The sequence below is a fragment of the Protopterus annectens genome, chromosome 17.part0, assembly GCF_019279795.1.
Source record: "Protopterus annectens isolate FY-2018-M chromosome 17.part0, PAN1.0, whole genome shotgun sequence".
NCBI lineage: Eukaryota > Metazoa > Chordata > Ceratodontiformes > Protopteridae > Protopterus > Protopterus annectens.
In genome coordinates this window covers 335,711,419-335,783,507 of record NC_056751.1, presented here as the reverse complement: position 1 = coordinate 335,783,507, position 72,089 = coordinate 335,711,419, and positions in this window count along the sequence as shown.

The window sequence follows — 72,089 nt, the reverse complement described above, 5'->3', positions numbered from 1 at the left end:
AACATGATATAGACACGTCTAAAAGCATATATTTATGGCAAAGTTTTATCCTGATATATTACCAAAAAAAAAACACAGAACAAAGACATGTTAGACCTACAAAATAAAGTAGATACGTTTAAATTAGAAATACAAAAAGGCAATACTGATCTAATACCAGAACTCATTCAAACTATTAATATTCTGAAATACTGCATCACAAAATTATGATTAACCTACAGAAAATAAAACTCAATTCTTACTCTATGAATCCCACTTACCAGAGACAAGTAGCAAACAGAACAAAACAAAATTAAATCTGAACAAATAAAAGAACTATATATCCCCCACACAAAGAAGTTACTGATTTTAAACAACATTTTAGAAGCCTTCAGACTTCATTACAATACACTTAATACTTCAAACCCTCAGGCTCTATCTCCTAAAGAAATCAAACTATGTATCAATAAAAATATCCAAACTAGGTTAACACAAGAACAAATAGATATTGTTAATAAACCAATCACTATAGCTGAACTAAAATCACAAATAAACTCAAGACAAATAAAGCCCCTGGTCCAGACAATAAACTGCCAGAGATGTGCAAACTATTGCTGGGTCAAATCTTACCTTTACTCTTAAAAGTATACTCTACAGTCAATGAAGATATAAACATACCTCCCTCCTGGAAATATTCATTAATATCCCCAATAATAAAATCTGGTAAAGATGAAAAACTTTGTTCTTCATATAGGCCCATAACTTTATTAAATGTAGACTATAAAATGTTCATGGCAATTCTTGTAGATGGAATCAAACATTTCTCCCTTTATTAATACATGAATATCAAACAGGCTTTATAAAAGGGAGAAATACATATGATAATGCTAAAAGAATCTCGACACTAATTGATCATAACAAGCTTAGAGGCTTAGACTTTACTATAATCTCTTTAGATATCAAAAGTGCCTTTCATAGGTTCATAGGTTGATACTAGGCTATCTGCCCTAGGGCATTTATAAGCCTAGCCAGAGTGTGTTTGGCTTTCGCCACCCTTTTAGATTAGTTGACTGTGCCTCTGTATAGTAGGTCACAGAAGATAGCCCTTTTAAGGTTAGTTTACTGTGCCTCTGTCTAGTAGGGACACAGAAGAGATCCCAGAGGTAAACCTACGATCTCCCATCCACTCATCAAGATTTCTCTTGAAAAGGGTCATTGAGGGGCTCTGCCTAACATGGATTGGGATTTTGTTCTAGAGTGAGGGGAGCCTCTGTGATATGAATCTGTCCCTCCAGCATGTCCTATTTATTTCTGTGCTGAGGTTTAAGTCCCTGGAGCGTGTAGCTCTAAGGGATTTGGATTTCCTGAGGTGGAGCATGTCCATTAATTCTGGTTTGGACATGGCTTTATACATCAGGCACAGATCACGTCTGAGTAGGCGGTAAGCAACTGAGTAGAGCTGGAGTTTCTTTAGCCTAACTGCTGCAGGTGTCGGGTAAGGTACATCCCAAATGGAGCATTGTATTCAATTATGGGCCTGATGAGTGATGAGTAGAGGGGCACAATGACCTCTCGATCTAGATGTGAACCCTTTCGTGATAAGGTGGGCTATATAGAATGTCTTTCTAACCACTTTGGCAATGTGATTGTCAAAGGAGAGATTGCTATCTACTTGGGTCCCCAAATCCCTAATTACTTCTTCCGTACTTAATGGATTACCACCTATGTGGTAATTTGTGGGCACTTTGTTTTTCCCAAAGGGGATGACTATGCACTTTTTGGAATTTAGCTTTAGGCCATGGCTCTGGCACCAGTTACCCGTCTCTGAGAGACCCTTTTGGAGGATGCTTGTCAGTCGGTGAGTCGATTATGGCACCCAGTTTGCAGTCATCTGCAAACTTGGTCAGCCATAGTCCTCCCGTGTTAGCCTATACCTCAGAGAAATATAAACCGAACAAGAGAGGTCCCAGGACTGAGCCGTGTGGGATGTCACTTGTAACTGGTTTAGAGTCTGACATGGCACCTGCAATTCTGACCATGTGAGTTCTATCCCTGAGCCAGTTTGCAACTCATCTTGTGACATAGGGGTTGATATTTAAGCTGGTGAGCTTATTTATGATGCCCGAGTGGGGTATTGTGTCGAAGGCTTTTGCGAGGTCCAGGTAGGCTGTGTGGACTACCTTCCCTTCATCTATGGCCTTGGTGACTGTTTTAAAGAAGTCAACCAGGTTCAAGAGGCAATATCTTCCCTTAAAGCCGAATTGGGTAGGATCCAGTGTTTGGAGGTTCCCAATGTCTTTGTTTATGAGTTCCATGATGATACGCTCCATAGCTTTTCAGACCAGGCTAGTCAGGCTTATAGGGCGATAGCTTCCGGGGTCCAGTGTGGCACCACCTTTGTGGAGTGGGACCACTGTTGCTGTATGCCATTCTTTGGGTACATATCCTGTAGTAAGGCTGAGACTGAACAGTGACTTTATGTGAGGGTTCAGTTCTTCTTGGAGCTCATGTAAGACGCAGCTCGGGACACCGTCCAGTCCCATTGATGTTGTGTTTTTTTGCTTTGGAGAGGGCAGCTCTCACCTGTGCATCTGTGATGTCAGGGAGGCTACACTCTGTTGGGATAGACATTTGCTCTTTTGGAGGGGAAGGGGGGGGGGAGTTTGCACTGAACCTGTCTGCCAGGATGTTGGCAATGTCTGTGGGTTCAGTGTATTTTTTGTCATTTTGCACTAACTCAGAGCATATCTGGGAGTTGCCACCCAGGTTCCTGACATAACTAAAGAAGGCCTTGTGATTATCTTTAGCGTCTTGTGCAATTTTTCTTTCAAAGCTGGCCTTAGATAATTTTATGAGGGATCATAGTTTCTTGCTAGTATTGATCAGAGATGCCTTCCCTTTTTGGGATTTTGCTCCATCATGTAGTAGCTTCCTCCTTCTGTTGTATAGCTTATTTATGGCTGGGGTCCACCAGACAGGTCTACTGCATTTGGAGGAGTGAGTCTTGGTTTTATTTTTGATAGCACGATCCATGCATTCCTGTAGGTGTCCATAGAATGCATTTGTAAAGGATTCTGCGATTTGGGCCATATTTCCACTGGCCCGGGGGTTTTGAGGGTTCCACCTCAGTTTTGAGAAGTGTGAAGTTTGCTTTTGAGAAGTTCTTCACCGTGGTTTCCTTGGCTGGGGGTGGGGACAGGATATGGATGTCCAGTGAGATTAATTTATGGTCAGATCTTACCAATGAGGGGTATACCTCTGGTATGGAACATAAAGTCCCCATGTTGGTGATGATCAGGTCCAATATGTTTTCCCCTCTTGTGGGAGTGGTGACCAGTTGTTCCACAACATTTGAGTTTGTAAATTCTAAGAAGCGTTGGGCGAGGGTGTTGGGGCTTGAGTAGTGCTCCCAGTTTATGTTTGGGTAGTTGAAGTCACCCAATATGATGGTGTTTGGAGAGACCTTCATATTCTCCAGTGTTCTCAGGAAAGCTGAGTGGGGTTCCTGAGTTTGGGAGGGTGGTCTGTAGCAGGCTACAAACTGAAAGGCAGTTTTGCCCACTGTTAGTTGCACATGGATGGTCTCCGATGCTTCGTGCAGTGCCACTAACCTGGAGGTGTGGGTATCTTTGATGAATATGGATACTCCCCCTCCTTTTGTGGTTTGGTCTGAGTTTTGGGGCCAAAAAGCATGGTATGAGGTATAACCTGGTAGTGCTGGGGTTCTCTCGGGAGCCTTGAACGAGGTTTCTGTTACTGCACAGATATAGATATTCTCCATACTGAGGAGAGCCTCAAGTGCGTGCATCTTGAGGTTTAGACTTCTGGTGTTGAGCAGCATTACCCTTAGTTACTTTTTCCTTGTGTTGTCTATGGAGGTGGGTTTGTCTTTTGAGCCTTGCCTAAAAAAGGCACTATGGGGGTGGCAAGAGCCTTAGCCAATATTTGAAAGCCCAGGGGTGACAGATGCAAGCCATCCCTAGCGAAGCAGCATGGCTTGTCGAGCATGTCATCCCAGGCTGACAGACACTGGATCCCCTTTGAATGACACCAATACTTTAGCCAATTGTTAAAATTGATCATTTTGTCTTTATACTGTGGCATCATTCTTGGTGAGGGTAAGATGCTACTCAAGGTCAGGGTCATACCGGCCTGGGCTACATGATCAGAGAGCTCCTCTATGTCTCTTTTCATGTAGTCCAGAGAGGTATGTCTCAGGTCATTCACACCAGCATGGACAATGACGGAGTCATATTTGTACCTGCTTTGGAGTGACCTGAGCACTTGTGTTATGTGGTGGATCCTGGCACCTGACAGGCAGCTTACAGTGACCTTCTCCTTGTTTAGCCTGGTGAGTGGGACATAAGTGTGTGACAAAAGAGTCACCTATTACAAAATTATTAGGTGTGTTGTTTAGCCTTAAGGGCTGTGACTGTGTGGCACACTGACTTTGTGAACTATGTGATACATGGGTATTGTTGTTGGGTAGTGATTGCTTGGATGTCTGCTTTGGAGGCCTCTGCTGCTTGGGAAGATTTTTATTTAGAGCCTCTGAGTATGTTTTTGTGTGTTTATGTGTTTGGTTTGCTGTTGCGATAGGCCTATGTGAGACTGGATTTGTGGTGTGTGTGGTTACCTTCTCCGCCTGACTGTGCCAGTACTGGGTTGAAAGAGCTCAGCCTCCAGTTTGGCTATATAGTTGCATCTCTCACATATATTTGAGCTTGTTGGGAGGAGGAGAGGGTGGTCTGTGTACATAAGGCAGTTGTAACATTGCCTCAAGATTCCCAGATTCACCAGCTGGACTGGAGAGTAAACCCAAAACTGACTTTTGGACATGCCAGAATAGTATATGGAACTACTTTCTGACTGATCAAAAAGGACCAATAAGGAGCCGAGTACTTTAAGGGAGTATAAGAGGGTGTAGTGCTTTAGTTTATTAGTGCTTACTTATAAGATTACTTATACGAGCAACTGCAGGGCTTTAGAATGAAAATAGAGTGCTTACTTTGAGATTTGGAACAGTTCTAAGGGAAAAAGTGAAGAGCAGACTTTGTGGAGCCGGGAATAGTTTAAACCCGTTTAAGTGGCGCTGTCCGATGCTGCTCTATTCGCAAAATCATGCAAAACTGCACAAATGCGGGTTTTAAAGCAGGGAAACGGAGAGATAGGAATTGACCCAAAATGGCCAATAAGCTACTAGTTTCAGGGCTGAGACCACTCCTCCAGGGACAGATAGGCTGCTCAAAGCTCCCCACTCTCACTGGTGAACAGAGAAGCTTCCTCCTATCCAAGTAAGGATATGGGCAACACAGGAAACTATACCACAGTCCAGAATTCAGCAAAACCTGAAATCTGGACTAATCTATTTCAGCAAAGGCAGGAAAAGAGAATATTTTTTTTTTTCAGGAAACAGCAGAAAACCACACGGAAAACACTGTAAATGCTATAAACAGGCTAGCACACTTTAGTGTGTAGCATACAACAGTTATACAATACAAAAACAACTTAAATTGATATAAAACAAGTGCAAAAACTGTAAAAAGCAGAAGGCAGATGCAATTTAAACTTTTTAAAGCACAGATCAGTTAGAAATTCACTTTTTAGGTGGGAAAAGGCAGTCGGAGCAAAAAAAAACAGAGAAAAAAATACTTAAATCTGGAAAAGTCTCTCTTGGGTCTCTCTGTTGCCTGTTTCACTCTGCAGGACACCACGAGGAGCTGTGCAGAGTTGTATACTGGCGCAAAACTGTGCAAATGCGGGTTTTAAAGCAGGGAGACTGAAAGAGATAGGAATTGACCCAAAACGGCCAATAAGCTACTAGTTTCAGGGCTGAGACCACTCCTCCAGGCACAGATAGGCTGCTCAAAGCTCCCCACTCTGTTGACTGATTCTGTTGACTGGGATTACCTATTTTTAAATGAATATAAATTCCCTACAGCTTTCAATACACTAATTAAATCCTTATATGAAAATTCTTTAGCATATGTCAAATTAGGATCCCATAGATCTGGACCCATTACAATTATGAAAGGGAATAAACAAGACTGTCCCTTGACACCATTGTTATTTGCACTACTGATAAAGACTTTTGCAAACAATGTTAGAGCAGATAATAAAATTAAATGTATACAAACCAGTACAGCCTTAAACTTAAAACTCTCTTTGCTGATGACGTACTTCTGACCTTGTCTGATTCAAATTATTCCTTGCAAGCATTATTTAACTCTATGTCTATTTACCAAAATATTTCTGGATTACAGTTCAATAAAAATAAAACAAAATGTTACTTTCCAATTGTAAGGAAAACGATATAAGTAAAAAGTTCTCTAACTATATTGTAACAGATGGCAAACTTTATTATTTAGGTATTTACCTATTGGATGACTTAAATGACTCATTTATATTCAACTATAATATATTATTAGATACAATTGTACTAATGATGTCTAACTGGAACAGATACCTATTTACAATAGAAGATAGGTTATTTCTGATCAAATCAATAGTTTTTCCTAAGGTGCTATACCTCATACAAGTCTTGTCTCTCCCTCCTCCCAAGCACATTATACAAAAATATAATAAACTGATATTACGTTTTCTATGGTTCCCAAATAAACCTCAAATTGCTCTAAACAATCACCTGATAGATTGGGAGGATGGAGGAATTAACTTACCAGATATTGGGACATATGTTCTCTCCTCTGTTGTTAAAATATAACATTATAGTTAAACTTCTTAGTCTCCTATATGGAAACCAATACATGAACAGATCTGGTTAGAAATTATGCACTCTCAAATTCATGATCACTTGTCTATTTTATCAAATCCCTTTTACTGGATGCTTAAAGACTGTATCCTAGAGAATGACAATATTAAAATACCATCACAATATATACATTTACATCATCTAATTTTAAGAAATGTGTAAATAAAAGTCCCAGCATCAACTCATGGTTCTTCTTACTCTTTCCTACAGCCTTTACATCTAACAATCTAGAAACATGTCAAACCTATGAGATGAATGCACTAAAAAAGGAAATTTATTATTTTGAAATCAACTAATAGAGTTAGGAAAGGTTCTATCAAATAATCAACAAATACAACATAACGACGTGGTTACTTCTTCAAGCCTTGAGGCAATATATTATAAATAAGATAGAATTAATGCAAACTTCTGTTAGACATGACACTCCTAAATGTATTGAATATATTATAATTATTACAAATCAACCTTTTCAAGGTAATGGTTATTTGTCTAACATTTACAAAACGATTAAAAAAACAAAAATATACCATACAAAAACATACTGGAATTAGTATACATTAATAAATGGTCACAACCCCCCCCCCCCCAACAGAGGATGATAAAAAAAAATATTCTTAAATCCTCTACAAAACATTCTACACTATCACTTCATTGGCAATTGTTTACTTGGAGATTCCTATATAGACTTTTTTTTACACCTCATAAACTGGCTTTAATGTTTGCTAACGAAGAACTATGTTGGAGATGTGACATAAAATTAAAAGCGGATTGGCAACATATTTTTTATGACTGTAAATGCCTTAATGTATACTGGAATAACATTAATTATTTTTTCAGACTGTTTTTAATGATAACTTCTAATTAACTAAATCACCGGTCTTATTTAACTCTCCCATACTTAAGTGTGTTCCAAAAAATATTTATCAATTGTTTGGACAGTATTAGCTATAGCTCATAAGATCATCACCATCCATTGGAAAAGTGCGTCTTCTCCTTCCTTCAACGAATTCAAAAATCTTGCCTTAACAGTTGGTCACATGGAAATCTCTACTTTGAAGAATAGAGCCAACAGAACTACTTCATATTACAATATTTGGATAACAGTAATGGAAATACTGGAGAAAATGGACAACAATACTCAATAATATGATTTATATTTAACACAATGTTCAAATCATTTCATAATCTGTGTAGACACCAGTGTAAATAGTTTCACAATGTTATGAAGTTGTATAGTTTTATGGTTGTATATTGTATATTGTTTTTTTTCATTTATTGTTTTAAAGATGTTACTTCAAACAAAAACAAATAAAAATACTGAAAGAGAAAAAAAAGAACTTGGACTGTTGGAAGTTTTAGGGTTAGAGCTAGGGCTCTGGTAGGGCTACACAATCTTATAGGGTCAGATATTGGGAAGGCTAAACAGTTACAGTAGCAACAAGTGTGTCATGAGCTACTAGTACAAGAATGATAGTAGTAGTATACCTGTATCTATAGATAATCTGCTTATCTATCTACATATCTATGTATGCATGTATCTATCTATTATATACGAACTTTGAGAGAGTATAAATTCAGAGAAAAGGGAGAAAGTGCAGAACTGCTGCTTTCACGGAGCATACCTCTCAACCTCTTAGCTAAAGAATTATAAAGAAAGCCAAAACTAATGGGGGGGGGGGCTCAAAAGTCCCAAAATAGGGTATTTTTAAAAATATTGTTCTTAGAAACTTAGAAAGTTGATAATATAAAAAAGTTTTGCATTGGCATGCATTTTCTAAAGGATATAAAGTCTAAAATTCAAATGTTTGTAATTATTTGGTGACTTCAGTCCTCAGTGATGTGCCAGAAAACCACAAATTTTATGAGGAGTGGACTAAAAATATAACAAAAAAATCTGGACAGTTAAGAGGTATGCTTAACTGTGATCTTCTAGGGTTGATATTCTGAGAACTGGCAAATGGCCAAACAGCAAAACAGTAGGGATCCCATGAAATGCACCCCTTTTGGTGGGAAATGGATACTTCAGTAAGCATACAATAAACGTAAGTCGCTGTATAATATTTTAGACAGATTTTCAGCATTTCTTTTTTTTGTAATTAGATAGTTCTACTCTAAAAACTGAATCATCAAGACACTGCGAACCACAATAACAAAAACAAATATTCTAAATACCAAAAGGGGAAACCTATGAGAGAAATAGTATTTTTCAGTGCAGAAAGCCCCCAGTCACCTTCTGAACTTGTATATACCAACTCCACGATCCCCAAATCTCAGTGAAAGGAGAAATCCCCCAATTTATGCCAGCGTGCACCTAAAAAACACATTAATGGTTATTTCCTATGGAAAACAATAACTGCCATTCTGTTCCTTCTTGCGTTGTACCTTGGCAACTGTCACTCAAGCAGCTAGATGCTGTCTACTTGTAGATATACAGCAACTCCACCTAACTTACGATAAAAAACAGAGCAAGTTTTATAACTCCTAGATCAAAGCTAAGTTATGGAAAGATAAAAAATAGATGGTAAACAGATTTTAGACAGCAGCTAAAAAGGTATGAAAATTATGTTTATCACAGCTGTGAATTACCCTATTCTAAAAGTATGGATTACAACTAAATGAAAGCAAAGGCTGCAATTCTGTATGATCACAGTCAACAAATACACTGCTCATAAAAATATGAACTTGCCAGGAGATGTGATGTAAGAAAAATTAATCTGTCTGATAAATGCTCACAGAAATAACCCCAAATACCTGTTGTAACTTGAGTAGGGGCACAGAGATCTTTACATTGCAGCACTGCAAATGTGTGAGAGGGCAAGTTATATTAAAGGATATCTGTACCTTGAACACAGTATTTCTTTACTTCAGACCATATTTCTTCCCTACATGTTGATCCCTACATTATAACACAAACTATAACAAAGCATGATTTGTCTTTTTCTAACATTTGGTGATATATGTTTTTTTTAAATATTCAAGTTCATCTGTGCACGCCATGTTGCTTTCACAAGAAATTTGTCTTCCTGGCTCTTATGTTGTGCAGATCATTAGATTTTATGATTTCTGTTACAGTCAAAGCCAATATTCCAAGGTGTTTGAATCTTTTTCTTCTTTTACTTCCAATAGAGCCATAAACCTATTGAGTCTTTGGGGATTCACAGCTTTTTTTTTTTCTGTAGTGTTACTCACAGCTAAGATAGCAGCTGAAGTTGGAATTTCAAGAAATGTGATATGTCAACTAAATGTTCAAATAAGTAGAGGGAGGGCATCTTACTAATTTTCAGCGTTCATAGGAATAAATGGCATTTATGCACTGTCTGCAGCTGAAAAATGTAATAAAACTAATCACAATTTTTTTGAGATGACATCACAAACCAGATAGCAGCAATGGAAAAACATCAGTGGCACTTGCCAAGATGTTGTGAATGTAACCGACAATTCTAAGAGAATGGTGAGAATAACTAGAGAGACATGGTTAGTTTAATGAAACCATATTTGGTCACAGAATATACTGTGGGAAGGATCCAGTGGTCTAATAGACCAGCATTGGCCTGTTAAGCCAGGGGTTGTGAGTGTGAGGCCCATCGAGAATAGTATTCTGTGGTTTGTTGGTCTATGGGTATAATTCTCGCTTTGGGTATGAGAGTTCCTGGTTTCAAATCCTAAAGTTTTAGTCTGGCAGATAGTTAAGAGGATCAAGGCTGTGCCTTGTTAAGGAGTTGCTTTCTTGGTCCAGTGTTTTATTCTGTAAGCCTTTCTTTGTCTACTATGTGACCTTGCACAAGTCATTTAACCACACAGTGCTTCAGGGCAACTGGGAAATTGGCTAAGTTCCTCAATGACATTAGTCTTCATGCCTAGTATGAATGAAAAAGCTTTGCACCAAAACAAAAGTTATATCTGTATGTCTTCCCCATCTACATATTTTGAGAAAAAAATTGATTAAAAATAAGAAATCGTATAATGCCACCAAGACACTAGTACTTATTAGAAAATAAATGTATTCACTTATTAATTGGCATTTGTTACCTGGGATTGTTTAACTGGGCACAACTGTCCCTTTTCAATGGAGGCCCAGGGAGAAAAGCTCCACAGACATGGGTGTTGCATGAGAAACATTCAAATTCAATAAAACTAGTGAAATAGAGAGACATATGCCTTCAAAACATACTAGATTGATGAACTAAAATATATATAGAAACCAGTATGCATACAATTATATAGGCAAGCTTAACATATATAGTATTTCTAAGAAGGAAGAAACAGTAAATTATAGAGGTGGAGAGAAAGCAAATATTTTGAGATAGTAAGAAAAAGAGGCGATAAAGATGTTAGGCTATTATCTGACATACTACAATTGTATAGTTAGAGTGTATATAATTAAGCAGGCTGCTTTATAATGACATGAAGAGATTTGAGAATAAATGATCACGAAGTTAGGCATGTACATAGCCAAGTGTTGTTTAGGTATTGCTTAAGTTTTGCTTTAAGAACGTTAATTTTGTCTGTCTTTTAGCTAGCGTGGAAAGGCATTCCAAAGCTCTGAGACAGAGTATTGCGAGTCTCCTGCAGCGTTGCTTGATTTGATAGTAATTGACATAGAATTTTCTCTTGATTGTACAAATGAATAATAGTGTATATAAAGCCAGACATTTTTTTTTTTTGGTTTATGGGGTGGCACAGTGGTGCAGTGGATAGTGTTGTCAACTCACAGCAAGAGGTTTCACTGTTCAATTCTTGGTGGGGGTGCCTTCTATGTGGAGTCTGTATGTCCTGCCTGTGGTTGTGTGAGTTTCCTCTGGGTGCTCTGGTTTTCCTCCCACATTCCAAAGACATGCAGTAGGTGGAATGGGCACACTAAATTGGCCATAGGTGGGAGTGTGCATGCAAGTGTGTGGTGTTGAATGACTACCATGGCATGGGTAGCCACCCAGCCATGTAAATCTTGGCTGATTGTCACTGTTGAAGTGACACCCTGGCCCCATGTGCAAAAATGGAAAAAAAAGGTGTTGCAAATAGATGGATAATTGTATGAGCTGTAAGGAATTGTGTGTAGGGTAGGCAGTGTGGTAGTTCTGTCTAGTTTAGCTGCTTTAGGGATAATCAGTGACACATTTTGTTGGGGAGGTTGGCAGCTAATTCAGCTATATTATTATAACATGCATCAAGTTTTATCTTGTAGGTAGAATGCAGGTTTGTAAGATTCAATAATGCATAAAGGACTGAGTGAGGGAGGTAGAAAAAGGCAGTAGTTTTTCTAACTGTGTTTGTGACATAGGGTTTGCTTGCTAGAGAATGTCAAGTTTCTTGTAGGTTTTATTGATGACTTGCAAGCTATGTTGGACAAGATCAAGGTTTTCATCCGCTGTGACTCCTACAGATTTGGTATGGAGTACTATTTACATATATATATATATATATATATATATATATATATATACACACACACACACACACACACACACACACACACACACACACACACACACACACACACACACACACACACACACACACACACTTTCCAGTTTTTGACTGTAGTGGTGCTTTGAAGGATCAACAGACTAGAAAGTAGAGTTAAAAAATGAGATAAATAAAATGGAAAATAAAATGAACAAACTGGCACCCAAAGACCATTATCTTGAATCTGAAATGGGTCTTCACCGACGTGTAAATATGCAGCTAACAACTACATTTTGTATAAACTTGGGGACATTGAAAGGAAACAAGATTATTAGTAAATATTTTTTAATACTAGCTGCTTAGCAAGGCATCCTTAACATGTATTTCCAAACTAAAAACATATTGAAACAATGTAGTACAACAGACACAAGTATGTTTTTTGATGGAAAATAAATCACTCTCATTAAAACTCCATGTCATTGCCTTGGGACAGGGGTGAAGGCAATATAATCACAGATGCTTTTATTTGGTTAAATGTTATGAAAAATCACTTAATTTCTCAACATGATAATCAATTTACTAAAGAGCTTTTTTTTCTCCTTAGTTTTGAAAAGTAAATTGATTAAGGAGGCAAATCTATTTTTTAAGATGAACATATAAGTCTAGCTAAACAGAATTTGCTTGAGGGTGCAGTCTTTTATAGGCCAGTTATTCAGTAGCCTACCTCCATTCTTTGTACATTTTCCGTGCCACTCTAGACTGAATGTGGAGTCATGCTTCCTTTATGTAACTATGGTAACTTTTCAAAAGCAAATTTCTGAACACTGCTCATGATCTGGTACAGAATTATGCCATTCTCCGTCTTTCATTTCAAATTAATTTTACTTCATACTAGTTTACTAGGCTAGTGACCAAAAGGGCCTCTATAAGCCTAGCCATGCATCCAAAATCTCTGACAAGTTCTGATACCCTTGATAAGTGTAAGCAGGAGCTTGGGATAAGAAACATTTACAGACTGCCTATGTCCATTAGAGACATAGGTGCTAAGCCAGGACTGAATTTCCTGTTCCACATCCAATTGTCCAAGTTACACTTGACTTGGGTTAGGGAGAAACTCTGCTTCACATGGATGTGGAGTCTGTTCCAGAAATGGGGTAGTCTCTGGGATACCTACTGTCTCTCCAGCAGGTCCTATTTATATCACTGGCAAGGTTTAAGTCTTTACAATAGGTAACTCTGGTTCTGTTACTTTTGTGGATATGCAGAAGGTCCATCAGAGTATGGTCTGACAATGTCCTGTATGTCAGGCATATATCTTCCCTCAGCAGCCTGTAGGAGACAAAATACAAGGATAAAGGCCAGGAGGCGGTCTGCATGGGACATTTTACTTATGCCCTGTATTCTTTTAGTGAGGAACCTCTGTGGGTTTTCCACTTGTCGGGTATGCCTGATTAGGTAAACAAACCAAAAGGTGCACAAACTATATAACTAAAACCAAATAAATAACGGTGATGGATATAGAACGGCTTCTTTATTTACCGTTAAGTGCTTTTCATTTGTCTTAAATAGCAAACTTCATCAGACAACAAACAAAAACTAAAACCTTCCTTCTTATATACTTAAAATGGCATCATTTCCTTTACAAACAGGAAGTGAGTTATTCAGTGCTTTCTTTTTAAAAAATATATGACTCTTATAAAAACTTGTTGCTAAAATACTGATACAATATCTAATCATCTAAGTCAGCATGCTCCAAGAATAATTATATTGCAGACAAGAAATCTTTATATATATGTGTGTGTGTATATATATATTTATATATATGTTTATATATATATATTTATATATATGTATATATATATATATATATATATATATATATATATATATATATATATGTATATATATATACATACACACACACACACACACACACACACACACACACACACACAAATATTCATAGATTAAATGAAAAACTTACTACATCCATCATACTAGCAATGCATTTTCTATGAGACCCAATCATTAATAAAATAGTAATTGCTATATACTCTTGAAAAGATACAATATGAATATAAACATGCTAATCAATGCCTAAACTGAACATATTATGAATATTCTATTTTTTTAATTATTATTATTATTATTAATTCCTGACTTATTCACTTTCCTACTTTTTTTACTTTTTTGCTTACTACCTAGCCAATGCCTTTAACTTAATAGTACAGTAATCATTTAATCCTGGCCATACACATGAGTATAGTTGGAGTTGCCAAACCAATTCAGCCTTTTCCAGCTGAATAGTCCAAGGTCCACCCCTATCCTGTTTAATCTGCTGTATTACACAAAACCTGAACAGATGATGTTTAAATTCATATATATGCTTTGCTAATGCATTTGTTAAAATGCCTTTTCTGATTGCATAAATATGTTTGTATATTCTCTCTTTCAAACTTCTAGCTGTTTTTCCTATATAATATGCCAGACATAATTGGCATATGCTAACAAACTACAATTTTTTGTATTACAATTAGATTTTCCAGTAATTACATATTTTATATTTTTTATCTCAACACATTGACCTGGGGATATAAAACTGCAGTAGTTACACATTCCACACCTACTCATACCCATGTGCAAGTTATTAGTAGTTTTTTACAAAGCTCTATTAAGTTCTTAAGGTTTTTACCTCTTCTTGCCACCATTTTAATCCCTCCCCTACATTTTCTCTGATTTTTACATCATTAATGACTGCCCAATTCTTTGTCATAATAGCTTTTACTTCATAAAAATGTATACTAAATGTTGTTATAAATGCAACTGAGCAGTCATATTGCACTTGTTTATCTGATGATTCTCTCCATGGTAACTAAGAATGAGGTTAAATGTCCATTCTCCCTTTTTATTCACACTTCATTATGTACATCTTCCAACATAATTGTTGGATACCCTCTCTCAATGAATATCTTTTTAAGCAACCCACATTCCTTACTAAAATAAACATTGAGAGTTACCATTCTTGTGGCCCTGACAAATTGCCTTTTACCACTGTCTTTTTATTTCCTATAGGATGTGAACTGGTAAAATGAAAAAAATAATTCAAATAAGTCGATTTTCTGTGAATTTTTACTTTGAATGCTTTTCTCACCTTGTCCTTACTTAAATTCACATCCAAAAATTAATTTCTTGCTTACCAACGTCATGAGTAAATTTTAAATAATCAGTGGTATTATTAATATATGACAAAAAAATTACCAAGCATCTCTTATGTCCCTTTCCACAATATACAAATATCATCCAGGTATTGGAAATATAGACTGATATGCTCACTATAGTTGCCATTAAGCACACACTTTTTCTCCCATACTACCATTACTAAATTTGCAAAGATGGTGCCACATGGGGAACCCATGGCAACTCCCACTTTTTGGAGGTAATGTTCATCACAGCATTTAATAGAATTGTTTTTCAAAACAGTATCAAATAAATAAATATACAGATTAAACTTCATTATGTGGTACATCTTGTTCGTAACGGTATTTTTCTATAGTCTGAATACTCTCCTGATGAGGGATGATGGAAAAAAGGTCTTTTATGTCCACAGTTAAAAACAATGTCTCATCTGAATATGCAATATTACTTACTAACTCCAAACAAATGCCATGAGTTCCTACAAATTTGTGCTTGTTTTTCTAAAAAATTCTTTAGCTTATAATCCAAGAGTTTGGGGCAAGCATAAGTGACTGAGTTACATCCATCAATAGGACGAAGGGGAGGATTATAAATGTCCTTATGTATTTTCGGTGCTCTAAAATAGGTTCATAGGTTTATACTAGGCTAACTGCCCTAGGGCATTTATAAGCCTAGCCCAAAGTTATGTGGCTTACGCCACCCCTTATGTTATAAATACTGTGCCCATTAGTTTGTTTTGCCTCTGTCCAGTAGTGACACAGAGATGATTCCCGGGGTAAACCTACGATCTCCCATCCACCGGTCAAGATTTCTCTTGAACAGAGCCAGCGAGGTGCTCTGCCTCACATGGACTGGGATTTTATTCCACAGCATGGGGAGTCTTTGGGTGATAAATCTATCCCTCCAGCACGTCCTATTTATATCCATGCTAAGGTTTAAGTCTCTTGCTCTAGTGGTTTTGGTGGATTTGTTTTTTTTTTGAGGTGGAGCATGTCCATTAATTCGGGTTGGTCATGGCCTTGTATGTCAAGCAGAGATCACCTCTGAGCAGGCGGTATGCAACTGAATAGAGTTGGAGTTTCTTCAGTCTGGCAGCATATGACAGGTTTTGGAGTCCCTTTATCCTTTTGGTGAGGAACTTTTGGGGTCTCTCCAATTGCTGCAGGTGTCGGGTGAGATACATCCCGAATGGGGCATTGTACTCTATCATTGGTCTGATAAGTGAAGAGTACAGGGGAACAATGACCTCACTTGATCTGGATGTGAATCCCTTCATGATCAGGTGGGCAATGTAGAAGGTCTTTCGAACCCCTTTAGCAACGTGAGTGTCAAACAAGAGGCCACTGTCAACCTGGGTCCCCAGGTCCCTGATAACCTCTTCTGTGCTTAGTGGGTTGCCACCTTTATGGTAGCTTGGGGTTACCTTGTTTTTCCCGAAGGGTATGACTATACACTTTTTTGCGTTTAACTTCAGGCCATGGCTCTGGCACCAGCTATCAGTTTCCGTGAGACCCCTCTGAAGGATGTCTGCGTCCAATGTACTATCCACTATGGCACCCAGTTTGCAGTCATCCGCAAACTTTGTCAGCCATAGTCCTATGTTTGCCTGTACTTCTGAGAAGTAGATGCCGAACAATAGGGGGCCAAGGACTGAGCCCTGTGGGACTCCACTTGTAACCGGCTTGGAGTCTGACATGGCTCCAGCAACTCTAACCCTGTGGGTTCTGTCCTTTAGCCAGTTTGCAACCCATCTTGTGACATATGGGTTTACATTTAAGCTGGTAAGTTTCTCTATAATACCGAGTGGGGTATTGTGTCGAAAGCTTTTGCAAGGTCAAGGTAGGCTGTATGGACTGCCTTTCCCTCATCAATGGCCTTGGTGACTGTTTCGAAGAAGTCGACCAAGTTCAAAAGGCAAGATCTGCCCTTGACAAAGCCAAACTGGGTTGGGTCCAAGGTCTGCAAGTCCCCTATGTCCTTGTTTATGAGTTCCATTATGATCCTCTCCATAGCTTTGCAGACCAGGCTTGTTAAGCTTATGGGGCGGTAATTACCAGGGTCCGCAGAGGCACCGCCTTTGTGGAGTGGGACCACAGTTGCCGTATGCCACTCCTTGGGCACATATCCTGTGGTGAGGCTAAGATTAAACACCTGCCTTATGTGCGGGTTTAGTTCTTCATTAAGTTCATGTAGCACACAGCCGGGGACCCCATCCAGTCCCATTGATGCTGTGTTTTTAGCTTTAGAGAGAGCACCTTCCACCTGCGCATTTGAGATGTGGGGGAGGCTACACTCAGTTGGGATAGTTATCTCTCCTTTGGGGGGGGAGAGGGGGGTGAAGTTTGCGCTGAACCTGTCTACCAGTATGTTGGCAATGTCTGTGGGTTCAGTGATTTTTGTATCATTTTGGACTAATTCTGAGCATATCCGGGAGTTTCCACCCAGGTTTCTGACATAGCTGAAGAAGGCCTTATGATTGTCTTTTGAATCTATGGCAATTTTTCTCTGAAAATTGGCCTTGGATGATTTTATGAGGGATCGTAGTTTCTTGCTATTGCTGATCAAAGATGCCTTCCCTTTTTGGGGTTTTGCTCTATCATGTAATAGCTTTCTCCTCTTATTGTAAAGTTTGTTTATGGCTGGGGTCCACCAGACTGGACATTTGCCCTTGGTGGAAAGAGTCTTGGTTTTATTTGGGATTGCCTGATCCATGCAGTCCTGAAGGTGTTCATAGAAGGCATTTGTAAGGGCTTCTGCAGCTTGGGTTGTGGTTTCTATTGGCTCGGGGGCCTTGAAGGATACCACACCTGTCTTGAGTAGTGTGAAGTTTGCTTTAGAGAAGTTCTTCACTGTGGACTTTTTGTTTGGGGTGGGGGCGGGATGTGGATTTCTAGTGAGATTAGTTTATGATCTGATCTCACCAATGAGGGATATACTTCCGGTGTGGAGCATTTTGTCCCCATGTTCGTGATGATGAGATCTAGTATATTTTCTCCTCTTGTGGGGACGGTGACTAGTTGTTCCATGGCATTTGAATTTATGAACTCCAGGAACCTTTGGGCTAGAAAGTTTGGGCTTGAGTAATGTTCCCGGTCTATATTCGGGTAGTTGAAGTCACCCAATATGATGGTGTTTGGTGATACATTTATACCCTCCAGTGTCTTCAGGAAGGCTGTGTGGGTTTCCTGAGTTTGAGAGGGTGGCCTGTAGCATGCTACAAATTGTAGACAAGTTTTGCCTATGGTTAATTGCACCTGAATGGTTTCTGATGCTTCGTGCGTAGCCACCAAAGTGGAGGTGTGGGTATCCTTGATGAATATGGATACACCCCCTCCTTTTGTGGTGTGGTCCGGGTTTTGGGGCCGGAACGCATGATATGAGATGAAACCGGATAGTGCCAGGGTGCTCTCAGGAGCCTTGAACCAGGTTTCAGTCACAGCACAGACATCGATGTTCTCCATACTGAGAAGGGCCTCGAGTGCGTGCATTTTGAGATTTAGACTTCTGGCATTGAGCAGCATTACCCTTAGTTTCTTCACGTTTTTGTTTTCTAGGGTGGTAGGTTTAGAATTTGAGCCTCACCTAAAAAAGGCACTATGGGGGTGGCAAGAGCCTTAGCCAATATCCGGAATCCCAGGGGTGACAGGTGCAAGCCATCCCTTGCGAAGCAGCGTGGCTTGTCGAGCATGTCATTCCAGGCAGACAGGCACTGGATCCCCTTTGAATGACACCAGAAATTAAGCCAATTGTTAAAGCTGATCATCTTGTCACTATATTGTGGCATCATTCTTGGTGAAGGAAGGATACTGCTCAGGGTCAGGGTCATACCTGCCTGGGCTACATAATCAGAGAGCTCCTCTATGTCTCTTTTCATGTAGTCCAGGGAGGTACGTCTCAGGTCGTTCACACCAGCATGGACAATGACTGTGTCATACTTGTACTTGCCGTGGAGTGACCTGAGTGCTTGTGTTATGTGGCGGATTCTAGTGCCCGATAGGCAGCTTACCGTGACCCTCTCCTTGTTCAGCCTGGTGAGTGGGACGTCAGTGTGTCTCACTATGGAGTCACCTATGACAAGTATGTTTGGTGTTGTATTTGACCTTAAGGGCAGTGACTGCTTTGCACACTGATTTTGTTGTTTATGTGTTGTTTGTGTGGTGTATTGAGTTTGCAGTTGCTTGGGTGTCTGCTTTGGAGGCCTCTGCTGTTTAGGTAAATTTTACTCAGTGCCTCCGAGTATGTCTTAGTGTGTTTATGTGTTTGATTCAGTGGTGTGGTTGAGTTATGTGAGACTGGTATTGTGGTGTGTGTAGTTGCCTTCTCCTCCTGCCTGGTCTTGCCAGTCCTGAGTTGAGAGAGCTCAGCCTCCAGTCTGGCTAAATAGCTGCATCTCTCACAAGTGTTAGTGTTACATGGGAGGAGGAGAGGGTTGTCCGTGTACATGAGGCAATTGTAACATTGTCTCAGAATTCCCAGATTCACCAACTGGGCAGGAGAGGATGCCAGCATCTGACCCTTCGACATGCTAGAAAGAAGTATGAGTTGGTATGAGACAGAAAAGTAGTGGGCTTAGCAGGGAAGTGGGCACTCCTGGGGGGTTTTGCTAGTGAGTGATTTGTATAATATAATATAGGAGTGCTTGACCTGCAAAGAGAATGCTTATAAGACAAGGGATATGCTTATAAGACAAGTGCTGAGTTTTTTGAGAAGAAAAAGCTATTTGGAACAAGTGCTGCACTTTTTAGTGAAGGTGTAAACTGTTTAGGTTCCTAACAGAGCAGTTCTAAGGGAAAAATTGAAGAACAGACTTTCTGGAGCCAGAAAGAGTTTAACCTAGTTTAATCGGCGCTGCCCGATGCTGCTCTAGTGGCAACTCCGCGCTAAAGCGTGCTTGATAGCAGGGGCTGGAAAGAAGGAGGAATAGACCCAAAACGGACAATAAAACTACAGTTGCAAGTCAGTAACCACCTCTACGGGGGGCAGGGAAGCTGCTCAATGTTATTCACTGCCACTGATCAACAGAGAGACCCTCCTTCAGCTCAAGCAAAAATGGCCTCACAGAAACTTTCAAACAGTTCAGGAACAGCAAGCCTGTAACTGAACTTTTTTAACTCTCAGAAAAGTGGGAAAAAAGCAAGATTTTTTTGTTTTTGTTTTTTAGAGATAGCAGAGGTTCACAAGTAATATCAAGTTATAACAGTGCAGTAAATGACCCCACACAAGAGTGCTAGGTCAAGGACAGAAAATATGCAAGTTTTAAGAAAAAAACGATTTAAAATTAAGTGCAAACAGGAAATTCAGCAAACAGCTTTTGGTTGTGCTCTAAATACAACTACTAATACAGAAATCAAGTTTAGCAAGCCAGAAAATGCTCAAGCTAGGCAGCTATGCAGAAAAACTTGGCAAATAAACAGAGAAAAAATACTTAAAATCTCAAAAGTGGCTCCCTTCTTCTCTCAGCGTTTTTTCCTCTTGGAGGGTGCTTCACCAACAGCCAACAAGCCTGAAAAGATGTCCAAACAATGAGGCAACTAGGTTTTGAGAGAGGAAGATGAAGGAGTTTTGGAAATGACCCCTAGTGGCCAATAAAACTACAGTTTCAAGTCAGTAACCACCTCTACGGGGGCAGGGAAGCTGCTCAATGTTATTCACTGCCACTGATCAACAGAGAGACCCTCCTTCAGCCCAAGCAAAAATGGCCTCACAGAAACTTTCAAACAGTTCAGGAACAGCAAGCCTGTAACTGAACTTTTTTAACTCTCAGAAAAGTGGGAAAAAGCAAGATTTTTTTTGTTTTGTTTTTAGAGATAGCAAAGGTTCACAAGTAATATCAAGTTATAACAGTGCAGTAAATGACCCCACACAAGAGTGCTAGGTCAAGGACAGAAAATATGCAAGTTTTAAGAAAAAAAACGATTTAAAATTAAGTGCAAACAGGAAATTCAGCAAACAGCTTTTGGTTGTGCTCTAAATACAGCTACTAATACAGAAATCAAGTTTAACAAGCCAGAAAATGCTCAAGCTAGGCAGCTATGCAGAAAAACTTAGCAAATAAACAGAGAAAAAATACTTAAAATCTCAAAAGTGGCTCCATTCTTCTCTCAGCGTTTTTTTCCTCTTGGAGGGTGCTTCACCCACTGCCAACAAGCCTGAAAAGATGCCAAACCATGAGGCAACTAGGTTTTAAGAGAGGAAGATGAAGGAGTTTTGGAAATGACCCTAGTGGCCAATAAAACTACAGTTTCAAGTCAGTAACCACCTCTACGGGGCAGGAAAGCTACTCAATGTTATTCACTGCCACTGATCAACAGAGAGACCCTCCTTCAGCCCAAGCAAAAATGGCCTCACAGAAACTTTCAAACAGTTCAGGAACAGCAAGCCTGTAACTGAACTTTAACTCTCAGAAAAGTGGGAAAAAAGCAAGATTTTTTTGTTTTTGTTTTTTACAGAGATAGCAGAGGTTCACAAGTAATATCAAGTTATAACAGTGCAGTAAATGACCCCACACAAGAGTGCTAGGTCAAGGACAGAAAATATGCAAGTTTTAAGAAAAAAACGATTTAAAATTAAGTGCAAACAGGAAATTCAGCAAACAGCTTTTGGTTGTGCTCTAAATACAGCTACTAATACAGAAATCAAGTTTAACAAGCCAGAAAATGCTCAAGCTAGGCAGCTATGCAGAAAAACTTAGCAAATAAACAGAGAAAAAATACTTAATCTCTCAAAAGTGGCTCCCTTCTTCTCTCAGCGTTTTTTCCTCTTGGAGGGTGCTTCACCAACAGCCAACAAGCCTGAAAAGACGCCAAACCACGAGGCAACTAGGTTTTAAGAGAGGAAGATGAAGGAGTTTTGGAAATGACCCCTAGTGGCCAATAAAACTACAGTTTCAAGTCAGTAACCAGCACTACGGGGGGCAGGGAAGCTGCTCAATGTTATTCACTGCCACTGATCAACAGAGAGACCCTCCTTCAGCTCAAGCAAAAATGGCCTCACAGAAACTTTCAAATAGTTCAGGAGCAGCAAGCCTGTAACTGAACTTTAACTCTCAGAAAAGTGGGAAAAAAGCAAGATTTTTTTTTTTTTTTTACAGAGATAGCAGAGGTTCACAAGTAATATCAAGTTATAACAGTGCAGTAAATGACCCCACACAAGAGTGCTAGGTCAAGGACAGAAAATAGCAAGTTTTAAGAAAAAAACGATTTAAAATTAAGTGCAAACAGGAAATTCAGCAAACAGCTTTTGGTTGTGCTCTAAATACAGCTACTAATACAGAAATCAAGTTTAACAAGCCAGAAAATGCTCAAGCTAGGCAGCTATGCAGAAAAACTTAGCAAATAAACAGAGAAAAATACTTAAAATCTCAAAAGTGGCTCCTTCTTCTCTCAGCGTTTTTCCTCTTGGAGGGTGCTTCACCAACAGCCAACAAGCCTGAAAAGACGCCAAACCACGAGGCAACTAGGTTTTAAGAGAGGAAGATGAAGGAGTTTTGGAAATGACCCCTAGTGGCCAATAAAACTACAGTTTCAAGTCAGTAACCAGCACTACGGGGGGCAGGGAAGCTGCTCAATGTTATTCACTGCCACTGATCAACAGAGAGACCCTCCTTCAGCTCAAGCAAAAATGGCCTCACAGAAACTTTCAAATAGTTCAGGAGCAGCAAGCCTGTAACTGAACTTTAACTCTCAGAAAAGTGGGAAAAAAGCAAGATTTTTTTTTGTTTTTGATTTTACAGAGATAGCAGAGGTTCACAAGTAATATCAAGTTATAACAGTGCAGTAAATGACCCCACACAAGAGTGCTAGGTCAAGGACAGAAAATAGCAAGTTTTAAGAAAAAAACGATTTAAAATTAAGTGCAAACAGGAAATTCAGCAAACAGCTTTTGGTTGTGCTCTAAATACAGCTACTAATACAGAAATCAAGTTTAACAAGCCAGAAAATGCTCAAGCTAGGCAGCTATGCAGAAAAACTTAGCAAATAAACAGAGAAAAAATACTTAAAATCTCAAAAGTGGCTCCCTTCTTCTCTCAGCGTTTTTTCCTCTTGGAGGGTGCTTCACCAACAGCCTGGTGGGGGAAATCATATTCAAATAGTTGAATATGTCAGTGTCTATCCTACCTTCTAAAAACATATCAGTCGAGCATAACATTGATTCTTCTTTATGCGATATTTACCTAATTTTTACTTACTTTTACATAAGTATCAATATTAAAATACAGATGTAAGATCTTATGCAGTACAATAACTAGGGTGAGGTGAAGGAGCGGATAACCCCAGCCATAAGCTTTTAGGGGTTGTGATTGGCAGTGCTGAATAGTTGCTTACTGGGTGCAACTGCAGATATTCATTCAAGAAAGCTCAGCTGGTATTGTGGTTCCTTTAATGAATGAGTTTGGCATCTTTGTGTGTTAGTAACTATAACAAATATCTTGCATAAACTCTCTGCTACTGTTCATACAGTTCAGAGGATATATATATATATATATATATATATATATATATATATATATATATATATATATATATATATATATATATATATGTTTCTCAAAAAATTGGGAGGCCACTTTTTTGGTCCATCTAGGGTGAGGGAGGCCCAGCCTGGGAACTGCCCAGGACACTAATTTACTTAGCTATAGCTCTGATCTTAAATATCAGTCTAGCAGCCACAGGCACTCATACCAAAACTCATAGCTTACGGGGTATATGACAGAACCTAAAAGGCTTAACTAGGTCTTTGAGAAAACTCTGGACCAGCTGCTAGTGAGCAAGGTTCATATCTGAGCGCCATAGGTATAGAACACCACAGCAGTGAAGAACAGAAGCAGTGCATGTGTAACTTTTGCCAAATCCAGAGATGGAAGAAGGTGTTTGATCAGAGTGACATTCTTAGAACTGAAGAAAGAAAATCTAACTCCTCCTAAAACCAGCACCTTTAGTATCAGTGCATTTTATCCCATCAAGAACTTATGCTCTTCCCACAGCTACATCTTAACACTGTACTGCCTTGTAGAGAAATGCATCTGCGTAAGCTGCCATAGTTAAGACTGCTGGGATACAAATGACTTTCTTGCTTTCTGTGGCTTTTATTATTTAATGAATGGTACCATTCTATTTGTGCTTGTTTTACTGAACTGGATGACTGCACTAAAGTATTTTCCAGGCACATAAGTATATATAATTATTTACTGTATTATCTTTAGAAATATTTTGGCTCATCTATTCTTTTATTTTAAAATTCCTATCTCTTTGTAATGTCTGTGTCTCCTGTTTTATGCTATACATACAGAAAATTAATGAATTGTATTATTTACTATTTTATTTTTAAATTAGTGGGTTTTTTTTTTTGAAGTATCAGGTACTTTTCTAGTTAGTAAGTTTGATTCAAACTCTAGAAATGTTATATTTGAGGACTATTGATAAACAAAACACTGAGTTGTACTCCTAAGGATCTTTAAATGATTTACCAAAGATGATCAGTTATTACAGGGAAAACTGTACAAAATGTTTTCTATTACCTTTAGGACTGCAGTCCACTACCCTTGTTTCAAAGCTGTATTGTGTAATCAGTGAAGACAGAACTAAACAGTGATATCCCAGTAATGCTTTTAATTAAAACATTCCAGTAACTCAGCTCTACATTTTTCTAATAAATTATTTAGAAATTCAGAAAATAAAAGTATTTAAATAGCTTAACAGTATTAGTTAAAACAATACTTTTCTTTGAAAAAGGACTAAAAAATCATATAGGCAGTCTAGGGACTGCACAAGGTGCCAATTTACCAATCTCATATAGCCATAGGTACCATATTTGCTTGTAATTTATTTAATGTTTATTTAATCTGTGATGGTGCACTTAAAGAGAATATAACCCTGCAATAAAATAGAGACAAAGTGAAAAGGACAAATTGTTGTTACTGAAAGATTTAAACAGTCTATAGGAAAATTTCAGTAATTAGATTGAGTTCACTATTTAATAATAATGAGAGGATACACCAGTAGAAGACAATAGTGGTTATCTGAATCAAAGAATTTAAAGAGCCTGGACAGGCTCAGCTTTATCTGTATAATAATGTAACTGAAAAAAGCAACAGCTGAATACAATGTTCTAAGAATCACATCAACTGTGTGAGAAATAAAATCACTTAGAAGAACCAAAATAAATAAGGCTTAATGTGATGCATTAAAGCTATTTTTTTCCCACATTGAATTTTTGAAAAATAGATTCCTTTAAAGATAGACAGCATGGGGGGTACTTAACATATATGACCTTTTCTTTGGAAGTTGTATGCATATGAAGAGGAAGACTTAACTGAAATTAAAATTCATAAGTAACTGTCAGAAAACCATTGCATATTTGTTGTTACCAGCCCTTATGTCAACATTTGAATGATGGAAAGAAATAAAATTTACCATGTCTGCTCATGAATATGTATTCTACATTTCTTTGTCTAAAACTGAGCAATGATTACCCATTGTTATGTGAATCAGAGGTACTACAGAGGCTTAGATATGTTAGATGATATTTTGTTAACTGGAAAATATGTTTTGTTGATTAGGCAAGATATCACCTTTGATAATTTGTTTACAGGAATAGGTGTATTGATATTTAGTTGAAATACATATTGTTTGTTGTATGAACACTATCAAACATGCCAGTGTTGCAAGAACTTAAGTTTTCTATGGATGTCTTAATTTTTGTAGAAGGTATATGGAAATTTTAATACTTTGTATTGGAAAAGTAGCATCTGTTGTGTCATAATGCAGGTCAATGGAAAGGTTATATAATATAATTGCACACAAAAGCTATTCTCTCAGGAAAATACAGTATTCTAATAATGCCTATTCCTAATACATAATTCCAAGATGTCCCTGATAGAAGTTTTATAATTTTTGTCAAAATATTTTTGATTTTCTTTTTTGAGATATTTTCAGTCTTCTTTTTTCATTAATCATTGATCCCTGTTCATAAGGAAATGAATACAAAATAGACATACATACATGACCTTTATTTTTAAGTTCTGTAAATGTATTCTCAAGGAGTCTAAAATTATTTTGCTAAATATAAATGAGCTAAATAATTTGAAGAATAAGCCCATTTTTGTACTACCTGAAAAAATATTAGGGTAGATATTTACTGCTTGCAAAAACTTCACATAAATGAAAGGGATTTTTTTAAAACTGGGCTATTAGATAAAGTAAAACTAGTGAAAGATACTTATAATTTAGACCACTCATGAACAAAACAAATAAACTATAGTAATTCTGATATTAAATGCACAAATGCACATATTAAAAATAATATATTCTGATGATGGAATAATTTTAGGAGTTATCTCTGAAACACTGGGCAGTCAATATTCTCTTGCTACGTTCAGTTAACATGAAGATTTCTGAGCCACATCAAATATACTGCATTGACTATCTTTGAACTTAAATAATGATAAAGATATTAATATTGTTTTGAATCTGGAGTTTATTTGTAAGCATTAGCCATACCACAATTCCCAATCACAAATTTTGAATAAGTATATAAGCAAGGTACAGATTAACTACAGAAAATTTAAAAATCTACATTTTATGAGATTTTAACATCAAAACAATTTCTAAGAGTAATTATGTTTTGAATTTAAATTAATTGTTGGATTATATGCTTAATTCAAAAACATGTCACGTGATTTGATTTGAAAATAATGAACTTAAATAGACATCAGACTTAATTTTCATTTAGAAGCAATTATAAATGTTGGCTAGATAAAATCTATTTCTAGAACACACATTTTACACAAGGTTTCAATGAAAATCAGAAAATTCTGTGTATAATCTAAAGGACATATTTATTTTCAGCTCAAATAAGCTTATATTCTCAAATAAATGGCTATATTAAATAAGATAAAGAGACTAAGGCAACTAGGTGGTCAATACAGGAATGGTTTAGAGACATATGACAGGTTATTGGCAGTTAGCTTTATATATGCAAATGACTTACCAGCAGGTTACAACACATGCACAGACTAAAGAAATGGCAGGTGTTTTTGCAGGGTGGGAGCTGCACTCCCTCTTACCACTAACTACATATACTATGAGAAATATAGAATTCCCAGGGAAAGGGAATACTCTTGTACCCAGGAATTGTCACTCTCAAGCACCTGTCAACCATCTGTCTGTGCCAACCAAATGGTGTTGACCATACAAGTGCAGACATATAATACATTTGACTGGATGTCTGTCACCACCTACATTTTATTTATATATATATATATATATATATATATATATATATATATATAGGTCTTCTTCAAAACATCTAAAACCCATAACATCTAATTTCATAACATTGAGACCAGAACATCTAAAACCCAAAACATCTAAAACCTATAACATTGAATTTCATAACATCTAACAGTACAAATCACATGAAAATAACATCCCCTCCACATATAATGACACCAAACTACCAAACACTTTTACTATGTTTCTGCAGTGGGGCTTGATACAGTGGGGTTAGGAAATTTTTTCCACTATAGTGGAATCTTGGAGTTGGTATATTTAATTTAAGGGGGTGGGGGCAGATCCCCCTACATGGAAACATAGTAAAAAGTATGTTTGGTAGTTTGGGGTCATTATATGAGGAGGGGGTGTTATTTTCTTGTGATTTGTAGTGTTAGTTGTTATGAAATTCGATGTTATGGGTTTTAGATTTTCTGGTCTCAATGTTATGAAATTAGACCCATATATCTATCTATCTATGTGAGAGAGAGAGAGACAGACAGAGAGAGAGAGATAGAGAGAGAGAGAGAGAGAGAGAGAGAAAGAGAGAATATATATATATATATATATATATATATATATATATATATATATATATATATACACACACACACAAAAACACATGTGATTACTTAAAATGATCAAAACAGCATAAAATTAACTTAAAAATATTACCAGAGAAATATCCAAAGTCAAAACATCTAAACACAATATTGACAAAAACCAAAGTTGTACTAGGGAAGGGTTTGTGGCCTTTCTTCACACTTTCATCAATGTTATGTGACCTTGGAATTGGTATATATAATTAACAGAGAGTGTGCTGTATTTGTATGTGGTTAGATTTTATTGATATTGTTTTTGGGTTTAGACATTTTTCTGTTGATTTTTTTTTATATTTTTGCTGTCAAACTTATACTGTTTAGATAATTTGAAATGGTCTTACACACACACACATATATATATATATATATATATATATATATATATATAGATATATACACACACATATATAATTATTGCAACCGTGGAACAATGTTAGTTCCCTAAAGCACAGTGGAGATGTCTTTAACAATTTACATACCTATACTATTACATTCTGGTTAAAAAAAATATTGTTTCAATACTCAACTACTTTCTTCTTACTCAAAATGAAAATTATTACTCAATGACTTTGCTTCATATTATAAGGCTACAGAGATTCATCAAATGCTTTAAAACCTGATCCTTCTGATATAATTATCAAAGCTACTATTGAAATGTGATACTGTTCTTTTCACAGTAAGGACCAAGAAAGCTTTCAGTTTAATTAACAGAAACCCTAGGTATAAAGTTTTCATATTTCATTCCAAGCTGACACTTCTTTTCATGAATAGAAAAGTCTTTACTGAGATTTTTTTTTAAAGAAGGCAAGACAAAGCTATTCTATGCATCCTACTCTTCTTATATTAACATTGGAACCCTTATTAAAATGTTTGATAATATAATCTCACAAAAGTCACACATTTTAACTTCCAGCACCAAAATTCCCCAGTCTTTTTCAGATTGCTATGACAATTTCAGCAAGGACTTTACCACAGGAGAGGGGAAAGAAAGATGGTTATGAATTAAGAACCATGCAGTCACCCAGGTATAGAACTTTTTATTGAATATTTTCTTTAGAATATATCTTTACCCATTAAAAATTATCAAAATATTGTATCAGAATTATGTTTGCCTTTGGTACTGGAAGATCAGAAGAGTGTGGTTTCTATTCCCACCCCAAGTGATTGGTTAATTTTCCAGTAGTGACACTGCAGTGCAAGATAAAGGGGATGCTGCTCTCCTGAGTGTGCCATCTTTTGGATGAGATACTAAAATGAGGCCCCATCTGCCAGAGTTGATGGTAGCTCAATTGGATGTAAAATGGCAGTTATAAAAAAGAGTAGGAAAAGTTTGTTGGGGCTCTGGCCACATTTCCCCTCGTCAATAGGAATACCACCTCAGATCTCCACTGAAGAGAGACCACAGGCCTAATGGGACTAACCCAGTCAGCAAAGCATCAAATAAAATAAAATTAATGGAACTCACATTATTCTTTACTCTGTTAGTATAGATGTGGCCAGGCTGGTTCTTGGTTATATTGTTGATGGGACTGCCCATTTATAAAATCATGATGGAAAAAGCATTTAATTTCAGTTATATCATAAACTAATAAAAAATTTAATCTGAAATCATCCTTATGGTTTTTGTCTCCTTTTTTGAAAGGCCAAAGTAAAAATAAGTTTTTTTACTTCAGCTTGTATAGCAACGAAAGATTAATATTGATAAAACTGGACCCAAGTGTCACTGGTTTCCACTATCTGATTCATGGCAAACTTTTAAAATAAGTTGACTTTGAAGAGATTGCTGTTTCTTTAAAAAAAAAAAAAAAACAATTAGCATTCCATGGATGCTCACCCCCCCCTCCACTGTTCTAATTTAAGTCTCTCTTTTTTGCTGTTTCTGTCACTAATTATGCATTTTTTCAGTTGAGTATAATCTTGGATGATGTAGGCAAGATATGTTATCTACCTAAATATATGCAAGTTGACCTAACATTTATCAGTCATGCAGTTTATTTTCCATTTGCACGATTTATAATTCAACATTGTAAAATTTTCCCATAATGAATCTATTCTACAAAGTAAATAAATACAATTTTAAGAAAATGAAGTTAGAAATATATCCCTAATGTTTTGCCATTGCATTAAGATTCATATTACTAAAATATTTAAGTGTTGTTATATACAGGGTTTAAAACTTTGTATTTTCTATATAGTACCTTCCATAATGCACACAAAATACTGTAAAATACTGACTTAACAGAAACAGATGTCTAACAATAAAAATGTAGCAATTTTCCATTAACATGCCGACATGCTTCCTGATTTACACATATACATATATTACCCCTTTGGCACTTAAATGTGACTTTGCATAGGGGAAAATTATGTACTTCCTTCTTCCTGTGGTAAATAAATCTTAATATATCAGATGTGCTGCATAGAATATAAAAATTAGTATTGAAAAAATTGAAGTATAAATAAGTTAGGGGAAAGGCAACTCCTTAACATATAACAAGTATCCCTGAAATGTTTAACCACATTTTGTGCAATAGAATTATATTCAAACACAAAAATAGACTTTTCTTTCCCTTTTGCCAGTTCTTAAAACTACCACATAAAATAACTGGTGTTATAGAGTCATTTGAGCCTCAACTTCTCAAATGCCACTTACTCCCAGCCAGGGACCTGAACGGCTATAACTCCATCTGCCAGCTACCTGATCAGGTATCTGAACTTGAACCAGGTAAGTGGGGAAGAGAAATGGGGAAAAGGTGTTTAGGTTAAACGAGTGTGTGGAGAAAAATCAAAAAGTTAGGTTTAGGAAGAGGAGGGGGATTTTAGGTTTAGATTTGATTGAGAGTTAGGGTTAGGGATGGTAGGAGGATTTTAGGTTTAGGGAAAGGATGGGAGATTTTAGAATTAGGATCAGGGATCTGTGAGGGGGAGTTAGCCCTTCTTAACTTTGCAGGGATTGAGTTAGTGGGAGTTATCGAGTGGCAGCAAAGAAGTGTGTTGCAAGCCAATGATATACAAACAGGAGTTGTTGTTGTTTTGTCTTTTGTCTTTTCCTGGTTAGGGGTCACCACAGTGGAACTCCGGTCCGCTAATGATTGGCAGTAGATTTTTATGTGCCAAGTTGCCGGCCCTGACACACAACCTTCAATGAAGGTATGCCCATTCACGCATGTCTCCACACAGAAGATGCTCTAGCTGAGAATCGAACAGGACGATATACAAACAGGAGTAATAGAACTTAAAATAATTCTGTCATTGTTTTCAGTAAAAGAGCATCACCAGGAAGTTATCTATTTTTTTCCAGACAAGTAGTTTACTAGATCATTTACTACACCTCATTATAAATTTAGAAAAAGATGAGAAAAATGAAACTCCAAAAAAAAATAGAAATCAGTCCACCAAATCAATCGCAAAAGGTATCACAAAGGTAAGTAAGCCAAATAAAAAACAATATAATGTTGATCAATCTAACCATATTAACTTCCTCAGAATATACACCATTTAAAAACTTATTTCTTTTTTAAAACACTTCTCTGTAAAATACACAATTAAAAAATGCACATTAATTAAATTCAAACAAATGAATTACCCTCACTAATTAATGTCCAAGTGTACCCAACTATATATTAACTTTGCATTGTATATTCCATTCTACATGTATAAAAACATATTAAAATAATTTTTCCATATATTCCCAAGGTATAAAGAACAAATGTTAAATAAAACTTATAAAATATATAAAACAATATATAAATAAAAAATAAATGTTATTCAAAAACATAAACATAATGTCAATATAAATAAATAATACAACATTGGTAAATAAACATCAAAAACACATTTTAAAATGTAAATACATTATTAAATTCTAATACATCATGTTTATAACATAAAAATGTATACATTTGTCAAATTTAAAATAGAAAACACTGTGGCATTTAATTTTATTTTATTTACCTCAGGAAATTTGTTTTCTTTAGCATTGTTTTTGTTTGTTCTCTCTTTACATTTTTCTATTCATAATATTTTTTTCATTCATTTAACTATCACTAATCATTTTTTGTTTACAAGTCTTTTTTTTGTTGTCACCCTTTTTATATTTTTTTAACATTATCACATATCCTTTTTCCCTTCAATTATCCTTGATTTTATCATCCACATAAACTAAGAATTTTGTAATAATATAAACAATTGCCTTCTACAAATTTAATATTTAGTAATTTATTAGTGAAGTTAGTATTTCTATTAGTGAAATTAGTATCTACAATATTAATACAAATCTAAACATACAATTACCAACTTATTACTATTATATTAAGTTTTACCTTTATATATGAAATTTTTTTTGAAATTTTTTTTTTCTTTTTTAAATTTCTTTAAATTTCTTGCATTACTATATATACATTTTTTAATACAAAATTGGAATACCTTCCATAACTATATACTACAGTCCAAAATTTAACATTTTAGTATATATTTTGCTCCAAAATCATAATATACAGCCAGTGTAAAATACAATTTGTGCTAATTTAATAACTGGGGCTTTATACCCCTAACTTGGGCCCTTAACCCCTGATTGCCTAAAATTCCCATTATTTGCTAAAATATCTTTTCCTTTTTAAAGTATTTGTCAATATTTCCCATTACTCATATGCTCAATATATATTATTAAAATAATATTAGATTTAAAAGGATATTATATAGCTAGGAATTCATTACTTTAAACTCTTTAATAACTTGGCTCTTTTATAATGTACTTTTTTCTGTTAAATCTTAATAAGTTTTTTATTTAAATCACGAAAGGCTGAAAAAGATCTTTCTGTGAATTTTTAGATAAAAAACCCCTGTTCTCTACTCCTAAATAAATCTAAAATTCCCAACTAATATTATAGTAACTAAATAATAATTGCAAATTAAAAATATATACACATCAGGTGCACTATCTGTTCATCTAATTTCTTAAAAATAAAACAAACATTAAAAAGAATCTAGTATATACTTTATATATAAAATTCAGAAATTTCCACCATGTTATTCAAATAATGTTTTTTCCACCAAAAGTAATTAAATATAAATGTAAAAATCAAAATAATTTCCCCTTAGCAAACCCTTACATTGCCTGTAGTATTCTCCTTCAAATTATGTTTGTGTTTATAATAGTATGAATCCCAAATTAATTTTTTTTTCTGTTGAATTCTTCAATTCAGCTATACTATTACTAATTATTAACTGTAATTCTTTGATCCATCTATACTAAACCTGCTTAAGAGTTCATCTATATCAACCAGGACCATAAAAAGGATACGGGTGTACATAGATCAGGTGTCAATCGCCTCAAAAATCCCATGAGTCATTTTATAACAATAGGTTTCATTTATTCAACCATTTATCAACAACCTTCCCAAACCTCCTGATTTCAAACCATTTATTGACAATTTTCCTGATAATGGGGATTGGAATGGGATTATGAACATTTATATGCAAATTTTATCAACCAACATACCTATAATAATTTTATTAATATTTTTAAAATTTTAAATAATTGTACAAAATAAAATCAATAAAGAAACTCCTCAAGAATATCTATATCGATGTTAAATCTTATGGTATTGTCATCAACTTTCATTGAAACTGATTAAATAAAATAATCTTTAACTGATTAAAATCTTATTAATCTTTATTTATAGAATGTATTGTGACCCTTTGTCGGGGCTTTAATCTTGTTTCTGATCATAGATAAATCAAAAATTGTAATATAATTGTTCATTCAAATATTTATGTTGTTCATAAATAAGATTGTATGTTATTGTACATATTATATACAATTATTGTTATAAGCATACATCAATTCTCTCATAAATGGCTCTCTACTAGGAGGGATATAGTTAGTTGCTTCTAATTCTAAGTATTATATTTAAAGTTATTATTTCTGAATAATTTCCAAAAACTCTTTTCAATTATAATTTAAAGTTCTAATATAATTTTTAATCATCAATCACCTTCTGAATGAAATGAATTTCTTCCTTTTTTCAAAGTTCAAAATGTTCTCTTTTAATAGCAATGTTAGTGTAGTGTGAAAATATTGTATTCCCCAAAGCTATAATGTACTTCATTGTGCTTTAAAATGTTCTGTCCAACCTCTTTCCCGGTTGTAAATTTTGTCATAATTTGATTAAATGCCTGCTTGTAAACTCCATTTGTTGATCATTTTTTTACTTTTAAAAATCTTTAAGTGGTAAGGAATTTAAAATGGTGAGAAAAGCATTGGTATGAATAAGCTTTCTGGAAATCACTGATCTAATTAAAAGTCCATGATATAACAACACCTCATTAGTAATACAGCCAAAATGAAGAAGTTTTCTATCCACATGCAGTGAAAAAGTAAGTTTGAACTATCATATATCTCAGTTGTCCAGATTTTTGCCTCATATTTTGGTCTATTTCTCATAAACTTTGTGGTTTTCTGCATACCACTGAATATTGAAGTCACTAAATAATGGCATTGATGTGATTTTCAGACTTTCTCTCCTTCACAAAAACACATGCTAATGCAAGATATTGTTATATTAGTAACTTTCTAAGAGCAATATTTAAAATCTACCACATTTGCGCATTTTCTTTAGTTTAGGCTTTGTCCAGATTTCTTGTGCTGAGAGATTGAGAGGTATGTGAACCATTAATTCTTATGGTCTCACAAAATACCAAAAATCTGTTACTGGCCTTTGCAAGTAAATAACACACATATTTGTAAAATGTGTAAAAATGTACTTTTCTAGCAATTGATGAATACAAGTGTTCCTTTTCAGAAACAGACATATATTTGTATAACTAATTGCAAACTACAATTTTTTCCTTAGTTTGCAAATGAATTTAAACAAATAAGTTACTAATTAAATCATATAGTTGTTCCAAATACTAATTTGACTTTACTTTCTCTTCAAAATATTCTTTAACTACTCAAAGCATATCATAATGTGAAATCAAACTATATAGATCCAAGACATCAAATTAAGACATAAATACTGACATTTCCAAGTAACATTCTTTAGCTTAAACAACAAATGTATGTGTCTCTGTTGTATGAAAAAGATAGATTTTAAACTTTGCGTTGCCAGTTTCTATCAATGATTTTACCTAAGAAAACAATACATTCATGTAGAGACTACTGGTCTTCCAGAGAGGTTGCATATATTTTAACTATTTTATCTAAAGAAGAGACTATAGGATCAGACGTATGGAAATTCATTAACACAGGTTGTGCATATGTTGGGGTTAAGCAACCTAACTAAGCTTTGCATTGTGCAAATAATTATATTGAAATGGTTATGTTTCATTTTATAGTGATTAGTCATATTGCCCCAGATTCCGTACCACATACATGCACACTGTGTTGATTTCATTAGGACTATGCTATATGATGGTTTTATCACTTTTCTTCAAATTCACAGAAATGTTTAGATACATATTACACAGCTTTAATGCTAATGTACTAGCTGCAGTGGATTACATGTTATGCATTTCACAGTTCTTTAGAAATCTCAGTTGAATACATACCTCATGACAGCTAGACCGCATCCTAAACTTTTGTGTATTATTTACTAAGATCCATGACATTACAACTATAACAAACTAAAAAACAGATGCTTAAAATAAATGAACGAATAACTCCAGAGACCAGGACTTGTTTTACATCTACTGACAATTTTTTTTTCTCTGACTTCACACTTGAACGTCAAGCTATCCCCATCCTGCTGGATACTCATCTGGCCCATGCATTTTCCCAGTTGTGATTCCTTGGGCCCTTTCATTTTTGAAAGATCAAGTGTGCCAGAAGTGGTGTCATCATCCATGAGTGGAATTGTTCTGTTTTACGCTGTAACACTTTGGATGCATTGGCTGTACCGTTTTCCCTTGGTGTGTTGGTATATGATGGGGAAATATGAGGGTACTGTTTCCACAGTGACATAAATCCTATTTGCTGCCACACTCACATGTTGAGTCTGGCAACTGATTGCCATGAAGACTGTTACCACTAGCAAGTAATGGGGCTGCTTCCAGTACTTCCCTCTCAGCCCTCCCCCTGAAAAAAAGGTAAGCAGGCCAAGCCTCATCACTCCTCTCTACCCAGTTGCCAGCTCCTACAGATTGCAGAGTTACTAATCAACCTCAAGCTGCCTGGGTCTTAAAAGAAAAAAAAAGCTGCCTGGGTCTTAAAAAAAAAGAAAAAAAGCTGCCTGTGTTTTTATCTTTCTATGGCAATGTATCTGGCTACTTCTGCTGCCAAAAAAGTGATTACTACCTCTATGATAAATAAAAGCCTTAGTTTTAAATTATATATTTTTCTTAGTAAACTATAGCAGATGGATTCTCAACAGTTTAAGCAGCTACTAGTTTGAGATGCTAAACAAACATGGAACAACTGCGGAGGGCTGATATGCAGTAAAACCGCATTCTGTGTTATTCACTGAAGTCCCCACAGACCTCCAGGGGTACAATGGAGAGTGAGTATATACTTCTGTGCACTTGAGCTCTTCCAGGAATATAGTTGAAAGATTTATCTGTTTGACTATAAAGTATCAAATAGATGGTAATCTAATTGCTTTATGTGTATCATGCCCTTTCACCATAAAACTCAGAAGTATTCATAGTTAGTAGTATTTATTTATACAATAAACAGTAAAAGTAAGAACAATGACAAGCAATTTCAACTACGTACAATGGCTGTAATACAGATAGCAGCATAGATAAAGTAATTTGCAACTAAACTGTCAGACATCTACCCTAAACTGAAAGCATACTCTGTATTATGTACTTTTGTCTTCAAAATTCGCATCTTATCCCTATTCTCTGTAGCTTGCACTCACTTCATCAGCCTTAATTCCTAGACCTTGAAACTATAAATCTTAAACGTTCTATTATAATTAGCCCAGATGGCCTAATCTACAAACGTTTTCAGACTGTCTGTTTCTACCTCAGTAAAGTCACTCTGACAAGACAACAAAAAAATGTTCAAAAAAAAACTGAGACTTCGGCATGTTTTTCAGTGTTTGACCTGAAGGATACTGACTACAACTCATCTGTACATTTCCACTGAGGCTACCTAATGCAAAATAGTAAAAGAAAGAAACAGAATGAAGGCCTACTTGAAAACTGACATATCCAAGCCTGTTCAGAGATAAAACTGTATTTATGTAAGATCTATTGTAAGAACTCCTCCTAAAATCCGTGAAAAGGGATTTGTTTCTATATTTACCTCATAAATCATCATTAGTACCGAGTACTATAACATAATTTGAATAAACAGACTCTGTCATTTCTGGTTAGAGCTTTTGTAATACACAGTCTGCAAAGCAATTCTATAATGATTAATAGTACTATAATTAATGCAACTATAAGCTAGTTTAAAATAGCCCCCCTCCAACAGATGGTAAATAAATTTGCAATCCAATCTTTTCAGGAGGTTTTATCCAAATCATGTGTCTTTGTCATAACATCACTCATGACCTGCAAACGTGTTTTAATATGTTTACTTTTATTTTAAAATAATTATTTTTGGCCTGTTCATGGTGAGGAAGCTCTCCCTAGCCCCTTTTCAGTGTGCACACCTACAACCCCACTTGGTCTGCCTGTATCATCACAGCTCGGGTCCCCCCACTCCCCAGCAACTGCAACATTGCCAAATAAAACCACTGCTTACGGTAGTTTCTCACTACAGTTATTGCAAGCCAAGAATAACACTTTTTAATAAGGATACCTACCTGATAAGTCTGCATAGCACACTCGGTCTGTTTGTATCTTCACAAATCAGGTCCCCCCAGCAACTGCAACATTGCCAAATAAAACCACTGCTACAGGCCAGTTGCTCTCTACAGTTACTGCAAGCCAAGAATAACACTTTTTAATTAGGATGCCTACCTGACATGTCTGCATAGGTGAATGGATGTTTACAGTTCTTCTTATTAGCATATTTGGTCCTTAATAGTTATTTTTAAACATTGTGACTGGTTATTTACATTTCTTTTTTTAGCAAATTTGTTATTTTTGCTAGCTATTTTTTAAACATTATTTTGGCCAGCGTGCACATCTATAAAGACTCTCCCCCACTCCAGGCAACTATACCTTCATCTCTTGCCACTGGGTGGCACAACTAACAATATACTTGCTGTATCTTGTCCCAAATAAATCCGCCTCCCCATTGAATACTTTTAAAATAAGGCTAGTACCAATTACTTGGTGTATTTTGTCCTCAAATAAATTTGGCTTCCTTTGTTTTACTTACACAAAAAGGCCATAAAAAGTATTGTTTCTGCAACTATCTGCTTACAGTCCTACCTTTCTGCCTCTACTTCTTCCTTGCTTTCACTTACCTTACAGCTCCAAGGCTTCCACTTCTCATATTTATTGTTTTTCTTTGCACTCTTCTGTGAGGGGGGGGGGGACAGCCTGCTCTGTTCACCCTCGCTATGCTCGGGCTCACTCCACTCCCCTACCCTACCCCCATTCTCACCCACCCCTGCATCACCTAGACTTATACCAACACTAACCACTCCCCTAACTTCCCCAATCAAGAATCACCCTCCATCTACCAATCACACCTCAATTAACCAATGTACTATTTGTAACACCCCTCCCTCTCCTCACACAACTTAATTGCCACTGTCCTTAATCACTGTACTCCCACCACACTGCACCAACACCCCTCTGTCCCATCTTCATCATACCATCCAGATATCCTAACTTTTAAAAAGAATACACACCATGCTCTTCCTCCTGCCCACACTCTATACCCTACTGCTATAAGCATACTAACATCCTATACTCACCTACAAATACAACATATGTCCTTAGCCCCACACTATATTATACTAATACCATCCACTCCTCACTCTCCTACCTTGCCATCTCCTCCCAACTCTACAATCACACACCTATTGCATACTTCCACTTCAGACATGTAGTTGTCAGCAATACCACTAACCACTTCAGCAAACACCTTCACATACTTTCCAAATTGTCACACAAACATGCATGTATATGATCAGAGATTCTTCATAGTGGTGATATACACCCCAATCCTGGGCCACATATTGCACAACATACCATCATGGCTACCATTCCACTCCTTCCTCACATTAAAACTTCAGACCTCCTCATTCTTAACATGAACCTTAGAAGCCTAGTTAACAAAATCACAGACTTTCATGGAGTCATTGCACAATACTCCTCATTCTTATAGCAACAGATACTTGGCTAAAACACCATATAAGAGACCAAGACATACTCCCACAAGGTTATAGCGCACACATTAGACAGGATCAGGAAGAAGGGTGGGGGGGATGAACGCTTCTAGAAAGATAACCTAAGCATAGACTACCTACCCATCAAATACCCTTATGATAACTTTGAAGCCCTAGTAACGCGGCTCAGAATCAACCCAAAGAAAAATATTGCCATAATAGCCACTTACATACCTCCCAACAATACTACCACTGCCATTGAGGAACTCATAGTCTGGACAACCTCAACCTACACCCATGAAAGCATTATCACAGGCGACTTCAACTTAGACTGGAACACTTGCATTTGTGGTAACCCCTCCACCTTCATAAATCTACATGGTTTCTCACAAACAATCCAGTTTCCCACTCAAATAGATAAACATAGCAAAAGGGAATCTACCTTAGACTGGTCATTTACAGTACCACTCACAACTATCTCTCCGGATGTCTTCCAAATAATTTAAGTGACCATAGACCTACCTACTTAATACATCAGCTGAACCCACCAAGAACCACAGATTAGAAAATTGTACGAAATACCAAAAACTTCTCCAATGAAGCATTCTTAGACATGCTCAATAAATGCAACTGGATTCCACTCCATCATCTCCAACTTGACCAGGCCATAACATACTTCAGTCACACATTTCTAGCTATTCAAAATAGCTTAACACAAACTCATACATGTCGTGTTAAAAATAAGAGATTGCCCTGGATATCAAAAGAAACCATTAGACTTCAAAAACTAAGGGACAAAACCTGTTTCAATGCCAGAAAACAAAAGACAATACAACCCTGCTAGCATACCAGCAGCTCCACAGACAAACAAAAAAAAACTCAAACTAGACAAAATAACATAGTGTACATATTTGCAAAACAAATATGAAAACAATCCCAAAATGTTCTGGCAAGCAATTAACTTGCTCCTCTACGCAGGTAAAGCTACAACCCCAGAACCAACAAGTTGTTGGCAACAACCAATAACCAAAGCGTGAGTATTGCCTCACAAAATCAATACCTACTTTATAAACACCATCCTCTTAGTTACAGGGAGCAATTCCACCCCACTGCCTCTTCCACCTAATGTGGAAACTAAACTCTTTTGACATCAAACCTGTCACAATTAACACCATAAGAACATTGCTGAAAAAACTGACACCTTCTTCCTTAGCAGCTGACCAACTCTCCAAGGAGAACCTCAAACTTTCAGCTGATGCCATAGTTCTGCCTATCTCCATTCTGGTAAACAGGGCTATAGCAGAACAATATGTCCCAACATTATGAAAAATTTCCTGCATCACCCCTCTACATAAAGGAGGAACATCAACAGAATTAAACTATTACATACCCATAGCCATCCTTTCCCCATGTCAAAATTCTGGAAAAATGTATCCACATTCAATTACTACAATACCTGTTATCTAACAACCTTCTCTCTCCCTCCCAACATGGTTTCAGACCGAAACGCAGCACCACCACAGCTCTAATTAATTTCTCTAACACAATCAACCAACTGAGAAATTCAAACCAGCAAGTAGCATCAATCTTCTTAGACATGTCAAAAGCATTTGACACAGTCTCCCATCAGAAACTCCTTAGTACTCTTGCCTCACTAAACCCATCAAAGACTTCCCTTCTCCTAGTTCCTAAGTTATCTTTCTGACAGACAAGCAGTAGGATGGAAATCTGAACTTTCACCACTTCTGTCTCGGTCAGAGTCCCTCAAGGGTCTATTTACATGAAAAATAAATATTCAAGGCTGGTCATACAGGACAATGCACTTGAGCTGCTCCATGTTCTAATCACCATAGGTAAAATCCAATACCATTTCAGTGCAACATATAGGTCCCCCTCTATGATCCATGAAATCCATACAATGTATTTAAACTTATTAGAAACACTAACCATCCAACCGAATACCATATTCATGGGTGACTTTAATTACCTCACTATTAACTGGGAACCTTATACGGCTTCAAATGTACATGCACAGAGATTTCTGGATTTTGTAAACACAAACGCCCTAGACCAGATAGTCAATACACCAACCAGGGGTGCAACCACACTGGATCTGGTCCTCACTAATATGGGAGAGTGCTGTACATCCCTACTGTAATGCCTTTCCTGGTAAGTTCAGAACATCAAATGGTCTCCTTTGAAGTGAAAACAAAACCTGGTCCCCCAGCTCAACCAGGAATATTCAGGAACTATTACCTCAGACCTAAGTCTAACCTGCTATTAAGTGAGAACCTGGCAAAATTTCAAGCACCTACAAACCTTGAGAACACTTCTGCCTTTGCAGAACTGTTCACAGAAACCCTGTACAAGCATGTAAATAGTTGCATAGAGGCAGCTGTACCCACCAGGATGAAGTGCAGAACTAACTAAAAAAACAAGCCACTCTGGTGGAATCACAAAATCAGTTGGATGTATAACAAGAGGAAGAAAATCATGGCAAAATTTAGAAGGTGCAGCACCCAGAAGGATAAAAACACTCATTAAACTAAACAAACTCAGAAGAAATAAAGTCCACCAAAGCAAAATTTGAGGTAAGTTTGGCCTCCTAGACCAAGGACAACCACAAAGCATTCTTAAGCTATGTCCGCAATCTCAAAGTCAATGCACAGTTGTGTGCAGAGCACATTGTAAATGGAGCCACCTATACTGAGGCAGAAGATAGCAAACCTCCTGGCTGATCTCTCCCCCTCAACCTTCCCTCAGGAAATATCAAATATAACTCCCTACTATCAGTAGGGAACAGGTCCTTAATGGTCTGTCTATGACCAAGAACACTGCATCAATGGGTCCAGACAATATCCCAGGATGCCTTCTAAATAGCATGAAACCTGACTTATCAGGACCTCTGGAATTACTATTTAATTTAGTCTCCAAACAGGCTTCATGCCTCATGAATGGAGAAAGGCAACAGTCATCCCTCTGCACAAAGGTGGGCCATCTGCAGAACCTGGACTCTACAGACCTATAAGTCTCACTAGTCTTATATGTAAAGCCATGGAAAGAATTATCATAGAGATGATCAATAGAGATATAGTAACCCTCCAGATATTGGACCCAACCCAGTTTGGTTTCATCAAGGGCAGATCATGCCTCCTCAACCTGGCAGACTGCTTTGAGAAGCTCAAAGCAATGGATAATGGCAAAATCATTCACACTGTCTACCTTGACCTGGCCAAGGCATTTGACACAATACCCCACTCGGGCATTGTTGACAAACTCAAGAGGTTAAGTACAAACCTGCATGTCACCCGGTGGATAGGCAACTGGCTCACAGACAGAACCCAGGAAGTTAGAATTGGGGAGTCCACCTCTACAAAGAGGCCAGTCACAAGTGGTGTCCCTTGGGGATCAGTCCTTGGACTGCTCTTTTTTAACATTTACTTCTCAGAAGTCAAGGCCAATGTCAGTCATCTGTGGCTGACTAAATTTGCAGATGATTGCAAATTAGGAGCTGTCATTGAATCTCACACTGACAGAAATATTATCTAGGCGGGGCTGACAAAGAACTTTTGTTATGGACTAAAGCTAAATGCATCATAGTATCCTTTGGGAAGTCATCCATCCCTGGTAACTATCATACTGACAACACACTCCTTATAGTTGACCCAGTAGTCACAGACTTAGGGACACACACAGTAATCTAGCCTTTGATCATCACGTGTCTACAGTGGTGAGGAAATCATTCTATGTTGCACAACTTATAAACAAAAGTATGACATCTAAGTCCAAGGAAGTCATTGTTCATAGGTAGGTACTAGGCTATCTACCCAAAGGCATTTATAAGCCTAGCCAGAATGTGTTGGCTTTTGCTGCCCCCTTAGATTAGTTCCCTGTGCCTCTGTCCAGCAGAGCCACTGAAGTGACCCCCAGGGTAAACTTTGTTTCCCATTCACTCATCAAGGTTTCTCTTGAAGAGTGTTAGTGAGAAGCTCTGCCTAATTTAGACTGGAATCTTGTTCCAGAGCATGGGAAGTCTCTGGGACAGGAATCTATCCCTCCAGCATGTCCTATTTACTGTTGTGGTGAGGTTTAGATCCCTAGAGCATGTGGCTCCTGGGGATATGGCTTTCTTTAGGTGGAGCATGTCCATCAATTCTGGGTTGGACATGGCCTTGTATGTCAGGCAGAAATCACCTCTGAGTAGGCTGTATGCAACCAAGTACAGCTGGAGTTTAGTCGAGCTGCATAGGGCATCTGTTCGAGGCCAGTGATCCTCTTGGTGAGGTACTTCTGTGGTCTTTCCAGCTGTTGCAGGTGTCTTGTAAGGTACATCCCAAATGGGGCATTGTACTCAATGATGCGTCTGATGAGTGATGCGTAGAGGGGCACAATGACCTCTTCTGATCTGGATGCAAACCCTTTTGTGATTAGGTGGGCCACACAGGATTTTCAAACCACTTTGGCAATGTGATTATCAAATGAGAGATTACTATCTACTTGGGTCCCCACATCCCTTATTATGTCTTCTGTATTTAGGGGACTACCACCTATGTGGTAGTTTGTGGGTACTGTGTTTTTTCCAAAGGGGATGACTATGCACTTTTTGGCATTTAGCTTTTTGACACCAGGTATCTGTCTCAGTGAGACCCTTTTGGAGGCTGTCTGTGTCAGCCGGAGAGTCAATTATAGCCCTAGTTTGCAGTCGTCTGTGAACTTGGTCAGCCACAGTCCTCCTGTACTTGCCTGTACCTCTGAGAAGTATATACCAAACAGGAGGGGCCCTGGGGAATGCCACTTGTAACCGGTTTAGAGTCAGACCTAGCTTCCACAACTCTTACCATGTGGGTTCTGTCTGTGAGCCAGTTGGCAACCCATCTCGTGACATAGGAGTTTATGTTCAGGCTGGTGAGCTTGTCTATAATACCAGAATGGCGAATGGTGTTGAAGGCCTTTGCGAGGTCTAGGTAGGCTGCATGGACCACGTTTCCCTTGTCTATAGCCTTAGTATCTATCTCAAAGAAGTCCACCAGGTTTAGGAGGCATGGTCTGCCCTTAAAGCCAAACTGGGTAGGGTCCAATGTTTGGAGGTTCCCAATGTTTCCGTTAATGAAATCCATGATGATGTGCTCCATAGCCTTGCAGACCGAGCTGGTCAGGCTTATAGGGCGATAGTTCCCGGGGTATGTTGTGGCTTCACCTTTGTGGAGCAGAATAACCATTGCTGTGCACCACTCTATGGGCACATAGCCTGTGGAAAGGCTGAGTTTGAACAGTGTGTTTAGGTAAGGGGTTAGTTCATCTTTGAGCTTGTGTAGGATGCAGCCTGGGACACCATCCGGTTCCACTAATGCTGTGTTTATGGCTTTGGAGAGGGCTGTTTTAACCTGAGTGCTTGTGATTTCAGAGGCACTACATTCTTCTGGTATGATTATGGGCCCTTTTGGGGCTGAAAGGGCGATGATGTTTGCACTGAACCTATCTGCCAGGATGTTGGCGATATTGGTCGGTTCAGTGTATTTTGTGCCATTTTGCACTAATTCCGAGCAGATCTGAGAATTGCCACTTAGATTCTTGACATAGCTAAAGAATGTCTTGTGGTTATCTTTGGAGTCCTTGGCAAATTTTCTTTCGAAGCTAGCCTTGGATGATTTTATGAGGGATCATAGTTTCATGCTGATACTGATCAGGGATGTCTTCCTTTCTTGGGATTTTACTCTTTTATGTACTAGTTTCCCCCTATTGTATAGCTTGTTTATGGCAGGGGTCCAACAGACTGGTTTTCTTTTCTTGGAGGAGTGAGTCTTGGTTTTGCTTGGGATAGCACAATCCATCCATGCTTGTAGGTTAGAGTGCATTAGTAAAGGATTTTGCAGCTTGGGCAGCGTTATCCTTTAGCATGGGGAATTTTAAATTTTCCACCGATTTTCATGGTGGTTTCTTTGACTGGTGGTGGATATCCAGTGTGATTAGTTTGTTGACCAGTTGATCCAGGGTGTTTGAGTTTATAAATTCTAGGAAATGTTGGGCAAGGGAGTAAGTACTTGAGTAGTTCTCCCAATTAATGTTTGGGTAATTTGAAGTCACCCAATATCAGGGTGTTTGGTAGGACCTTTGTTTCCCAGTGTTTCCAGAAATGTGGAATGGGGTCCTGTGACATGGTGGGTGATCTGCAGCAAGCTACAATTTGAATTGCAGTTCTGCCCATTGTTAGTTGCACATGGATGATCTCTGAAGCATCGTGCTGTGCCACTAACCTGGAGGTGTGGGTATCCTTGATTAATATGGATACACACCCACCTTTTGTATTTAGGTCCAGGTTTTATGGCCAGAATGTATGGTATGAGTTGTAGCCTGGTAGTGCTGGGGTGCTCTCTGGAGCCTTAAACCAGGATTCTGTTACTGCACATATCGATTTTCTCCATATTGAGGAGTGCCTCGAGTGCATGCATTTTGAGGCTTAGACTTCTGGCATTGAGAAGCATTACCCTCAGTTTTTTGTTACTTGTGCTATTTATGGTGGTGGGTTTGTCTTTTGAGTCTTGCCTAAAATAGGCACTATGGGGGTGGCAAGAGCCTTGGCCAGTATTCGAAAGCCTAAGGGTGACAGGTGCAAGCCATCTCTAGCGAATCAGAGTGGCTTGTCGAGCATGTCATCCCAGGCTGACAGACACTGGATCCCCTTTGAATGATACCAGAAGCTTAGCCAATTGTTGAAAATGATACTCAGGGTCTGGGTCATACCGGCCTGGGCTACATGATCAGAGAGCTCTTCCATGTCTCTTTTCAAATAGTCCAGGGAGGTACGGCTCAGGTCATTCACACCAACATGACAATGACAGAGTCTTATTTGTACTTGTTCTGGAGTGACCCGAGTGCTTGTGTTATGTGGTGGATCCTGGCACCCAACAGGCAGCTAACAGTAACCTTCTCCTTGTTTAGCCTGGTGAGTGTGACATCAGTGTGCCTGACTATAGAGTCACCTATTACTAGTGTGTTGGGTATGTTATTTTGCCTTAAGGGCTGTGATTGCATGGCAGACTGGTTTTGTGAAGTATGTGTTTCATGGTTTGTGTTGGAGGGGTGGAGGTTGCTTGGATGTCTGCTTTGGAGGTCTCTCTTGCTTTTGCAGATTTTTATTTAGAGCCTCCGAGTATATTTTCATGTATTTGTGTGTGTTTTTTACCGGTGCTGGTTTCATAGGTCTATGTGAGACTGGTGGTGTGATGCAAGTAATTCCCTTCTCCTCTTGACTGTCTGGTCCAGTCTTAGGTTGAGAGAACTTTGCCTCCAGTTTGGCTATATAATTGCATCTCTTGCATGTATTAGTGTTTGGTGGTAGGAGGAGAGGGTTGTCTGTGTACATGAGGCAGTTGTAACATTGCCTCAAAATGTCCAGATTCACCAGCTGAACCGGAGAGTACACCTGATACTGCCCTTTGGACATGCCTGGATAGGTACAGTGAGCTGTTTTACTGATTGGCTGGTAAGGTCGAAAAGAGAGCCTTGCCCTTCTCTACATTACAGGGCGGTCTAGTGCTAAGGTTTATTAGTGCTTGCTATGAGTTTTGAGCAAATGACGGGCTGAGAAGTAAATGGTTTGAGTGCTTAAGATGAAAGTTTGTCTAGTTCCAAGGGAAAAATTGAAGAGTAGTCTTTGTGGAGCTGGGAATAGTTATACCCTAGCTAACCGGCGTTGTCCAGCACACAAAACCATGCTAATGCGGGTTTTACAGCAGGGAAATGAAAGATAGAAATTAGCCCAAAATGGCCAACAAACTACTAATTTCTGGGCAGAAACCACTACTCCAGGGACAGATAGCTGCTCAAAGCCCCATCTCTCACAGGTGAACATAGAAACTTCCTTCTATCCAAGTAAGGTTTGGGGAAACACAGAAACTTGTAACACAGCCCTGAATTCAGCACTAACCTGAAAACTGGACTATACTAGCTTAGAAAGGTGGAAAAACAAGTATTTTTTTTTTCAGAAAATAAAGCAGATGCAATAAAAAAAACATTTTAAATGCACAGAAATGGCTATCACACTTGAGTGTGTAGCCTACAACAGTTAAACAGGTAATTTAAACACAAAAATGACTGTTAAAGTGCAGGCAGTAAAATAAGTACAATATGTATTCAGCATTCATTAGACCTATCATTGAGTACAATACACCCTGTTATGTACCTAACCAGACATATCTAACAACTGGAACGTCCACAGAGATTCCTCACTAAAAGAATACAGGGCATAAGTAATATGTCCTTTGCAGACTGTCTCAAGGCCCTATCCCTGTATTTCGTCTCCTACAGACTTTTTAGGGGAGATCTATGTCTGACCTACAGGGCATTGTCAGACCCTACTCTAATGAACCTCCTGCATATCCACAAAACAAACAGTAGCAGAATTACCCATTATAAAGACATAAACCTTGCCTGTGATATAAATAGGACCTGCTGGAGAGATAGGTATGTATCCCAGAGACTACCCAGTCTATGGAACAGGCTCCCCATCCATGTGAAGCAGAGTTCCTCCCTAACCCAATTCAAGTGCAATTTGGACAATGGGATGGGAAACTGGAAATTCATCCCTGTTTGGCATCTATGTCTGTAATACAAACAGGAAACCTGTAAATGGTTTATCTCCCAGGCCCATGCATACACTTATCAAGGATATCAGAACTTGTCAGAGATTTGGGATGCATGGGTAGGCTTAAAAAGGCCCTTGTTGTCGTTAGCCTAGTAAACACCTATGAATGTATGAACTAGGACCTCTTCTTTTCACCATCTTCTTCAATGATCTAGCCTGATCCACAACACATGCTAAAGTAGTTCAGTATGTAGATGATTCAACTTTAATTGCTCAGCAGATACCTTACCAGACCTCCAAACATACCTCTCAACTATACAGATTTTCTCAGAATGTCCAGATTTTTGCCTTATATTTTTGGTCTGTTCCTCATAAAAATTGTGTTTTTTTGACAAATCACTGGGATGATTCAAGGATTAAAATCAATAAATAATGACAATCATTTGAGTTTCAGACTTCAAATCCTTCAGAAAATGTATGGTAACAAATCCTGTTATTCTAACAACTTTCTAAGTTGGAACAGTATTTAAAATGTGTCCCTATTTTTGGGCCTTTGTCCTCCCATTTTGTCAGGCTTTGTCCAGATTTCTTGTTGTAAGAGTCTGAGAGGTATGCTCCAAATAGAAGTCCAACAAGCTTTTAATGATATAGAAACATATCTAAGTAAATCACAACTAATCCTCAACCCCAAAAAGACACAGTTAATGCTATTTACCAGTAGCAAACAATCACTGACCACACCTCCTTTCACCATTTTCTCAGCAAGCAACACAGTCATCCAACCAGTTGAGCATAGAAAACTCCTTGGTATGACAATCAATAACAAACTCAGATATGGCCAACACATTGCCATCACAATTAAAAAAGTTCACATCAGACTTGGGTCACTGTACAGAAGCAAGCCATTCCTCTCTGACAATACCAGACTAGCCATATCCAGAACCTTACTCCTATATGCTTTTATCCTCTTTACCAACTTAAAAAAATCAGACAACCAAATTGGAAACTTTCTGCAACAAAATAGCCCACTTCACAGGCAACCTTCCCCACCAAACCCACCATAGTATTGCTCTACATAAATTAAATTGGCTCAAGCTACCTAACCTTCTCCATCTCTACCAACTTAAATTCGCACTCAGTATCATCTTCCATCCTGACAGCTGCCCATCCCTCAAGGAACTTGTTGTTCCCTACTCATGCCCATGAAGTCTAGGATCTGCAGACAGAAACTTTCTCACAGTAAACAAAGCTAACAACACTCATGGTAAGGCCCTATTATCAAATCAGATAGCCAAATTATGCAACTCTCTACCCCACACCCTCCAAAACACACCTGAATCTACCAGTTTCAAACTATTACTATTTGAATATCTATCCAAGAACTGGCATTACTCCTGCCGCAAACCTGACTGACAAGATATCTATAACTCTCTCAACACACTGACCACTCCTTACCTCATTTTCTCCCTCTCCTCAGTGTTTATTACTACTCAAAAAAAAATTTTTTATATATATATATAAATCTTATTTGTTCATAGCCATTATTTAATATGTACACAGTACTAATTTTATTTTTCTCATACTGATCTTCACTGAAATGCTTGTGTTTTTCTTTTTGAACCTGTATCTACTAGAAAACCGTATTGAATACTAATTTGCATAGACTAACTAGATGATGTGCATTCTCCATCTTACTGTATGTATACTATTGTACTATGTAATTATTGTATTTTGCTTATTTCTGTGGAGATTTTCTCCCTGGGCCTCTGCTGAAAATGGGCTTCTGGCCCAGTCAGGCTTTCCCAGTAAATACATTTTCTCTGGTCTACAGGTGCAGCATTCCGATTATAGTAGCACACAAGTCCCACGTTATGATGCTAATACTTTTGGAGGAATCATACGCATCATGGTCATTTCTACTATAAAGTCTTTAATAGACTCAAAGGTACTATTAGTTAATACTTCCAATAATTTGAATAATTTACTCAGTTGCCAAATAGCTTTGGCAGCTCCATATGCAGAAAATACCTGCTCCTGTTATTACACCATCATCTAAATCCATAGCCTTTAATGTTTTTAAATCTAAATTCTTATGACTGTGTGAAGTATTGATATCCTGCAAACTGATATGAAAACCTTTTGTATTCTAGTCTCTTTTTTATGATTTCTAAACCTAGTCTGACTAAGCTGGTATTACATATTCTATGCAACAAGATCCATACCGATATAGCAAATATGGTGGTAACCATTTAAAAGTTGTCTTCTCATGCACATAATATATGTGACTAAAAGAATAATTAATATACCAACCTTGCTGTTCCAAACTTAACATGAAAAATATTTACTGTATCAACCTGTTTCCTAGGCTTGTTAGAGTGTAAACTGATACTCCAGTAGATTTACCATCCAGATTTCAGTGTGTGTTGATAGTAAAACTGCACTAGATAGGACCTAGTTTTTCTGAATTACAGATCTGTGTGTTCTTACACCACAATATTTCCCTTTTATAACAAATAAGGCCCTTTTCTGCTGTTCACAAATCCAAATATTGGGCACTATTAATATTAATCTTTTCAAAAATAGTTTCATTTAACCCATTTCATTTTTTTCATTGTATAACCAGTCAAGCATGAATGTCATATTGTGAAAACTAATTAAAACTGACAAAGGATTAAATTTTATTGTCAATGACACAAACAAATCCAGCATCGGGAAAAATTAAAAGCGTGTGCATAAGTTCACAAGTAAATACTAGGCTATCAGTCTGTAGACTATTACAAACCTAGCCAACAACCAGAGGTCAGAATCAAACTTTGTATCTTGTATGTCTGAATTAAAGACCTTAGCCATTATGCCACCCCTCCCCCAACGTACAGATTTCTTGCATTGGCCAGGAATCAAACCCAGGTCAACTGCTTAAAAGGCAGCTATGCTCACCACTATGCCACCAATGCTACCAAGTACTATGAGGAGGATACCAATCTTCCCATTTCATTACTTGATTTAATTATTTGAATTTGTTAACTGGGATAGAGCACGGATCACAGCTGACCGATTTCAGTCTTAGTCCATGCAAGAGCAAATAAAGATATAATATATATAATATACAGAAAATAAAGTCAAAAGTACAAAAAAATAGAAAAGCATAGAGTTAAATACAGTACGAGTGTAGAAATATGCATCTTTATAGTAAATGAAAGCAGAGTAACAATATATACAGTGATATATATTTATGTACAAATGCCAAGGGATGAGCATGTAGGTGGGGAAGGGAAGAGGTAAGTTGGAGTCAGAGACAGAGGCAAAGAGAAGCAAATTGAAGAAGTAATCAGGTAATGTTTTTGGAGGGGTGACAGTGACACTTGGCTGCTAGTTTAATATGAGTTTTAAGCGGAGAAGGAAATATAGTCTTTGATATAGTGGGAAGAGAGTCCCAAAGGCTGGGATGCAGTATTGAGAAACTATGATCTGTATACTGAAGCTTTGTGTTTGGAACTTTTAGGTAGGAAGATGAGATGTTGTGTCCTCTGAGATTGTATTTGGGAGCTGGTTTTGTTAGCTTGGCTACAAGGGGAGAAATGGATTGATTGTTAAGAAGTTTGAACAACAGAGAGCCTAGAAGGATTTGGCATCTTTGTAAGGGTTTTGCAGTGAGGGACCTGTTTTGTGGAAAGGGTAATACACCTACATATTTTTGTTCTCCATAGTATGTATACATTTTGAATTCCCTTTGAAGCTAAAGCTATCGGTGGAAGTCTATATTACAACTGGGCTAGAAGGATGTCTTTGCTTATTGCTGTTCTTGTAGGTTTAGTGAGGAAAGGGGGCATTTTTTGGGTCCAGAATAGAAGTGTCTTAATCTTTTTTTTTTTGTAGTGTTGTTGAGATGGAGAGAAAAGTTTAGTGTAGGATCATAGGAGATTACTAGGCTATCGACCTGGAGGTCATTTCAAGCCTAGCCATTTCATCCCAATGTAATACCATCAAACTGTTTACCCAAGATTTCATTTAGTAATAACTGCCCATGTCCAGGAGGGTTGTGGGCAATATTTCCAGTAAGAATTTACTGTGCCCCATCCACTAATCCGGGTTCCTTTTGAACAGTGAAATAGAGGGGCTCTGTTTCACATGGAGAGGTAGCCTGTTCCAAAGAAGCATCAGTAGCTGAGAGATAAATCTGTCCTTCCACCATGTCCTATTTAAGTCACAGGCCATATTTAGGTCCCTGGAATGGGTGACCCTAGTCCTATTTCATTTACGGATATACAGCAAGTTCATTAGGTTTGGGTCTGAGATTGCTCTCCTAAGAAATCTATATGATACAAAGTAAATTGACAGGGTCTTTAGTCAGTCTGTGTATGGTACGTATTGGAGTCCCTTGATCTTCTTTGGTAAAAACCTCTCCAATTGCTGCAGGGGCTTTGTATGGTACCTGCCGAATGGGGCATTATACTCAATTATGGGCCAGATTAGTGCCAAGTATAGAGGGGTTATAACCTCTTTTGATCTTCAGGCAATGTCTTTACTAATCAAGTGTGCTATGTAGAAAGCCTTCCTTACTACAGTATACACATAGTGGTCAAAATTAAGGTTGCAGTCAACTTGTGAACCCAAGTCCCTTACAACTTCCTGGGTACTTAGGATATTGTTGTTGTTGATTTGATAGTGTGGAGGGACATTGTTTATGCTGAAGGGAATGATTTTGCATTCAGTTTGAGAGCATGACTAAGACAACAATCATGGTCTGCGTAAGACCCTCCTGGAGTATACTGACATCATTTGGAAATTCAGTAATTGCACTTAGTTTGCCATCTGCAAACTTGGTCAGCCACAACCCCTTAGTTTTGACCTGAACTTCTGAGAATTATATATTAAAATAGTAGGAGGTCCAGCACTGACCCCTGTGACACCCCGCTGGTAACCATACCTCTCAACTGTACAGATTTTTGTAGAATGTGCAGATTTTGGCCTCGTATTTCTGTTTGGTTTTTCATAGAATTATGTTTTTCTGGAAAATTATTGGTAAATCTTTAAAGATTAAAATTCAAAAATAATGACAGACATTTGAGATTCACACTTCATATCCTTCAGAAAAATCCATGCTAATGCAAAACCTGTTATTCTGTCAACTTTCTAAGTTTGTAAGAGCAATATTTAAAAATTGTCCCTATTTTTGGGCCTTTGTCACACCTTTATTAATGCTTTGTTCAGATTTCTTGCTCTAAAATGATGAGGTATGCCCATAACTGGCCTGCTGGTTGATGTGGAGATGCTCACTTTGATGGGGTTTGTGAGCCGGTTAGCAACCCATCTTACAACAAAACGGTTTACATTCAGTTTGCTAAGTTCATCAGTAATGCTCGAGTGTGCACAGATTTTCCCTAATCAATGGCCCTGATCACATTTTCGAAAAAAATTCACATGATTTAGCAGGCAGGATATGCCCTTGACAAAGCCAAATTAGGTAAGATCCAGGGTTCGGAGGTCACCTATGTCTTTATGAGGTCCATAACAATATATTCCATGGCCTTACAGATGAGGCTGGTCAGGCTTATGGGTCTAAAATTCCCTGGGGCTGTTGCTACGCCACCTTTGTGAGGGGAATAACTGCTGCAGTTCTCCATTCTACAGGAACAAAGCCTGTGGTTAGACTATGATTGAAAAGGGTACATAATGCTAGTTCATGTTTGGAGCTGTTTCTAATTAAATTGTGATGCTGGTTTGTTGTAAACAAGCGGTGATAGTCCATTCTCTCAGCTTCAGATTTTTATGGAAAGAAGCTTCAAGAACAATTATCGTGCTGTCTTCAACATCCATACAACAGCATTCTAGCAGACTTCTAACAAACCCTCTCTTGTGCACTGTGGGAGACAGAACTATGGCAGATTGTATCCAGTTTTATTGGTTAAACCTGATGGGTCAACCATTAACATAAAATACCCATAACCAAAGCCTTTAGATATCACTACACTGTCTGAAGCAGAAAAAAGGGCCAGATTGCATAAACAATATCCCAAAAGTACTAAAGCCATAGCAGAGAAGGATTACTTTGAAGCTGAATTTAAATTAGACGATTATAGCCGTTTCTGGAAGAAAAAAATGAAATCCTACACTATGGACTAGATATCAAGAAAATTTAGAATCACTGTTTGTACTAGTATGTGTACTCATTAAAGTGATAAATACTGTAATGTCACATGTCTAACTGTGTGTGAATTTTCTGCCATTCAGGTGTAGTAAAATGAATATTTTTTTTGTTTTTTTTTTTAATTCTGGTGTACAAATATACAAAAGCTGAGATGTATCTGACATATGCAGAAAAGGAGTTTGATTAAAGCTGATATTCAAAACCATTTTTTTGTTTTTCATTAGCATTGGCAGAGGAGAAATTCTTTGCTACATCACAGAACAGGGATTAAATTCAAAGCTTACCAACAGTCCTCAGTGAATTAAAAAGGAGAACACTCAGCTATATTGAATGAGCAAGTGGTATATTCAATTTATAGGTTCATTATTTTTGCCATGTTTTTAGCTAAAGTTGGCCATTGGGTAGCTCTCCAAATCAACCAACATTATAGAGGAGTAGTAGACTTTCTTCAGGGATTTATGGATATATGTAGACGGTAACCTAGCTTTTAACCATCATAGCATCCTTACTCATATGCCCCTCCACACCCCCCATTATTACCTCTTATTACTATTCACTCATCGAACACGATTACCTTAAATCCCCACCCTACCCCTTACCACTACTAACCCCTCCAAACATAGTCATATCCCCAGCCATTTATAGCCAAAACATCTTTCAAATTACCTCACCAATCTATTATGTCTCACAATCCAAAAAACAATCAAGACTTAGATTCCACTCTCTAATGGTGTTATACCTTAAAACTATCACCAACATAGCAGCCCAGTTACTACTAGGTGATATTCACCCCAACCCTGGCCCAACAACAATCTCCAATAACACTACATACAACTCCCACTACCAAACAAACCCATTGACTTACTAATACTCATTCGCAGTATAATCCACTATCTCCTTATATAACCCTGACATAATACTCATCACAGAAACGTGGTTTAAGCCTCATATCAAGGATAACTCCATAACCCCTCCCAGATAACATTCAAAAGGTGGACAGAATTCACAAAAGAGGTGGAGGTATTGCCCTACTTTACAAAATCAACCTAAAACTCCAACTCCTACAAAAAGAATTCCCTAACTTCAAAACTGCTAAAACTATATTTGCTAAACTCCTCTTAAATCAGTACAAGCATCTAAACTTACACGGGATCTATATATCCTGCAGGAGACAACCTAACCACCCTATAGTCAATATTTCACTGGGCCTCCCACTCCCTTCCCCAAGAAAATATAGTACTAGCCGATGACATCGACTGGAACTCAGTCCACTCACCAACACGCACCAACCATATTAACCTATATAATTTCACCCAACTCATTCAATCACCCACACGTATTGATAAGTCCACAAAAAGGGAATCCATATTAGACTGGATCCTCACGAACCAACCCAACACGGCCCAACTCTCTCAGTGACCACAGTTCCACTTTTATCCTTCGACATAAACTTAAATCCATCAATTCCCCCTCCCTGCTACAAAACAGTTCCCACAAAAACTACTACACAGATCACTTCTTAGAAGCCTTAGAATACTGTAACTGGTCTCCCATCAAAACACTCCCTCGAGACAAGGCAGTAGAATACTTCAACTCCATATTCTAAACATCCTCAATGATCTAGCCCCAATCAGAGCAATTAGGATACGTAGCAACCCTGCCCCCTGACTACAAAACACCACAAGAGCCTTACTGAATGAGGAAGATAAAGCTTGGAAAACCTGGCATCAACACAAAACACCCACAGCTAGGCAAGCCTAAGATTAACAAGAAAAACCACTACGTCTCCTTACAAAGGAAACCGTGACAACCCACAAAAATTCTGGGCTGCAGTGAACATCCTCCAGCCCGGTAAAACCACTACACCCCCAACCAATATAGAAAGTACAAACTTAGGCATAGCCTCCAGCTTCAACAACTATTTTACCTCCTCTATACTTAAACTCATAAATGATGCAAATCCCACCAACCTCCCGCAACTCCCTAAACCTCAAAAAAACACTACCTCCTTCTCACTCAAGCCAGTACCAGTATCAACCATCCATAAACTCTTAACAAAACTCAAACCAACCACCCTCGCTGCCGACAATACTCCAGCCAAATACCTTCAACTTGCATCCAGGACCATAGCTTACTCCATCTCATTACTAACAAATAGATCAGTCACTGAACACACCATTCCATCCTTGTGGAAAACCTCATTCATCACCCCCCCTTCATAAGGGTGGCCCCTCTTTTGACCTCTCTAACTACCAACCCATTGCGATCCTCTCACCCCTATCCAAAATTCTAGAAAGGTATATTCATCACCAACTCTTCACCCACCTCATCAACAACCTACTATCCAAAACACAACACGGCTTCCGCCCATCCCACAGCACCACTACTGCTTTAATTAACTTCACCAACACCATAAATGCATGCAGGAACCAAGACAAGCTTGTCTCTGCCACCTTTCTTGACTTACTAAAGCATTCGATAAGGTTTTCCACAATAAACTCTTAACCTGCCTCTCTGAATTCGACCTCAACAGCCCCACTCTGCTCTGGTTTAATAGTTACCTTAACAACCACCATCAGTCTGTCAAATAGCTTAACTCCCTTTCTCCTCCACTCCCTGTTACACTTGGTGTACCTCAAGGTTTTATTCTCGGCCCCCTTCTTTTTAACATCTTTTCAAACCAACTTCATTTAGCAACCACAAAAGCTGAAATAGTCCAATATGCTGATGACACAACCCTGATCTTCTCCAACAAAAAACCCAAGAATCCTTCACAAAGATAGAAAATTGGCTAAATAAATCCCAATTGATATTAAACCCAAAGAAAACACAACTTATGCTGTTCCACCCAACAGAGACCAATGATACTACCTTCTCCATATTCTCAACTAACAAGACCCTCATCATCCCATTCCCAGAAGCCAAACTGTTAGGATTTACAATTGAGCAAGAACTAAAATACAACAAACATATATCCCTCACTGTCTCCAAAGTCCACAAAAACCTAGGGACCCTCTATCACTGTAAAAGGTACCTAACTTCAGAGTCTAGAATCTCTATAGCCAGATCCCATCTCTTATCAACTTTACTTTATGCTTGTCCAGTGCTAACAAACCTAAATAAAACTGACCTGAACAAACTTTCATCATGCTATAACAAAATTGCCAGGTCTGCAACCAGCACCAGATCATGCTCCCAGTATTGCCAATCCCTACATACACTACACTGGCTAGAATTTTCAAATTTATTACAATACCACCAACTCAACCTAGCACACCAAATTCTATATTATACTGAGAAAAACCCTCCCCTGACTGGCCTTCTAAACTTCTACAATTTAAATAGACAACTAAGATCCAGTAACAAAGCTCTGTTTGAAAATATTCCATGTAAAAACAGCTCTGGGGAATCTCTCTTCTCTCATGAAGTTGCAAAAACATGGAATACCCTGCCTCCTGACCTCAAACTACAAAAATGTACATCCACTTTCAAAAACCACCTTAAATCATATCTTTACACCAACCATTTATGTAACTGCAATGGACCACCCTGAAGCCCCACCCTACTGTAGGGTGTTATTCCCTGATTCTTCTGTTAAATAAATACTGTGTTCCACTTATACTCATTGTTTATATTGTAAATACTGTATATATGATCTCTTACTGTGATAATGCCCTGTAACGTAAATATATTGTACCTACACTTGTCTATGAAAGTGCTATGATTACACGTTTGTACTTCAACTCTGTATTGTTAACCTATGATATGTTTCATAATGTTATCATTTAAACTTTGTAACCTTAATTGTTACCATTGAGGAAAATGTCAAAGGCAAGAAACAGACCAAATAATTGAAAAAAATGGCAGAAAGGATCCCAAGGAACACCAAACACAAAAATGTTGAATAAAAGCAAACTTTAATGCTGAATAAATCCAATAAAATTGATGTATAAATCCAGTAAAATCAATGTGATCCATCACATGCTTTTCAGGATCGACCAAGGAGCTCAGTGGATGAATATTTCTGCCAGTTTTCTTTTTTTTTTGGGGGGGGGTAATTTAATAGGTTTCAGCTTACAAGCAGTATTTCTATTACTAAGAATTGGGGCTCACTAATGTGCTTCAGCTGTAGCAAAGGAATAACTGCTGAATTAATTTGTGTGGCTATGGTGCACAATTGTGCAGCAATATGAGATTTGAAGACAAACAGAAACCTGCTCCAACGCAGGGCTTAAATACCAGAAGTTAAAAATAAAAAAAAATAAAAACATTAAAGAGGTTCAAAAGGACCAGTGAGGATGCTTATTCCAAGTCCTAGTCCAACCACCTTTCACCAGGCAGGCTACAATCAGTACAATCTAACCAGATGCTGAGGTATTTTATAAGACAGTGTATTGATCATCCAAAATATGTAGAGTAGTTGTGTTTTTGGTAATTTTTAATGGTTCCAAACAGCACTGTCTTTATTATATTTATTTTTGGGAGATTAGTAGAAGGTTTGTTATCTATCAAGTGGATTTGGGAGAGGGAGTCAGCCTGGAGTTCGGTTTGTAATCATAGGAGATTACCAGGCTATTGGCACTGAGGCCCTTATAAGCCTAGCCAAGAGTTTAGCCCACATTTAGACAAATCAGCACCCAATGCCCCTGTCCAGCAGGGACACAGGTGGAATCCCAGGGGTATATTTTTTGTTTCCCATCCAGGTTGCTCTTAAAAAGGATAAAGAGGTACTCTGATGTGGAGAGGCAGTCTATTCCATAGATGGGGGAGTCTCTGCGACACAAATCTGTCCCGCCAACCGGTCTTGATGTTACAAACCAGTTTAAGCTGCACATGCAGATTGCTTAAGTGGAGCTTGACTTGCAAGTATGGAGCAGTCCCATCAAGTGTCCGTGATCACCTTGTATGCCAGACAGAGGTCACCTCTGAGGAGTCTGTATGAAATTGGGTAGAGGGATAAGGCTTTTATCCTATGTATGGTAGATGTTTGAGGCTCTGGATTCTCCTGGTGAGGAACCTCTGTAGTCTCTCCAGCTGCTGCATGTGCTTTGCAAAGCACATGCCGAAAGGGGAGTTGTACTCAATAATGGGCCATATAAGGGAAGAATACAGGGATGTTATGACCTCCTTGTCCCTGGATGAGATACCGTTACTTATGAGCTGAGCCATGTAGAAGGCTTTTCATACAACGGAAGCAACATGGTGGTCAAAAGTCAGATTACTATCAACCCGGGTGCCCAAATCCCTCACGACTGATTGCATACTTATGACATTGTTATTAATGTGATAATTTGTGGGGACCACTCTCCCCAAAGGGGATGATGATGCATTTTGTGGTATTCAGCTTGAGGCCATGTTTCTGGCACCTGTCATTTGTCTGAGTGAGACCCTCTTGGTGGATGTCCACATCACTAGGGGAATTGATGACAGCACCCAGCTTGCAGTCATCTGCAAACGTGGTCAGTCATAGCCCACTGGTTTTGGCCTAGACCTCATAAAAGTATCTCTCAAATAACAGAGGCCCCAAGACCAAACAGTGGGGGTACACCACTTGTTACGGGTCTACTGCTTGAGGTGGCTTCCCCTATTTTGACTACATGGATTCTATCAGTGAGCCATTGAGAGAGTTTATCTATTATGCCCAAGTGGGAAATAGTGTCAAAGGCTTTGGCCAGGTCAAGGTAGGCAGTGTGCAACATCTTCCCCTCACCCATGGCTTTGGTGACCATCTCAAAGAAGTTGACCAAATTTAGCAGACAACCTCCCCTTGATGAAGCCAAACTGTGTGGGATCAAGTATTTGGAAGTTGCCAATGTCCTTGTTAATAAGGTCCATAATAATCCATTCCATGGCCTTGCAGATCAGGCTAGTTAGGCTGATGGGTCTATAATTTCCTGGATTGGTGGATGCTCCACCTTTGTGTAAAGGGATGGCAGTGGCTGTCCTCCACTCAGCTGGGATGAAGCCACTACTCAGGCTTTGGTTGAATAGGGTGCCTAATGCTGCTGCACGTTTTTGCCTGAGTTCACGTAGGATGCAGTCTGGGATATTATCGGGTCCCATGGGGGTTGTATTTTTTTGCCTTTGAGACAGCAGTAATGACCTGTTTCCTAGACATAAAGGGAAGGGGGCAGGTACTGGGGATGTCCATATTTAGTGATGGGAGGGACAGAGGGGTAAGGTTTCACTGAATGTCAGCCAGCAAGTTTGCTATATCTACGACATTTGTATATGTGGTGCCCTTGATCACCAATTCTGAACAGATCTGGGTAGAGTGTCAATGACTGATTTGGCATAAAAAAGTGGAAGATCATGAGGTCAGAGGTGAGTTTGTTGATATAAACAGAGAAGAGGAGGGGAGTCAGAATTGAGCCTTGAGGGACTCCTTTATTGAGTATGGTGGAGTAAGAGAGGGAAGAGTAGGTCTTCACTGTGAAATGACAATTTGAAAGAAAGCTCTGAAACCAAGGTAAAGTGCAATTACTTATCCAAGATCCAGTAAGTGGTGTAGCAGGATTGTGTGGTCTACTACTTTAAATGCTTTGGTCATATCTATGAACATGGCACCTGTGAGTTGTCCTATATCTATAGATAGCAATATTTCATCTGTTAGGGTCCATATTGCTGTCAGTGTGCTATGGCCTGAGAAGAAACTATGTTGTTTCTGAAAAGGAAGTCTATACTTGAAAGCATTCTATCTATGGTTTGAAAATTCAACCCTTTGTATGTAAATCAATTTTATCTTTGCATTTTATTTGTACTTAATTGTTTGATCATTATGTCTTGTAACATTGTATTATGGAGCTTTTCTCCCCGGGCCTCCACTGAAAATGGGCTCTTTAGCACAGTGGACCTCCCTGGTCACTAAACTGGAATAAATAAATATTTGCCAGCATATTGAGTAAGTTTTTTTTTTTTTTTTTTTTTTTTTTTTTTTAGGGGTTGGGCTGTTCAGTGAGAGGGATTAATATTGCATTTTCCCAAATGTTTGGCATAATGTTTTGTGAAAGATATAGATTAAAAATGTGTGAGGGGGTTAAGATGAACTCCCTAATGTGATAAACCATTGGATCCAGGAGGGAGAATACCTTCTAGGACAATTTGGATATCTTTGTTGTGTAAGATTGTGAAGTAGATGGCGGGTAGTAAAAGGAGGTGAGTTATGTTTTAAGAAGAAGCTGTAGTAGTATTTGAAACTGAAGGATGGTTACTGAATTCTTCGAGAACATCAGAGGTGTTGCACCTTGGTGAGGTGCTGTCCTGAGTTATGAGAGGGTTTCTTCCAGTTAGATGGTTTACCTCTTTCCAGAAGAGTTTGGGAGTGCTAGGGATGGAGTACTGATTGGATTTTATGATGCAAGTTTTATTTGTAAAGTGTAGTTATTGGGGAAGAAGGTGTTCTGGAGTTGCTGGAAAGTGGAGGTAATTCAGCTGCCAAGATGGCATCAATGAAGTATAGAATGGGCAACCAATCGATTGATGGGAGCACATTTTTAAGTTTGTCAGTCTTGGAAAGTGACTTTTTGGTAAGGCAGATGATTAGTAAAGTTGACAGGACAGTGGTTATTGAAGCCTGATGACTGAATGCAGCTATCCAAGATGAGAGATTATCTGTAATAATTAGATCAATAAAAGAATGGTTGGTTGTCTTGAGGTTTGGCATAAATGATGCCGTATTAGTTGATGGAGGTTAAAGTCTATGACAATCTCCTGGATGTCAGAATTAATTGTAGACAGTAGGCTTAGACTGAAGTCACCCAGTATTAAGTTCGCTACATTTTTGGTTTACTACTATGTTACGGTCTAGAGACATAACTTGAATCTGAAATTCATCCTAGAATACTTCATGTTGTGATATCATTCTTCTGCATCACAATCTTGCATGAATTGCTACATTTCTTGTACTTTAGTAATGTTTCAGGGGTGAATTGTTTCCACTGCTGCTGTATTACCTAATTACATTGTGTCTGCTGACTTTATAGGACAGTAGTATCTAGATTGTCTGATTTCCCTGAACTAGACCTCTAAAACCAGCATTTTTATATTAACCAAGCTTTCTGACTGCATTCTTGCAATCTTGTGGCAGAAGTGTGCTGTAGCAAACCTATATGAGTTGGGGGCTGCTGGCTGAAAGCTAATTGTATGTTTTCCTGATTGATCTGTAGGTCTTGCTGTAAGATTTGTTTTTCTTATTCTATATAAGCCCAGTGTTTACATGGCTTTGTGCTCAATTCCTCAGACTTGCTCTTGGTTTGGCTACTTTGCCAGAGAGTTACAGAGAATCTGCTGCATATAAAGCCGTCCACTTACAAAAGAATGAAAATAAGTATCAGACAGGCTATGTCCCAGTAGAGTGGAGGGCAGCAAGTCATTCCTCAGCACAAGGGGTACAGTAAATGGACCCAATAAACTCCCAACCCATAAGTCTGACTAGTCTCACATGCAAGGCTATGGAATGGATACCCATGGACCTGATTACCAATGGCATAGGATATCTCCACAGTCTATACCCAATCCAGTTCAGCTTCAAGGGCAGGTCCTTCCTGCTTCATCTGATGGACTTCTGAAAAGGTCACCAAGGGCATGGATGAGGGTAAGGTGGTGCATACTGCCTACCTTGACTTGGCCAAGGCATTTGACACAATACTCCACTCAGGTATTATAGATAAACTCACAAAATTGAAAATAAACCTCTAGAGGCCAGCCATCAATGGAGTACCATAGGGCTCTGTGCTAGGCCCCTTCCTGTTTGGGATATACTTCTCGGATGTCAAGGTAAATATAGATGGCCTTTGGCTGACCAAGTTTGTTGATGACTGCAAGTTGGGGGTAATTACTGACTCCCCAAACAATGCTGATACCCTACAGAAAGGTCTGACACTAATTATTGGTGTCAGAGCCATGGCCTCAAACTAAATGTGAAAAAGTGCATAACAATACCCTTTGGGAAATCAAATACCCCTACAAATTACAACACTGATAGCACCTCCCAAAGAGTGGGCCCATTAACGAGAGATCTGGGTACTCTGATAGTAATCAGAAATTTCACCACCATGTGTCCACAGTGGTAAAGAAATCATTCTATGTGGCTCAACTTGTAACGGCATGGCATCCAGATCTAAGGCTGTCATAGTACCACTGTAGTCTGCCCTCATCAGACCAGTAATTGAGTACAAAACACCCTTTGGCATGAACCTTGCCAAGCACCTGCAACAGTTGAAGCATCCTCAGAGGTTTCTCACCTAAAAAATACAGGGTAAAACCAACAGGTCATATGCGGACCAATTAAAAGTCCTATCACTGCATTCAGTTTTCTACTGATTACTGAGGGGTGATCTGTGCCTGACCTACAAGGCAGTCTCTTACCAAGCCTTGATGTAAATGCTGCATGTTCAATAAACTAGCTACACCTGGGTTTATCAAAACATGATCATGAATAAATTGTGCTGGAGAAATAGCTGTGTCCCAGACCCTCCTCTGCAATAGGCTTCCTATTCAAGAGAAGCAGAGCCCTTCCCTGATGATCTTGGAGCACAATCTGGAACAATGGATGGGAAATAAATTAATTCCTGTGGAGGTGCCCATGTCCCTTATGGATAGAGGCAGTCTGTAAAAAAGAAGAAATTATATTGATATGCATTCCATCTGATATTAGAGGGTCTAGCACATCTCTATGAGGTGGCTTTGAGATGGATGAGAGGAGGCAGGAGTAAGGATTTTATAGAGGGCTAGAGCAGGAACATATGCAGGAGTTATAAGCAGGATTTAAGAAGGTTCTTAAAGTAATGTTTGCTATCCAGTGTTCAAATATCTAGAGCAAGCATATTCCATGTTTTTGTGACAACACTAGAGTAAAGGGAGTCCCCAGAATTACATTTACTTTTAGAAATTTCAACCAGTGCTTTGTTGGTGCTTCTTAGTGGGCAGTTGCTGGTATAGTGGTTTAGTAGACCTTGTTATGGCTGGGATCTTTTTTGTGGTGATGGAGGATTTGGTGTGCTGTTGTAAGCTGGTTAAACATAAATAGGTTTAGTAATTCTAGCAAGGATAGTTGTTTGAGGGATTGGCAGTGGAGGGATCTGTAGGATAAGTTAGTGGCAAATTTTGCTATTTTGTTGTAGCAGATAGGTAGTCCCCCGGATTCATGAAGCTCGGCGCAAGGCCGGTGTAAGGCGTGTGCCGGCAGTGCAGTGTATAATTGGCGTAGAAGCGCCACATGCATAGTAATGAGTGCGCGCCGCAACCACAACCACGTGCAGAGGGCACGTGCGCGAGCTCAAGTAGGATGCGCCTGTAGGCGTGGCCAAGCCAGCAGGCGAGGAGCAACCTAAAGTGCTGACTGTCACAGGCCGCCTGCAATAGTAACTGCACCAGCCAGTGTCCATGGATAATGAAACGTACGCAGAGTATGCAACATAGTACCCGTCTACACAAAACGGAGAACCAAACATTAACCCACGAAGTCCAAATTGTACCCGTCCAAGGAACAAAGGATACGCGTAATACCGTGTCCGTCACGCAATGCACTGTCAGTGGGCATACCCAGTGAAGGTGTACCGCAGCATGTCAGCACGGCACACCTACACACAAGTAGCCCCATGAGCATGGTCACCAGCAGTAGTGAGAGTACACAGCCGGGCAGCCGTGTCTATATAACAACCAGAAGGAAACCAGATACCCTAAACACAGACAAACATGTGCATAGCAACATGTACTACACCCAGCAATGTGCCCGTCGCATACACATAGGACGGCGTATGCCGAAGTGTAATATCCAGAAGCAGAACCCATGCATGCAAATGTAATACACAACAGCCCCGTCATAGCGCGTAACCCGCACCCATGTACGACCGTCCACCCAACCCAGCTAGCAGCCTTGCGCAGCTGCACACCAACACACAGTGGGTATACCTCAAATGTAATATGAACTATTGTCCTAGGCAGTGCCACGCGTGCAAATATGTACCCCACATGTCAACATCCCACCTCAGGTACTGATATCCAAATGGCTGCATGTGAATGTGTCGGCAGAATGCGTACATCCCGCATGTGGTATGGACCTGTCGAAACCCCATAGGCGTTCACACGCCACGGTGTCCATAACTGTACACATCTGGACAAAGCAGTATGTGCAGCCACTGTACCGATGATTAGCTATGCAGACATGTCAAACACAATACAAAGGGCGGAACATCCGCCCACCAAGCAGGACACCCCAACAGGGTGCCACATGCACAGAAGGTGAAGGTGGGACATCACACGTAGATAATAGTTGTGCCGGATGGCCAAACACCCACGGCCAATGCAAAGGATTGAATAACACGTATATGCCTGGATGAATGGGTATGTCATATCATGGGAATAGGCTAAGCTATCCAACATAATAGCCATGTGTACCAGATACAAACTGCCAGTAACACGCAGTAGTAATGCAGGAAGGCATACATGACTGTGGGAATATCACAGGACATATGGCACGTGCCAAGTGTCGATGCATGACACAAATGTCCAGGATGGGGCCCCCTGCAAAGAGGAACATGTGCCAACCCCACCCCCCCACTGACGTATCGGCAGTAAAAACACAACCCAAACACACACCAACACCACCGTCCATCCCACGATAGCAATGGAGGCCGGTCAAAGACCACCACGATGCGTGCACAAACAGGGACACGTGTAACCATCGCCCTGACAACCCCCCACAGGCCAACGAATAATAGTATGGACATATGCATGTAATGCTGCGAAGGATGTGTGGTAGTCCTCAGTATCACAGAGGTAGATACACTGTAATCAACCGTGACATATGTGCACTGTACACAGCATACCTGCAGGTAATACATAGTTCAATCATGTGCCACAGAAATATCCACGTATGAATGAGGACAGGGGATAGACAAGTGTGAATGGGACAAACTATGAACATAGGTTCATAGGTTCATAGGTACATAGTAGGCTATCCGCCCAAGGGCATCTATAAGCCTAGCCCATAGTTATGTTGCCTTCGCCACCCCTTCAGTATGAAGAAAACTATGCCTATTATATTGCTGTACCTCTGTCAAGCAGTGACACTGAAGTAATCCCTGGGGTATATCTGCAATCTCCCATCCATTGGTCAAGATTCCTCTTGAACAAGGCCAGCGAGGTGCTCTGCCTCACATGTACTGGGGTGTTGTTCCACAGCATAGTGAGTCTCTGGGTGATGAAACTGTTCCTCCAGCACGTTCTATTAATGACCGTGTCAAGGTTTAAGTCAACTGCCCTTGTGGTTCTGAGGGATCTAGATTCTTTAGGTGAAGCATAGATATCAAATCTGGGTTCGACATGGCCTTGTATGTCAGGCACAGGTCACCTCTGAGCAAGTGGTATGCAACTGAATAGAGCTGGAGTCCTTTCAGTTGGGCAGCATACCACATATTCCTGAGACCCTGCATCCCTTTGGCGATGAACTGTTGGGGCCTTTCCAGCTGCTGCAGGTGTCGGGTCAGATACATTCCGAATGGGGCATTGTACTCAATCATAGGTCTAATGAGTGATGAGTACAGGGGGACGATGACCTCCCCTGATCTAGATGTGAATCCCTTCATGATCAGGTGGGCAATGTAGAAGGTCTACCTAACTACTTTAGCAACGTGTGTGTCGAACGAACTGTTACTGACAACCTGGGTCCCCAGATCCCTGGTAACTTCCTCTGTGCTCAGTGGATTGCCACCTATATGGTAGCTAGGGGTAACCTTGTTTTTCCCGAAGGGTATGACTATGCATGTCTTGGCATTTAGCTGTAGGCCATGTCTCTGGCACCAGTTATCCATATCTGTGAGGCCCTTCTGAAGGATATCTGTGTCAGATGTGTTTCCGACTATGGCACCCAGTTCGCAGTCATCTGCAAACATTGTCAGCCATAACCCCCCTGTGTTCGCTTGTACTCTGGAAATGTAGATGCCGAAAAAGAGTGGACCCAGGACTGAGCCCTGTGGGACACCACTTGTGACCGGCTGTGAGTCTGACATGGCGCCAGCAACTCTGACCGTGTGGGTTCTGTCACTTAGCCAGTTTGCAACCCATCTTGCGATGTATGGGTTTACATTCAAGCTGATGATTCTTTCAATGATACCTGAGGGGGCTATTGTGTCGAAGGCCTTTGCCAGGTCGAGGTAGGCTGTATGGACTGCCTTACCCTCATCAATGGCCTTGGTGACTGTCCCTAAAAAGTCAACCAAGTTTAAAAGGCATGATCTGCCTTTGACCAAGCCAAACTGGGTTGGATCCAAAGTATGCAAGTCCCCTATGTCTTCATCTATGAGTTCCATTATGATCCTTCTCCATGGCTTTGCAGATGAGGCTTGTCAAGCTAATGGGACGGTAATTACCAGGGTCAGTGGAGGCACCGCCCTTGTGAAGTGGGACTACAGTCGCCTTGCGCCACTACTTGGGTACGTATCCTGAGGTGAGGCTGAGATTAAACAGCTGTCCTAACTGTGGGTTTAATTCCTCATTGAGTTCGCAGAGTACACAGCTGGGGACACCATCTGGTCCCATGGATGCTGTGTTTACTGCCTTGGAGAGAGCATTTCCCACCTGAGCGTTAGATGTTCTGGGGGCTACAATCCTCTGGTATAGATATCTCTCCATGTGGGGAGGAGGGGGGGGGAGTTTGCACTGAACCTGTCAGCCAGTATGTTGGCAATGTGTGTAGGTTCAGTAATCTTCACATCATTTCGAACTCAGTCTGAGCATATCTGGGAGTGTCCTCCCAGGTGTCTAACATAGCTAAAGAAGGCCTTATGATTGTCTTTCGAGTCCTTGGTGATTTATCTCTCGAATTTGCCTTGGATGATTTCATGAGAGCTCGTAGTTCTTCACATATAATGAGCAAGGGTGTTCTACCTTACAAGGATTCTGCCCTATCTTGTAGTAGCTTCCTCCTTTTGTTGTAGAGCTTGTTTATGGCTGGGGTCCACCAGACCGGATGCTTGGCTTTGGTACAAACAGTCCCAGTTTTGTATGGGATTGCCTGATCCATGCAGTCCTGTAGGTGCTGGTAGAAGGCATATGTAAGTGAATCAGTGGTTTGAGTAATGTTTACCACTGGCTCAGAGGCCTTAAAGGAGACCACACTAGTGTTTAGAAGTGTGAAGTCGGCTTCTGAGAAAGGCATATGTATGGTAACCGGCACCACCCAGAGCATTGTATGCCAATAGCAGAAGCTATTGTAGGTTGTCCAAACACACGTGTCCGTACACACAGAACATCATAGCAATAAACCACGCCCGGATGCGGGTAATGCTAGATATACCCACGGCAGATGTGGTGCGTTCCCGAGGCCGATGCCCGAGGGACCACACACATAGCCGGCCTTAGGCATAGGCCAACTAGGAAGCCGCCTAGGGCGCCGCTCTACTAGGGGCACTTCCCCAGTATTTATTTGGTGTAGGTAGACCAGGATGGGGGTAGCGGGTGATGTGGTGGGGGCACCATGGAGTCCTTTTGCCTAGGGCACCACTTGACCTAAGGCCGCTCCTGACCACACAAAGGCAACCGTGGGTAAATACAGCAGTACCCACACCCAGACGCGGGTCATTGCTAGTATGCCATATCATCTAGGGAAAAAAAACATATTACCAGACATAATGGCACAGCATAATGCCTGTCCGCTGGCCAACCGCAGACATACAGCACCCGCGGCGGTGCGAACGTACTGCGCGAGATGTCCGTTACCAATGTCGACACTGTCTCGCTATGTGAAACAAAGTCAACATAGCGATTCAATACTAAACAGCGACGGAGAGCCCGATGTCCCCGTTGCTGAGCTGTTAAACCGGTTCCGCCATGTGAAATGTGTGTAGCAGAGCGGGACTGCCCCAAACTAAGCAATGGACATGTCCGTGGCTCAGTGAAAGCTGTCACGCAATGTTAAACCCATGTAATATAGAGACAGGTTATAAATACCGAGGTATAGTAATGGAAATAGGTCCGGTCGACCAGACCGTGTGCAATTACTAAAACAGGATCTACAACGGGCACGCCGGCCAATCAGCACACACGGTTAGGAATAATGGGGGGGGGGTATGGTATCATAGACACAGACAAACCGTGCCCATGTGACTCGTCTGACATTCGTACATGGTCAGTGCAGTTCCGTACACTAGGCAGACAAGACCAAACCCAAAGCACCACAGGAACACCCTGACAATCGAAGGCCTGTATGCGTAGGGGATATAAGCCCCTGTGATCTGAATATCCCTGCGGTCATGACATATGCATCCTGGGCCATGAGTGGGAGGGAATAAGGAATGTTTAACATGTAGTATCGCACCTTTCCCAGCAGGAGAATGGATGCCTGTGACGTACGTGTGTGCGGGGGGGGTGTGTGTGGAGGGGGTATGTCAATTTAGCTAAGTACCATGGGTATGCATATAAATGAGACAGAACAGCTAACGTGTAGTGGTCACAGCAACCGGCAAACGTGAATGCAGTCCCGTTTGAATTACAACTATAGAACATATAAATGTGAACGTGTACGTAATGCGTCCATGCTGCAAAGACTGTTACATGTGTAAAGGTGAAAGTGTGTTCCGCACACGTCCATCAACCGGATCAGAGATATGTTACCGGAACAGTCACAACTAATACAGACCACGTAACCACACAGACCCAGTAAACATATGTAAACAGAATACGGACATGCATGTGCGCCTGCGCGTAACCCACAATTAGGAAATGCAAGTGCGCGTGTGCGTGTGTGATCCGCTCACAGCAGGGAAAGTTAATGCTGTGTCCTCCACGTCAATTATACATGTCTCAAAACTGTCAGCCTCTGAAAGTATGGAATCGGACAATGCCATGTAAAGTACCATTAGGAATAGTGAGAAACACATGCTATGTGATAAGACAAACATAGAATGTGGATAGAATAACGTGTGTGTTAGTAGTATGGATTGACGACGGTTATGCATCTGTAACCCGACCCACTTGTCAGAAGGTGCCACCGTACGAATTGTGTTCAGTTGGCTCACACTTGTTGACCGGGCTAGGCTAGCTGGATATATGTCCAGTGTCAGCAGAGGCCCGTGGAGAAATGCTCCACACACAATAATAGCACAACATACCAAAGTACTCATATGTAACCAAAAAAGAACAACAATAGAAAGTGTCCTGAAAGGACAGGTTACACACAGATCCCAGACGACAGAGAAATATATGGCCAGTGGAAGCACGTCACAATTACGGGATCAGGTCCCTATAGAAGCAAGAAGGTCTCACATGACACGTCAGCGAATTGCCAGATAGACACAGGTCAATGTAACACACAGCAAGATTAAGGGCCAACCAGCCGTACACCATGCCAGAACCTGTACAGTGGAAAGGTATGGTATGGTAATAGATGTGTGTACACAGGTAATCCACAGACAGTAACAAAGCAAGGTATGAAACGAGGGGTTCACATGTATATATCTACACACAGCAGTCCGACGGCCCGTATATATGACGCATGGACATACATATGTCACTTGAAAACAAGATGTAAACAACTACAGTTTATTCCATATCATATTGATATAGTTATATACAGTCATATTTATATTTAACATTGTGACTCTTATTTACATTCATATTTATACAAAATATGCATTTAATTGTACTTATTTATTCCATGATTTGGAATCTTAATGCAACAATTATACACATTAATATACAATATCATTATCAACACACTACATTCTAAGGTTTACTCACAACAATTATCAACTATGTTTCAATATACTGATTGTATTGACCAATACTGTATTTATATTAACACATTGTTGTTGTATTAATGTTTCCATTAAGTAATGTATGCAGCACCGATTTATATATGTCACTTTATCTTTAAGACTTGGAGCACTGTCCACTTAACTATGAGCAAGTTTATTGATTAATTGTCTTTAAACTGACTCTGAAGGAAGTATATAAGGGACGACTATCTAATGTATTCCGTACTCTGACGATGCCCCATGTTAGTGGGTGAAAGCGCCCAGTATCTGTGGACTGTGGAGTGTATCGTGTTTGTCATCGTTTGTTTTGGTCTGGTTTATGTTCATTAATGTCTTTTATGAAGATGACCAGGACTCAAGGTGTGCTGTACTTCCGCTTACTGGCACATGGATATAGATAGGCCAAGTAATACATAATATGGGTAGTCAAACAGACATCCGCGATTGGGGAACATACAGCATCAGTCAAAACCACTGGCCAGATGGTGACAGTCCAACAAGTTCTACACTTTACATATGCACATTGGTGTCCATTGTAGGACCCCAAAAATTGATCCGTTTGCAATATCAACCTGCTGCGATCGACCCAGAAGAAATGACAGCCATGACTACGGCACAGCTAGACATATGCACCACCAGCGTGTTTAAGGTTGATAACAAGTGTCCATGAAATGCAGGACATATGAACAGAAATCCCCAGATTGTCGAGTCCATAGAAGTGCGTCCACATCCCAGTCCTGCACACATGAAGGATGTGTAATGTGTACCGTCGAGGGTTGCAGCCATGGGATCCTGGGTATGCAGAAATGGGGCTCGGTGTTGTTTGGCAGATAATCCGTTGGCCCGCCCCGTGGGAGGGATGTGGGCATAGCACATGCCTTACTCCCCACTAATGATGCAAAGCATCCACCGGATAATGCTGAAAGCAGGTGTGAAATGTGTACAGCCCTATATCAGTGTCCAGTAGGCAATTCCCATGGATGGACAAGCGTACGACCAAGATGGCACCCATAACTGGAAACCTGGTGGAATTACACAGCTGCAGTAAGGCATAGCACAGGAAATACAGATAGGGACTACATTAGACATTCCCCATACAAAGTCAGACCATCGTGCGAATACCGGCGTACACAGCTCTCAATCTGCCATCAC